At 49.3% G+C, this 51149-nt stretch overlaps 2 protein-coding genes across 4 annotated transcripts; one reads left to right on the forward strand and one right to left on the reverse strand.

The window, feature by feature from the left end:
- The first annotated feature begins 352 nt into the window (after window positions 1-352).
- Window positions 353-21294, forward strand: FITM2 (fat storage inducing transmembrane protein 2). 2 transcript variants are annotated; one of them, XM_061210158.1, is made up of 3 exons: window positions 353-581; window positions 2593-2944; window positions 20426-21294. In XM_061210158.1, the coding sequence occupies exons 1-3, from the start codon at window positions 409-411 to the stop codon at window positions 20567-20569; spliced, it is 669 nt and encodes a 222-aa protein (XP_061066141.1). In that variant the 5' UTR covers window positions 353-408; the 3' UTR covers window positions 20570-21294. The 2 variants fall into 2 exon arrangements, with proteins under 2 accessions (XP_061066141.1, XP_061066140.1); XM_061210157.1 differs by lacking the exon at window positions 20426-21294 and having other exon boundaries at window positions 2593-5908.
- GDAP1L1 (ganglioside induced differentiation associated protein 1 like 1) lies at window positions 12769-35359 on the reverse strand. 2 transcript variants are annotated; one of them, XM_061210155.1, is made up of 6 exons: window positions 35112-35359; window positions 29489-29681; window positions 28284-28457; window positions 23520-23617; window positions 22622-22736; window positions 12769-13112 (listed from the first exon to the last, which is right to left on the reverse strand). In XM_061210155.1, the coding sequence occupies exons 1-6, from the start codon at window positions 35289-35291 to the stop codon at window positions 12769-12771; spliced, it is 1104 nt and encodes a 367-aa protein (XP_061066138.1). In that variant the 5' UTR covers window positions 35292-35359. The 2 variants fall into 2 exon arrangements, with proteins under 2 accessions (XP_061066138.1, XP_061066139.1); XM_061210156.1 differs by lacking the exon at window positions 35112-35359 and adding an exon at window positions 29946-29956.
- Between the last annotated feature and the right edge of the window lie 15790 nt (window positions 35360-51149).

Below are 51149 nucleotides of genomic sequence, written 5' to 3' on the forward strand. Positions count from 1 at the left end.
ATCTGCAAGAGAGACTAAATGATGCTGGGACCACTGCTCCAATTCCTACAGCGCTACGTTTATTCTTCCCCACCTCCAGCAAATATTTCCACAAGCGCTTTTTCCTCCGACCAGAGCAAGGCACAGAGGATGAGATTCGAGCCCGCCTTACCCTGAGCATGTTACCCTGGCGGCGGGATTTCGAGAAGGCAGGGAGGCAAGCGAGGATTTTGGAAACAGGAGCGCTGCAGAGGCCGCCGGTGGCCAGGAGGGGGAGCGCGCGGGCTCCAGAGCGCTCACGCTCCTCGGGGGCGGGGCCTGCGAGCGGCGCGCGTGCGCTCAAAGGGAGGCGGTGGCGCCGGCCAAGACGAAGGGCAGGACGGTGGCCGAGAGGGCACGGGGAGGCTGACTGTGGCCGACAGGTCGGGCATGGAGCATGTGGAGCGCTGCGCGTGGGTCCTCAGGGGGACGCTGGTGCGGGCGGCCGTACGGCGGTACCTGCCCTGGGCCCTGGTGGCCTCCATGCTGGTGGGTTCCCTCCTCAAGGAGCTTTCCCCGCTGCCCGAGAGCTATCTCAGCAACAAGCGCAACGTCCTCAACGTGTGAGTGCGCCCCGGGTCCTCTCCTGTCCCCGCCGTAGCTGTCGCCTTGCCCAGAGAGCCGGGGGTTAGCTGCCCTAATGGACGAGTCATTGGAAGGGGAGATCCTTCTCTCCTTCGTGACAGCAGCGTCTGCACTCGTGTCGCGATGGAGGGACCCCGGAATAGCTAGTGTCACTAGCAAGTCGCGTTTGCACACCCAAACCAGACAGTCTGAGCTTGACTGGGCAGGGGTGACGGGCAGGGTGGTGTGTGTGTCTGTGTGTGTGTAAGGGTGGGGGGTGGGAAGGGGGGATGAACCGGCCTGTGTCTCTGCTCCCTCTGCCTCCCTTTGGGGTTAGGAGTTGGCCCCTGCCCTGGGGGAGATGCCACCTCCCTCCTGCCTGCCAGTGTCAGACCCTGCGCCTCCGCCCTAAATCTGATACCCCCCAGCTGGTGACAGAATCCCATTACACCTGGGTGGGGCAAGCAGACCTGCCTTCTTTCGCCAACACCCCACCTTTGAGAGCCTGTCCTAGCCCATGCCAACGCCCGTTCCAAGACAGTCGCCCCGGAGTGGAACCCTCCAGTCCGTGACTTTTCCCCTAGATCTGCTTGGATTTTCTCAGCCACTCAAAGTTCATGGCAGTGGCCTAGGAACGCCATCCCAGCCGGGCTCTTTGAGACTTCTCCTTAAGTCCACCCACCCCCTCTTTTTTTTTTTTTTTAAACCTCTTGGATTTTAAGTTTATCGACACAAACACCGTTGCAATAGTAAAGGGAAACTCTGAAAGATAAAACTCCTCCCCTGACGTGAGCTTCGATTCTCCTTGGGAGGTACAGTGTCTGCAGCATCTCCCAAAAGTCAGTCCAACTTTGGTTATCTACTTAAAACCCTGGTTTCTCTCTCCAGCAGTTTCATCAAATACCTGAGAGGTCTTGGCTGTGGCCAGATCCTTGCATATCAGTCCCAGGGAAGATTTTAGCGACAGGCCCTTGGGTAGTGTCTGAAGAACCTTTGGAACCCAGGAAGAGTCCTTCTGTCCTTTGCGCACCTTCCTTCCTTACCCGCCCATGGAGGTTGGGCTGAGAATAGATTATGAGAGTGGTCATGGCCCCAAGTCTCTTGCATATGTGTTTACCGCACCTGGTCCCCAGGTCAGCCACCTTTGATGAGGGCAGGGGAGGCAGACAAGACAGCTGCTGCTTGATCTGGCCTGGGTGAGCTGGGAGCCGAAGAGCCTGGCAGACAAGTCCCTGTCTTTTGCGAGTTGCCGTGGATTCTGGTGTTTTGATCCACACCTCTATGCTAGTTAATTATTGAAAGGGAACTAGTGAATCATTGGCTCTGGATTTAAAAATCGTTGGGTCCCCTCAGTTCTATTTAACAGTTGAGGAAACGGAGGCCTGGAGGTGTGGTAATAAGTCGGAGTCAGGATTTGAACCTGGGTCTTCTAGCGTGAAGTCAAGTTCTGTCTGATCATTTCTACCACGTAGGAAAAAGTCTTGGTGTAGAAAAAGCATGGGCTTTGGGGCTGGCCAAACCTTGGTTTAACCTGGGCTTGCTGGGCATGTGAGTGTGATCCTGGCAAGTTACTGAACTATTCTTTATCTATAATATGGGGCTAATGACATCTTCCCCCCAAGGTAACTGTGAGTATTCTATGGGAAAGTGGATGTATGTGAAAGCTCTGTAATTACTTTCCCCAGCAAATAACATAGTGCTTAAGATCACAGAACCTGGGTTTAAATCCTGGCTCCACCACTGATGACCTCTGCTTTGGGCATGATGCTTCTCTGTGCCTCTGTTTTCTTCTCTGTAAAATAGGGATGATAGCAGTACCTACCTCATAGAGTTGTGTAAGGATTCAATAGTTAATACACTTAAAGTACTTAGTGAGTGAAGTTGTTGTCTGTAGCTTTTATCACCTATTTCTCCTTTTTCCCTCCCTCGAGAGTCCAGAGTCCTGAGTCATGACATTGTTCCCTCTCCGCCATGTCCCCGCTCTTCACTTCCACTTTCTTCCTCTGCCAGGTATTTTGTCAAAGTGGCCTGGGCCTGGACCTTCTGTCTCCTCCTGCCTTTCATCACCCTCACCAACTACCACCTGACGGGCAAGGCCGGCCTGGTCCTGCGGCGGCTGAGCACACTGCTTGTGGGCACGACCATCTGGTACGTGGGCACAGCCGTCTTCGCCAACATCGAGCACTACACAGGCAGCTGCTACCAGTCGCCAGCCCTGGAGGGGGTGAGAAAGGAGCACCAGAGTAAGCGGCAGTGCCACGGGGAAGGAGGCTTCTGGCATGGCTTTGACATCTCAGGCCACTCCTTCCTGCTGACCTTCTGTGCCCTCATGATTGTGGAGGAGATGGCTGTGCTGCACGAGGTGAGGACGGACCGAAGCCACTGGCTTCACGCGGCCATCACCACCCTGGGGGTCGCCCTGGGCTTCCTGACCTTCATCTGGGTGTGGATGTTTCTGTGCACGGCCGTTTACTTTCACAACTTGTCCCAGAAAGTGTTTGGCACCCTGTTCGGTCTGCTGGGCTGGTACGGGACGTACGGGTGTTGGTACCTGAAATCCTTCTCTCCAGGACTTCCTCCCCAGAGCTCTAGTTTGAATCTGAAGCAAGACAGTTACAAGAAATAAAAGAGAAGCAAAAGGGATGGCAGCAGGACAGTGGCTAATAGATTTTCCACTTATTGTTCTTAGTTATCGACCAAATTATTGATCCCGCTTCCGGGAGGAAGCTTACCGGGCAGTGTGTGGGGTGGGGGTGGGGTGGAGTCTGGGGGCGAGCGAGGTCAGGCCCCAGACTGTCCCTGGTGGCATCGCCCTGTGTCACAAGCACCGCCACTCCCAGTCAGGCACTTTGCGTTCCTGGCAAGACCTTAATCTGGAACATCCCTTTTGGCCCTAGAGGGCCAAGCTCAGGCTCAGCGAGAGGGCGGGATCGGGAAAGCCTCTGTTGTGTGGCTGAAGCGGGGCTGGGGCCTCAGGACTCTCCTCTGCTGCCCTCAGATGCTCCCTGATTCTTCCTTGTCTTCTGTGTTAATGGCTGTTAATGCTGTTATTTAACAGTAATTCCCTCTGGTCAGTTTTGCAGAAGCATTTATTTCCAGCAGGGTTCTTTATAAAACAACCAACTGCCTGAAGGACAGATTCTGGTTGTAGTATTTATTTCGTCCGCGGAACGTCAAATATTGCAAGTGGCTTATGATTAACTACCAAAACAGTTAAACTGGAGTGCCTCTGCGACAGAGTATTGGATGATTTTTAGGTAACGAACACTGATAATTTTCTGTCCATGTAGTCTATTATATATCGGTTTTTGGAGCAGTAAGTTTACTTCCCCCCTCCCCCTTCTATTGTGAGTGAATGCTTTATAGTTTTTGATAACAATCATGGCATTTGTTCTTTGTTGACAGAACTCCCAAAAATAACTCACGACTCTGCACTTTGGCACATGTGTAGATTGCTTTGAGGGCTTTTTAGAACACTCTTGGCTTACGGTATTAAATTCGAGCTCACGGGACTCTTTTCTCTGTTAAGAATAAAACCGGAAAGCAGACGTTTTAATAACCTGTTGAATTTTAAGCTGAGTCAGGGTAATTTTGCAAAATGCATATTTGCACTGAACCTCCCCTGACCACACGTCAGTGGTGTAGACTGAATGGTGCTTCAGAGTTGTGTGATAATAAGCCTTGGCTCGGTGCTGTGGCCCAAGGCACTTTTACCCTTTTGGACAAGGTTATGTTAAGTCAGAAGTGGACGAAAATATCTTCCCTTGCTTCTGATGGCAAGAAGCCAACCTGTTTGCAAAAATGTCCCTGGTAAATGGTGGCTTGACTTTGGCCCGCCTCCTCTTAACTTGGACCACCACCAAAACCAGACCAAACGGGCCTGTTCATCTGCCCTTGAACTCAACCTTTTATTTCCCCTTGGCAGCACTTCTCAATTTCCAGCCTTGTCCTTGTGTGGCCCTCACCTTGGGAGTGCTGGGAATGGTGAGATGCCCTGTCCCCTCTGCCCCACAATGGCACAGTTACCGCTCTGTGATAAGATACCCCTTCCCTCTCTCAGGGTGTCTCCTTAAGCCTTTCAAACCAAGCCCCTTGCATTTTGGATAATCATCCGGAAGCTTCTTTGACGCCCCTCCCCCCCCCCAAGTCAAGCCTGGTAATAGCATTAACTGATAAGCACTGCACTTGCCTGGCTTAACGCAAGCTTAGGTTGGTAGGAGTTTGAGGTCTGGAAAATCTTCAGTGTAAAATGTATTGCGTATAAATATGTACTTAAAATATGTAGTTCGTATCTCATCTGGCCACAGGTTAACCTATATCGATCAAAATGTGGGGTGTGATATGTTGTACCCAAAGGTGGCAGAAACACCTGACAGTGAGATTTCGAAGGTGTCACCATGGTGCTTTGGGAGCATTGGCAAGCTATGATGGGCCCCGGGAGAATTGTTTTGCCCTCTGGAGCTTACATCTGAAAACGGGGGTGGTGGAAGTGGGGCTGGGGTAGGTGGCAGGGGCTTGCCGAAGGGATTGACATCTCTCCTACGTTTCATGTTCAGCACCAAAAGGCAACAGGCACAAGGTGACACCAGAAGTTCACTTGTCCCACTTAAATGTCCAGACATTTCTCTCCTGCAGGTCTGATTCAGGCTCAGCCTTACATTGACTCCGTGGAAAGCGTCCATTACCGAATCTTGTATATTGATGAGTCTTCTGCCACTTCCTGTTCAGTCTTAGCACCTTTGCCTGTCTCTAGGGAACATGCTGTCAATCCCTGTGTGAGACAGCGTGGCAAGGCTGAAAGTTTAGGCAAACGTGCGATTTGGGTCCAAATCGTGTCTGACCCTGGTCAAGCCTCAATTTCCCCATCTGTAAAGTGGAGGTGATACTGTCAGGATGAAGGGAATATGTATGTAAAATGCCCAGCACATGTGCATAGCAGGTGATAATCCTCCTGCCTCCTTTTTCTTGATTAAGCCTTTAGAACTTTATGGCTCCTCTGGAGAAGGCAGGGAAACTAATGTGTTCTTTGGAGTGCCATCTGGGGTCTGGGTGTCCTGTTGAAGTAGCCTTGTATTGTCTTTTGAAAAGTGTCTATTCCCCAGGTGCTGAACAAGAGGCTTTTGAGGGCATCTGTGATCACAGAATACCACCGTGCTTGGTTTGTCTCTCCGTGTTGAGGTTCATTCACTGGCGCCTCATTTTCCACATGCATCTGTCATAGTCTGAGTACCAGATTGTATTTAGAGAATGGCTCTTACCACTGTTATGTACACACACAGATCGTGTGTGTAAACAGGCAAATTAAACTAGAGATAATGAAATCCCACTTTCCTGCGTTTCGTGTGTTCTTTTCCAAAACCCTCAATTCCAGAACCAGGAGAGCTCAGCCCATTTTATGAAAGGAGGGTAATTCTTACTGGAGCTACTCGTTGTGTATAGGGGAATTTCAAGGCTGTAGTCACTCTTATTTTTTTTCTCCTCAATCCTGTAACCTAAGGATATGTTGTCATGTATTTCTCAGCTTGATTTACTCCTTCCCTCTGTGCCACATCTGTGTCTCAGAGTCCTGAGGTCTGGATCATCCAGATTTGGGAGCAGTTTTCTTGGCAGTAGGAGGAAGAGTTCTTGGCAGTGTTGCTTTGTAACACAAGAGCAGTTACAAAGTTCACTCAAATGAGGTCATCTGTGAAAATGCCCTGGAGGCCTATACGCGTGTGAGGACTTTTTGTACCTTTTAGCGCCCGCTCCTTCGTCAGCCTGACCTGCTTGGCCCCTCCAGGTAGAATCTGTCAAAAGCCCAATGGCTCCAGGATTTGAAGCTCCTCGTTTGGCAGAACTTCCCTGTTCACATTCCGTCGGCAGCACCAAACCCTTCTTGAGTTTATCGTGTGAACCAGGAGCTGGGACAGGATGATGAACTCCCTCCCTCCTGGAGCTTGTGGTCCAAAATCCATCCCTTCAGAGCTTAAGGTGTGCGTGGGGTTGCAAAGTTTGATTTTGCTACCTCTGTGCGTTTGAGGAATTTTCACTCCTGGAGAAGATGCATAAGGAGTCAACAACCACCCTAGAGTGTTCCGAGTGCTGGCCAAGGTCAGGGCCTGGGAACACAGAGCAGGGGACAACCAGGTGCCCTGGGGAATCACGGGATATTTTCACAGAACATAGTTCTCTTGGGTCTTGAAGGATGAAGAGGAGTTCAAGCAGTTAGGCAGAGAAGAGACTCCAAGGACGTGAGAACAGCACGCACGAAGGCACGGAGATGAGCTGCCATGATTTTCATCCAGAGATCCCTTCTCAGGAAACCTAACTTTCCCCTCATGTTCAAGAGCAACAGAGACTGAAGAAAGGCAGACTGAAAGGACTGTCAGAGGAGGTCCTGGAGGCGCCCTGCTATATTATAAAGAGCACTCAGCTAGAAGTGCGAATGCCCGGCTTTGAGCTGGCTTCCACCACTGCTTTTTCTGCTCTTCTGTGTGACCCTGACCGAGTCACTCAACATCTCTGGGTCGCAACTTCCTTATCTGATAAATGATGGGCACAGACTGGTTAACCTCAGCTCTTCTGCTCTATTCTATTTCTTTGCTCCGCTTGATGAAAAGTTCTTCCCAAGCTGGTTATGACTTTTATTTAAGGAAACAACGTGAAAAGAAACTCCCACTCAGCTGAGGTGGCAGCTGGCTTCCCGGTGAGTGATCGGGGAGCTGATCTCTGGGTGCACTTTATCATACCCCTGCTTTTCTCTGCATCAACAGCCTAATGCAGTTTAGACCTGATTGCTTGGCTTCATAGGGACTTCCTGGACATGGGGAGCTGGACCTAGCTCCCAGAGGGATGAACTGCAGAAGGCTTTTTAAAAAGGTCTCCAAAATCAAACCAATTTCGATATCAAGGAGAAGGTAGATTCTGTTAAGGGAAACTCCGTGCAGTATAGTCACCTTCAGAAATTGTCCCAGAAACCCCTAATACAGTCTCTGGGGAGTTTTAAAATTGAACGCACACAGTGTAGAAAACGGGTCCTCCCATACCTTAGGGAGAGGGGAGATGGTAAATTGGGCCCACATGATTAGATGGTAACCTTGTCGAAACCAAACTTAAAATGTGCAGACCCGGGAGTTCCCTGGTGGCCTGTGGTTAGGATTACAGGCTTTCACTGCCGTGGCCCGGGTTCAATCCCTGGTCAGGGAACTGAGATCCCACAAGCCGTGTGGCACAGCCAAAAACAAAAACAAACCAAAAAAATGTGCAGACCTAACAATCTCAGTCTAGGGACTTAGGCTATGGGAATGCTCATAGAGGTGAGCAAAGATAAACACAAAGATTTTATTGCAGCTATTTGTGATAGTGCAAAGTTGTCAAGATTTAACTAACTGTTGCCAATTGGTTAAATATCAGGAATATAATGCAGTCACTACAAAGAATAAATAGTGTTATATTTAGCACGGAATCTGGTGGCAGAAAGACTCTGCGTTCGTGCTGACTAGAACTTACAGCTGTGTACCCTCGGTCAGGTCAGAATCTCTGAGCCTCTTTGTGAAGGGTAAGGTGGGGATAATGCCTCACCTCATTCAACATCCATTGCCCCGCTAGGTGAGGGGCACTAAGCTGGACACGGTGTTAATTCAGAGGCACGGTTCTGCCCTTAGTCTGGCCAGGCACAAGCAATGAAATGAGCACATCCAAACAGGGTGCTAAGCGTCAAAAGCAGAGTGTTCCCCTACCCTACCCCAACATTGTCCCAGCTCAGGCAGAGATGATTTACATAACACACTCAGAAAAGCAAAGGATGGAGGAGATTATTCTGCCTCTGCCATACACACTGGCTGTGTGACTGTGAACAAGTTCCTCAGTTTCCTCATCTGTAAAATGGGGATAATAGAAGTACCTACCTTGTAGAGTTGTTGTGAGGATTAAATGAATTGATACTTGTAAAGGGCTTACTTAGGACAGGACCTAGTCTACGGGAGGCACTATATAAAAGTCTTTCAAGTGCACAGTAAGTCCCTAATGTGCCATCAATACTATAACTACTTTAAAATCAGGAAAAAGAGGGACTTCCCTGGCAGTCCAGTGGTTAAGACTCCGCGCTTCCACTGCAGGGGGCACGGGTTCAATCCCTGGTTGGGGAACTAAGATCCCGCATGCCTCATGGTGCGGCCAAAAAAAAAAAAAAGAAATCAGGAAAAAGAAACCCCATACCTGTCAGTGTTTTAATTTTGATTGACTCAGAGATAGTTAAAACATACAGTCGAATGTGGAAGGCCGTGTCCCAGGACCTCTAGAATGAATGGAGTCTCTGAGACTATAGTCTGGTTTCAGGGCTAACTAAGAGGTGGGGGAGAGTGAGAGAAGCGTCTTCCAGGAGAGCTGAGGGGAAAGGACATCCATGTACCTGTGGGGTTCTTTGGGCCAAGATAAAGTAGGTGTTTGAGGTGCTGTCCACTTACAGGTAAGCTAAGGGCTGCCTGACCCTGGTTTCCAGGCTGCGTATTTGAGGGACTGGGTTGGGAGACTTATCACTTCTCCTGTCTTCTCTGCCAGGGCATGGCTCCCCGAAGTGTGTGTGAGTGCCTAGGAGGTGAGTAGGTGGGGGAGCCTGGGAGCCACCCCTGATTGACATCTTAATTTCTGGAGCAAAGGTATTCAGGCCCTGCCTGAGCAAGCTGCTGTCACCCTTTCCCAGCTCCACTCCTTTCATGCCTTCTTGCCTTCCATTTGCATTTCCTGAGCATGTTTCATCTGCCATGGGCCCCCATGCTGCTGGGGAGTGATGCAGGGCTGAACAGGTGGGGGCGGACGCTGACTTATCTGGAGTTATTAGAAGCCTCGGACTGGAGCAAGCAGACTGTATTCAAATCCTGCCTATCATTCCCTCAGCTGTGTGATCTTAGGCAAGTCACTTAACCTCTCTGGGCTTGTTACTCATCTGTGAAATGGGGATGATTCTTTCTACGTCATTGGTCTTTGACTGGTTTAATGAAATGATGGGTAGGAAAATATGTTCTAAGCTTTAAAATGTTGGGTGCCTATGAGGGCTGCTTTTTACTGAAGAGATTTACTTTGCCTGGTGAATGTCTCTCTCAGAAGCCTGGGCACTGTAACTTCTACATGTCCCCAATAACCCAAAATGGCTTGGTGTCTTTAATATAATTTTTTAAATGCAGCATTGACTAAAATCAATAACAACTAGCAGCATTTGTTCTGAATTTCTAAATCTGCTGCCTGACATTTTGACTGAATTATCTTAGCTGTAGTTCCCAACAGCCTAGGCCATAGAGAAAACAGGAAGGGCTTTGGCTTCATCCCAGCTCTGCTACTGTATTAGTCAGCTATTGCAGTAATAACCCCCAAACCTGATGGTTTATGACAGCAAATGCTCACAGGTAGCTGCAGCTCTGCAGATATGGGCTGGCCTCAGCTGGTGAGCTCTGCTTCAGGCAGTGGGCCAGCTGTCCTTGGTTCGAGGCCACAAGCTGGGCTCAAGTCTGTCCAGCTTTCATTCTAAGGTCCAGATGAAAACGGCAGCAACTACCTGGGGCCTGCTCTTCTCGTGATGAACACTGAGGCACCCACGTGGCACGTTTAAAGCCTCTACTCCCATCACATCCTTCCACTTAACAGTCCACTGGCCCAAGCTGGTCACATGGACAGTACCCTGATGGAGCAGGGAATAAACTCCACCCACAGTGGGAGGTGCTGCAAGGTCACATGGCAAGTGTTGTGGATGTATAACCCTATTAGGGAATCCAAAAATCCGATCTACCACTTGTACCTTGGGTGCTAACTCTCTGAGCCTCTGTTTCCTCATCAGTGAGACATAAAAAGCTATGCTTTGCAGACTTAGAAATAATTTATGTGAATTTCCTAGTACCTGGTTAGTACTCAAAGGATGGCAGCTATGATTACTATCAGCTCCATTTAGAGATGAGAAAACTAAGGGTTTTAGGCAATGTGGGCCCAGGTTGCTAGGGAAGGACCAAACAGGTCTTTGGAGATAACGTTGGAATGGCCCGGGCAGATGATTCTGTGACTTTGGCAGTGAGCAGCCAATGAGCTGAAGGAGATATGACCTTCAGCAGCCCTTACCGTCCTCCCCAACAGGCATCCTTCTGTGAATGTTGGAGAGACCTTCTTAGCAGTGTAAACATTGGGGGCGCCCATTACCGCAGTCCTGGCGGTGGTGGTGTCCATCTTCCCAATTAGACTGAACTCAGCCCCACACCCTGTCCATCTCTGCAACCCTCCACGGCACCTGGTAGAAGCCTCAGCAGCTGATGGATTCTGAGTAAACGTACGCATGTTGACTCTTTTCCACACCCGAGCTGCTCTCCGTGACATTCCGAGACAGAAAGGGACCAGGGAAAGGACACTTAGCTCTAGCTCACTTGTTGTGGGATCCTGACCAAACCAGACACATGCCCATCCCAGGCCTCAGTTTCTGCACATGTGGAACGGGCAGGTGGGGCCTGTGGAGTCTTTGAGTCTATGGTTCTCTCCAGCAGTCGGCCTGGGCCTCTTCCCATTCAGTGCTTCCTTATGTCAGAGGCTGCTGGCTGTCCACCAGGATCTGTTCTCTCCTTCCTTAGCAATAGGCTGCCCAATCACAGACTACATTTCCCAGCCTCCTTTGCAGCTGGGTGAAGCCTGGTAATTAAATTCTCACCCATGGACTGTGCGTGGAAGTCACATGACCCTCTTCAACAGCTGGGCCTTAAAGTACTGGACATGTGCTCTAACATCCTGTCTATCCTTTCCTATCAGATGAAACCTGGCCATGGGAATTCCCTGGCAGTCCAGTGGTTAGGACTCGGAGCTTCACTGCCCCGGGCCCGGGTTTGATCCCTGGTTGGGGAACTAAGATTCCTCAAGCCATGCGGTGCAGCCAAAAAACAAACAAAAGACCTGGCCTCCCCAGATCCAGCCTTGGGCCCCCGAAGCAGCCATCAGTCATCTCTTCCTTCTCACCAGAAGTGAAATGGTCAAAACATTGGTGCGAGTCAGGAGAGTCAGACTCACTGAGTCTCAATGTCGTACCTCCACCCCTCTGGCCCCAAACTCTGGAAACGAGAACTAGACGGACAACACAGGTTTAGAAATGAAAAGCAGCTGCTCCTCCTCGATGCTTTTTATTGGGGGCTTTCAGTGGTTTCTAAGCATGAGCGGCAGTGACACCCAGACCCTCTCCCAACATGCAAAAGGCACAGGGAAGTGAGACGCCACAAGGACCGGCAGCGTGGATGCAGAAACCCCCCTGCATGGCATGGTAGGGCGTGGGGGGAGCCCCGAGAGTGAAGGGGAAGGCAGACGTTAACAGAGATGGCTTTGGCAGAGGCTGGAGGAGGGACCTGAAGGCCATCCACCTCCAGACCCACCCCTGCACTCCGGCCAGGGCTGAACTTCCGAGAGAAGATCAATGTGGCTTTTACTGAAAGTCCACCTCACATGGTGGGAAAACTCAACTCCTGGTGGGAAGAGGAGGATGGACACTGCCTTCAGGGACTTCCGGTAAAGTGCCAGACCAAGCACACTGGCCAAATCAAGAGGGGAATGGGAGGGTGTGCTCATGGCGTCGGCCCCAGACATGGCCTGTGGCTGGAAGTCACTGCCTTGGCTCGGCCAGTGCTGTCTCAATTCACTTCCAGGAGAAGAATGAAGCCCCTTCCAGTCTTCAGGGGCCTCCCGTGGGGTCTCCAGGTCTCCAGCCCCACCCGGAGGTAGCGCTTAGAAGAGTCAAGTCTTGATGTTGGCTTTGTCCTGTGGAAGAGTTCCCTGGGCAAGAGGGAAGGGGAGGCGAGGGGTCAGGCCCTCCGAGCCCCCAGCACCTCCCAGGATCTGGGCCCTGGTGAGTGAAATGGCCTGGGACTCACCTCAGATCCTAACCAGTCCCAACAGTTCCATCTTGGGACCTTGAATCGAAAAAAAAAAAGCATTTGTGTTTTTGTCTCTCTCTCTCTCTCTCTCTCCCACTCACTCTTTCTCTCCTTTAGTAGAACCGTGGCCTCAACTCATGGCATTGGCAACATCTACTCCTAAACTATGGAATGTTTTCACACTGATGATAGAATTACTCCGAACAAGGGGTGGGAGGGGCTGTCCAAGTGTTCATGAGACGGTGCGTTACTGAGAGCTCATTGGGAATCACACAGGACAGAGACACCAACAGTCAGACACCAAGCCCGGAGCCTGGCTTTAGATGTATTTTTTCTTGAGGTACCAGTAGGCAAAGTAGCCCATCCCACCCAGGGAGCCCATGAGGAAGGATGCCCCAAAGAAAGATGGGGGTTTCCGCTTGACCAGCCGGAACGCATTGGGGATGACTGCTGACAGCAGAGTGGTGTGGATGTCGCCCAGAACTTTCCTGAAGGCAAAGCGTTTCTGGACCCTCTCAAAGAAGGACTGCAGGTTGGGCCGGCTGCCATCTTCCCAGTATTTCTTGGACAGTCCCAGGAATTTGAGGCGGTGCAGGGTGGCTCCCAGGAGGACATCAGCAAGGGTGAAGGCACAGCCACAGAGCCACAGCTCACATTTCTGCCCTAGAATGGAAGTGACAGGAGATGGGGGAGGGGAGGGGTCAGCTCTTCTTCCCCCATACACTCCCTCCTCTCTCGTTGACGCCTCTGGCTTGTCTGCCTGCCATAGTGTTTCCCCAAGATCACCCACTCCTGTACTTCTTTCATGATTTTTGCCAGATGCATATACTACCTCTATTATTTGTTTTCTTTAAATCAACTGACTTATTAAATGCAAATATATGTATTTAAACTCTGGATTCATATATCCCACTGCCCATTTTCCAGCTCTACTTGCGTGTCCACTGTGCATTTTAAACGTGACATGTCCAAAACTGAATTCCTGATTGTCACCCCCAAACCCACCACATTGATCCCCATGTCAGTAACAGCACCTCCATCCTTCCAGCCACTCAGGCCAAAAGCCTCAGGCCATTTTGAATTCTTCTCTTTCTTTCACACCCCACATACACTTTGTCAGCAGTTCCCATCAACTTTATTTTCAAAATACATCCAAAGTTTGATGTTACCTCCCATGTTACCATCCTGGTCCTAACGACCATTATCGTTTGCCTTTGACTCCCTAGAATCTATTCTCAGCACAGCAGAGAGAGGAATCCTGTTAAATCTTAAGTCAGATCATGTCCTTCTCTCTGATCAAAGCCCTCTAATAACCCCCTGTCATAGTCAGAGTAAAAGCTGAAGCCCTTCTAATGGTCTAAAGGTCCTATGTGATCTGGCCCCCAGGTACCTTTCAGACCTAGGAGTCTACTTTTTCCCCCTTGACTCACTCTTTTTTTTTTTTGGCTGTGCTTCATGTCTTGCGGGATCTTAGTTCCCCAACCAGGGATTGAACCCAAGGCCACAGCAGTGAAAGCGCCGAGTCCTAACCACTGGACCGCCAGGGAAGTCCCCTCCCTTGACTCACCCTTCTTCAACCACACTGGCCTCCTTGCAGTTCCTCATTCCAGGCACGTTCCCACCCCAGGGCCTTTGCACTTGCTCTTGCCTCTGTCTGGAACACTCTTCCCCCACAGAGCTACAGGGCTTACTCCTCCACCTCTTTCAGGTCTTGGCTCAGTGCCGTCTTCTCAGGGGGCTTCACTGACCACCCAGTTAAAATTGAAACCCCAATCCCAGCAGTCAGTGTCCTCCTCCCCTGCTCTGTTTTCTTCCATAAAACTCTTCCCCAGTGTTCCACCGTATACTGTACGTGCTCATTTTGTTTATTGCCTGTCACCCTCTACCAGAATGGAAGCTCCATGAGGGCAGGAATTTGGGTCTGTCTTGTTCACAGCTGTATCCCCTGCACCTAGAACAGTGCCTGGCTCACTAAATCTTTACTTAATGAGTGATGAATGAGAAAAGAAACTGTATCACTAAGAGTATCATTTGCCATAACCTATGTGCAACGATAAAAGTACATTTAACAAAAAACAAAACAAACGCTATTAAATTCCAGCTGGATACTACTGCCCGCCCAAAATCCCTGAGCCCAAGACTTGTGTTTGTTTGAAGAAAAGGGCAGGTATTAATACATAACCCCTTTATAGGAATTAAATACTAGCATCATACTAACACTCTTTCTTTAATACAATCAAAAGAATTAAACAGAGAATAATTCTCATTATGTGGTTTTATATTATTTATCGCCATGGTCACGTGACATCTAAAATTAGCCTGTGTACTTAGGAAACACTAGACTTGAAATTCTGGAGCCCCTTTGGTCTCCCTCATCACTGCTTTGCTCAAACACCTGAAATTCTCCCCACTGACTACACTTTAATGTCCAGATTCCTCTGCGTGGCTTTTAAGCCCTTTCAGTAGTTGGATGAGCTCCAATGTGTTGGGTTGGCCAAAAAGTTCGTTTGCTTTTTTCTAGAACATCTTACAAAAAACCCAAACGAACTTTTTGGCCAACTCAATACTTCTCTGATCTTCACTTCTCACAAATTGCCCACTTGCCCTCTGTTCCCCTCAAGCAAGCCATGCCCATTTCAGCCTCTGGGCCATTGCCCCTGCTGCACCCCATGCCTGGAATGCTCTCCCCTTCCTCTCCACTTCCGGTGAGGTCTGCTTTCTTGGGAAGCTTGCTTCTGCCCTTTTGTAGAGGTGTTCCTTTCAGCTCAGAAATTCCATGAATCTAATACCCTTCACCCTCACAGCCTGAGCCTCCCCCTTCCACTCTGTGTCCTCATGTTCATTCATTCATCCAACAAGTGTTTATCTGGTAGTATGTGCTGGGCATGAAGACATGACAAGACACAAATGTCTTCCCTCCAGAGGCTCACGGTCTCACGGGAGGAGGAGCTAAAGTGTAATGAAGGCTCTGATCAGAAGTTTGTTCTTGAATATGGAATCTTCCAGATGCCTGTTAGACTTCTGAGGGGAGATGATGTGTCTGCAGTTAGAGGTACAGGTGCACAGCATCATCAAGGGCGTGAGTGGAGACAGAGCTGAGAACAGAACCAAGGACTGAGCTTCGGGGCCTCAAGATTTAGATATTGGGCAACAAGAAGCAACCAGCGAAGGAGCGTGAGAAGGAGTAGCCGATGAGGTGGGAGACGACCCAGGAGAGTGTGGTGTCCCAGAAGCCAAGATAAGAAGGTGTTCCAAGGACAGAGTGCTCAGCTGGCTTCAGGTGCTGCCGGGAAGTCACAGAAAAGGAGGCTGAGAATTGGCGATTGCATTTGGCGACTGGTGACCTTGACAAGAACAGTGGGAGTAGATGCTGACGATGAAAGCCTGGTTGGGAGGGAGTCCAAGAAAGAAAGGGAGGAGAGGAATCAGAGACGGTGAGCAAAGGTCACCCTTTCAAGGAGTTTTGCTGTCGTGGGAAGGATATGCCGATAATGTGAGATGGGTCAAGAGTGTTTTGGGGGACTTCCCTGGTGGTGCAGTGGTTAAGAATACACCTGCCAATGCAGGGGACGCGCATTCGAGCCCTGGTCCGGGGAGATCCCACATGCTGCGCAGCAGCTAAGCCCGTGCGCCACAACTACTGAGCCTGCACTCTAGAGCCCAGGAGCCACAACTACTGAAGCCTGCACTCTAGAGCCCAGGAGCCACAACTACTGAAGCCCACGCGCCTAGAGCCCGTGCTCCGCAACAAGAGAAGCCACTGCAATGAGAAGCCCGCGCACCGCAACGAAGAGTAGCCCCCACTTGCCGCAACTAGAGAAAGCCTGCGTGCAGCAACAAAGACACAATGGAGCCAAAAATTAAAAGATAAATAAATAAATTAATTTTTTTAAAAAAAGAGTGTCTTTGTAAGTTGGGAAGAAAAAAACAGCACGTTGATGGGAATGATCGAGCCGAGAGGAGGTGATGCTACAGGAGAGAGTGGAGAGAATTACTGATGTGGTGTCCTTGAAGGGATGAGCGTGGGTGGCATCAAGTACACAAGGGAAGGGACTAGGCTTAGCTAGTTCAAGAACGGTTCATCCTTGGTAACAAGAGGGAGTACAGGGCACCGTCTTTCAACAAATCTAAGTTGCTGTCAAATGTAAGACATCTACCTGAGAGAGTACTTCATCATACATATGTATGTATCTCCACTGACACGTAGGTCCCTTTCAATGGGTACATTTTTATTTGGGTCTGTGTGTGGACCTATGTGTCTGCATCCTGCATGGTGTGTATGTTTACCCATGTGAATGCCTGCTCAAATCCATGAAGCTGGTTGTGTGTTAGCATGTAGACAGCTTCATACATGGGCATCTGTGTCCATGCAGTGGGGGGATTACCACATGCATAAGTGAAGTGTATGCCCACGTGCACTTGGTGTTTGCCTGCAGACAGATGTTCATGAGTGTGTAAGCGTGCATCACTATTTAAGTATGTCCATTCCTGTGTTTCTGTTTGTAGGCAAATACTGCTAGCCATGACTACATAATGTCCATGGGCACGGGTAGCTAGCTATCTGGCATGTCACCAGAAGGTCTTCGGTTTCCCCCGCGCCTGCAGCTGTGGGTTCCCTTTGCCAAGTTGCAGCCCTGGATGAACACTGTCTTGTGCCTTCTCCAAGTCTGCCAGCTGAGTGTGCTGGAGACAGTTACCCTTACCAGTTACACTTTAAATCCTGACCACAAAGCCCGGGAGGGCCGGCAGCCCTGCCCGGGTCCTGTAGCAGTCCTGTAGCAGCTCTGGGGGATGCTCGCTTCACTGCCCCCTGCAGAGACGACACATATCTTTCATCTTCTCTCCTCACACCCGGTGGTTTTCTCCGCTGATGACGTCACCTCATGCTTCATTCAGAAAACAGGAACCTTCAGACATGAAAGCCCTTACCCCCCACCATGAAACCCACAACGCCAGGCCCCTGCATTTACCACCTGCTGACACAAGGGAGGGTGTGAGCCACCTACGCTCAAGGTCAGGCCCTCCGTGGTCCTCTGCACCCACCCAACGCTGCATATCCTCCCTTTCCCTTTCTAGAGCCACTCTCCTCCCCTCCCCACGCTGCTCTGCGCCCCACAGGAGGCCAACTTGACGGATACACTGATGGGACTCCATGCCCTCTGGCTCCAGGGGTGTTTGGCCAATGGGGAGCAGAGGTGGGAGATAGGATGGTGGGCGAGGGTGAGGTCAGAGTCTTACTTCCCTCAGTTTTTTCTCTGCAGGTTGCCACGGGCTGGCTGTGTTGGTTTGTTTATTTGTTTGTTTTTGGCCACACCAGGCGGCAGGTGGGATCTTAGTTCCCCGACCAGGGATCGAACCCAGAAAGTCACAGCTCCTGTCAGGTGGCCCTCTTTGTCCTGGTTCCTGAAACTGCTCCCATCGCTCACAACCCCAGGTCCAGGTACTGCAATTTTCCTTGTGGTTTCCCTGTGTCCCGCCCACACATTTGTAAACAGTCCCTTTACGAAGGCCTCTTTGATTTATCCAATTTGAGGGTGCCCTGTGTGTCCCCTGGGGACCCTGCCTGAAGCACACCCTCTCCATCCTCATTGGTCCTGCATCACTGATTTCTCCTTTCCACTGAGGCATTTCTACCAGCCTGAAAACACACTCTCGTATCTCCTATCTTGAAAACATTCCTCCCTTCGCCCCACAGGCTTCTTCAGGCACCACCCCATTTCTCTATTCCCTCTACAGCTAAACTTCTCAAAAGGGTTGTCTGCACTAGCCATCTTCACGCCTCACCTCCCATTCACTCTTCAGCCATTGCCGTCACATTCCAGTGAAACAGCTCTTGGCAAGGTCACCACCAACAGCCATGGGACAAAACCCAAGGGACGCTTTCCTATCCTTGGTTTATTCAGCCTCTCAGCTGCATTTGACACTGTTCTCCCTCCTTAAAACACAATCCTTTCTGGGTTCTATGACACAAGAGTCCTCACACCTCACTGGCCACTGTGTCTCATCAGCTTTGCCAGCTCCTCTGCCTTTACCCTTCTCTCAATGAGGGGGACCCTCAGGGCAGATGTGGTAGTTTTAAAATATGAAACAGTGCTTGTCTTTCTCTGTGGAATCTAAAAAATAATATAAACACATGTATATGCAAAACAGAAACAGAGTCACAGATATAGAAAATAAACTAGTGAATATTACTCAGCCACTAAAAAGAATGAAATAATGCTATTTGCAGCAACATGGATGGACCTGGAGATTATCATACTAAGTGAAGTAAGTCAGAGAGAGAAAGACAAATATCATATGATATCGCTTATATGCGGAATGTAAAAAAAAAAATGATACAAATGAACTTATTTACAAAACAGAAACAGACTCACAGACTTAGAGACAGGGGAAGGGTTGGGGGGAGGGATAGATTGGGTGTTTGGGATTGACACGTATACACTGCTATATTTAAAATAAAATGCCTTTCTATAAAAAAAAAAAAGAGAGAGAGAGAGAGAGAGGGAGAGAAAATAAACTAGTGGTTACCAAAGGGGAGAAGGAAGAGGGAGAGGCAAATTAGGGGTATGGGATTAAGAGATACAAACTACTATGTGTAACATAGATAAGCAACAATGATATACTGTATAGCACAGGGAATTATGGCCATTATCTTGTAATGACTTTTGATGGAGTACAATCTGTAAAAATACTGAATTACTATGCTGTACACTTGAAACTAATATAACGTTGTAGGGAATTCCCTGGCAGTCCAGTGGTTAGGACTCCACACTTTCACTGCCCAGGGCCCGGTTCAACCTCTGGTCGGGGAAATAAGATCCCGCATGCTGTGCAGCACAGCCATAAATAAATAAATAAATAAATAAATAAATAAATAAATAAAATAATATAAAGTTGTAAATCGGCTATACTTCAATTTAAAAAAAAGGAAAAAATACGCTCACAGATTACTTGATACTTATCTCTTTGGTGGAGCCCAATTTTTCTCCCCTTGAATATGGGCTGTATTTAATGCCTTGCTTCAAATGAATAGAATGTGGCAGAAGTGACAGAATGACTTCCAAGGGTAGGTCATAAAAGATAATGTGGCTTCCGCTGTTTCTGTCTCTCTGGGATCACTTGCTCAGGGGAAAGCCGGCTGTCGGGTTGTGAAGAAACTCAAGCAGCCCTAATAAGATGGCCATGTAGTGAGAAGCCGAGGTCTCCGGCCAACAGCAGTGGGGAACTGAGACCTCTAGTGAAGACCCACGTGAATGAGCCATCGTGGACCCTTCAGCTCAGAGTGTTGCAGCCCCAGCCAACGGCTTGACTCAGAGATGGGGGAAGGGTTGGGGGGAGGGATAGATGCATCATGCATCTATCCCTACATCATGCAACCCTGAATTAGAAACACTCAGCCAAGCTGCTCCGGAATTTCTGATTCACAGAAAATGCGTGATATGAAAAATGCTCTTTTTTTTCTTTTTTTTTAAACTATGGCCCTCAGCTCAAATCTAGCCTGCTGCCTGTTTTTATTTATTTATTATTTATTTATTTTTGGTTGCGTTGGGTCTTCGTTGCTGCACGTGGGCTTTCTCTAGTTGCGGCGAGCTGGGGCTACTCTTCGTTGCGGTGCACGGGCTTCTCATTGGGGTGGCTTCTCTTGTGTGGAGCACGGGCTCTAGCCGCGCGGGCTTCAGTAGTTGTGGCACGTCGGCTCAGTAGTTGTGGCTCGCGGGCTCTAGAGTGCAGGCTCAGTAGTCGTGGCGCACGGGCTTAGTTGCTCCGCGGCATGTGGGATCTTCCTGGAGCAGGACTCGAACCCATGTCCCCTGCATTGGCAGGCGGATTCTTAACCACTGCGCCACCAGGGAAGCCTGACAAATGCTTTTTTTTTTGTTTAAGCCACTGAGTTTGGGAGCAGTTTGTTATAAGCAATAAATAACTAATAAGCAGGTCTTGATTCCTCTTTTCTGTCTCTCTCCACTGCCCTCTAGGTGACATCATCCAATTCTACGGCTTTAATCACCGTGTATATGCTGAAGACTTGCAAATCTCCGTCTCCAAATTCTGACCTCTCCTTTGAAAGTCAGACTAAAATACCTAATGGCTTCTGTGACATCCCCTCTTGGGTCTTGTGAAAGCATCTCAAACTCACTGTGTCCCAAACTGAACTCTTGGGTCCCCCTTGCCCATATCAGGAAATGGTACCACTCAGTAGCTCAGACCAAAACCTCATGAGTCATCTTTGATTCCTTTATCCCCTCTTACTCCACTCCCTCCAATACCCTCAACCTTTCAGCAAGTTCCTGCCCATTTTATCTCCAAAATATCTCTCAAGCCTTTCATGCCTCCCCATCTCTACTGCCACCACCTCAGTCCAAGCCACCACCATCTCATCTGGGCTTCTGTCTCCCTTGAAATCCATTTTCACAGCAACCAGAGTACTTTTAAAAGTAAAATCAGAATACCTCACCCCTGAGTAGATTGTAAAAATGGCCACAAATTCCTCCCATTCCTGCATGCTTGCCCCTTTGCAAAGGCTTTACTGCTTCTGCCATCAAGAGGCAGAGTCCAACCCTCTACCCTTTTAATCCTGGCTCTGCCATGTCACTTGCTTCAGCCAATGGGGCTTTCGTAAATGTGACTCAAGTAGAGGCTTAAAACATATTTGCACCTTGGGGCTTTGCTCTCTTGCTGCTCTCAGTATCCCTGTGACCACCATCATATGAAGAGCCTGGCTTAGCCTGCTGGATGATGGGCAACATGTGGTCCAGCTACTTCCATTGGCCCCTGAACACTCTTCTGTAATGGCCCCTCTCCAGCACCCTCTCTGATAGAAACGAGAAAGTTCCTTCTTGAGGTATGTATTGTTTTTACTCATTTAGCCATACTCTGCTTTTTTCTAGAAAGGATTTATGGCAGCTGGCTTCAGCGTGCATGACAGTGTTCCTGTTTAGGACCTTAGGTATCTGTGTGTGCCATTTGCCTGAGGCCTCAGCTGTGAAATGCTGGAAGAACATTGGACGCGTTGAGAGGGAACCTGTTTTTCTTACCCTAGCTATGCCATTTAAGAGCTGTGTGACCTTGAGCGAGTCACTTTATCTCTCTGAGCCTTAGTTTTCTCACCTGGAGAATGCACATGCCTTTAGCTGTCATATGTAATTAACTAGTATGTTCCAGGCACTGTGCTGAGTGCTTTTCGTTTTTTAAAGAGTTCAACAAGATGGAGTTTAGGTTTTAAATTCTACTATTACCATCCTGTTTCACAGATGTTGAAACTGAGGCTCCAATAAGGAAAGGAACTTGCCCGAGTCACACAGTATAGGCAGCAAAGCTAGGCCCCTAACTCATATCTGTCTCGCTCTAAACCCATCTTTTAGAACACTGTGCTCCACAACCTTCCCACATACACAGACATCTCTGTGCGTGTGTGAAGCTATGAGTGTAGCAGTGCATGTTGAATGGGTTCCACAGATTTGCATTGTTGAGGAGACCAGACTAACAGGTCACCTAAAATAGAGCAAAATGGGAAGGTCCAGAATGAAATTTGAAGAAGGGTGGTGGCAAGGATGGTGTATAGATGAAAAAAAGAGCAGAGTGGTAAGGAGAGGGTACTCCAGGCTGGAAGAGGTGCAGGAGCTAAGGTGTGGAGGTGGAAATAGCTGGCATGCTCAGGGTCCAGAGAAGAGAGGCACTTGAGAACAGAAAGAGTCAAGGTCAGAGAGTCTGGGTGAGCCTAGATGTCTGGCTCCTACAGCATGAAGGAGCCATAATACATCCTTCAGTCGGGGAAAGGGGAGGTGGTGTAGTGGAGAGTGATCACCACCACCACTACCATCATCATCTTCAATAACCTTTATTAAATACCGTGTGCTAAGCGCTGATCTAAGCATTCTGCATGTATTATTTCATGCAGTGTCTCAACATCTCTCTGAGGTCGGTCTTATTATTATCCCCATTTTATGGATGGGGAACTGAGGTCTAGGGAGGTGAAGCACCTGGCCCAGGGTCATTCAACTAGCAAGTGGCCAAGCTAGGACTTAAACCTAGGTCTTTCTGACTCCATGGCCCATGATCCTAACCACCTGGATGGTCCTCTAAGATCTTTGGGGGCAAAGATGCTGGGACTGTCATGGACAGGGTGTGCTGGATGGGCTCCAGCACTCACCTACCCCAGGACTGGCACCCACCCTCGTTCTCAAGCTTCCTCTTCTCCAGCTCAGCCTCGATCTGGTCCAGCACCATGGCCAGCTCCCCCAGGATCTTCTTCAGGTAGCTCACATCATCGTGCTCCAGGATCTTGGCCTGGGGGCAGGACAGGCAGGAGCTAGAGGAGCTGAGTTGGCCTCAATAGAGCAAGGATGACCAGGGATGGAAGACTCTTGGCCCAAATCCCCTTCTGCAAACCCAGTCTCCTTATATCCCCTTAAGTGTATAGGATACCCCCACTGTTACAAAGCATCCTCATCTGGTGTTCACAATAGTCCTGTGAGCTTGACTGTCCTGGCCAGATCCCTTTCATGGGGCTGGTACTCTCATACACCAGCTGCTATGAGAGTTGGTTGACAGTGGCTCACAGCTGCCCCTTCTTCAGAGAATTGTTCTCAGCCAATGAGGAGTTTCCTGGAAATACTTGGGAAATAATTGGGTCAATGATTGGCTGATATAAGGGTATAAAAGTCTGTCCCTTTGTCTCAAGGTGGATCGACTTTGTGGCACCATTTATCCTCCAGAGCTCCCTGTGGGATCAGGTGAACTTAGCCCCTTCTTCATTCCTATCTCATCCTTACTGGGTTCTCCTTAGAGCGCTCCCTCAATACCTCGCTTACCCTAGAACCTCTGTCCAATGCTCTGCTCTTAGGGACACAACCTAAGACATTAGGAAAGTGAGGCTCCAGGGCGACAGTGACTTGCTCAAGGTCAAAGAGCCAGTAAATGACAGAGGAGACAGGATTGGGAAAGCAAGCCAGTGGTTTTCCCATTTCATGTCATCAGCTGATTCTCTACTTAGAACCAGCTTCTCCCAGTTCTTCTTTTCCATGGAAAAGATGGTGGGAAAGGGGAATGAGCAGGCCTGGGGTCACTCACCATGAGCTTCTTCTGTTTAGAAAGGTAGGGCTCAGAGAGCTGGGGCTCCTCTTCATGGTCCAATTTCATGAAGTCCATGGTGGCGTTGGCTAAATGTCCTGGGGAGAGAATAGGAAAGGTCCCGTTCTTCTGATACCTGGTGCTCTTCCTTTCCCTTCCCCCCAACAACTTGGAATAGGTCCCATTCAAACACTAGTCCAGGAAGTAACAACATCAACAGGCATAACTAGGAGACACTATGTCATTACAGGCTGGGACATAGGGATGGATGAGATGCCATCCTGCCCTAGACCATAAAAGAGATACCTATGACATAGCATGATCAATCTCTAACGAAGAGTGAACAGAATGCTGTGGGACCCAGAGGGCCACCTGCCGGGGGCACAAGGTGTCAAGAAACCTTATTGAGGAGGAGACTCTAGGGGATGAGTAGGAGTTTGCCGGAAATGAATATCACCCTAAATGTGGACAAGCTCATGCTTCAGTGAACGTCTCCCTCACCACTTTCTGTAGTGAAGAAACGGATTCAGAGAGGCTAGTAAATTCCACACTAGTAAACGACAAGCAGATTTTGAATCCGGATCTGTCCGATTCTCAGTCTAGTGCTCACTCACTGTAATCCACAGGGAAAAACTTGTTTTAAAAAAACTATAAGAGAGCTTGGTGTCTTGAAACTTCCACTTCTGGTGAGGCAACTTCCCTGAAGATTCAGGGACATATTGACCGCCTTTCCTGGGAAATTGGCCTTTTAAAGATGCTGAAAAGGCCTGGGTGATGGAATGTGGGTCAATGATGGAACTCAAGGCAGCACCCTGAGAATTATACTTAATGGGAGAGACATTATAATGTCCTATAACCTGACATTAAAAGTCTAGCTGTAAGCTGTGGGTTTTACAAGAGGAGGTGGAAGTATTAAGTGGGATAAGATCCTGAGGTCTGTTCCATGTTTGGGGCAGGATTTCTCTGGAACTCTTAGCCAGTAAGTCTGGGACATGGTGGGCCAGGTGTGTGGTGGTGCCCAAACCTGGCCTGCCCTCTCCCCTGGGTCCCAGCTCCACTTGGACATCTCTTGGGCTCCTCAAACTCATCCTGGACCAACCAACCTCATCATCTTCTCTGTTCCACCTACTCCCCGTCTGCATTCTCCCCAAACTGCAGCACCCTTGCCCCACACTAAGCTAAGCCGGATGCCTGGGGGTTGTCCTCAACTCTGCCTTCTCCCTCCTCCCCAAACCAAATCTGTCCCAGGTCCTGTTGATTTTCCTATTTAATCTTTCTCATGTTTAACTTCTCCCTTTCATTCTTCTGACTCTCCTTTAGTTCAGACCCCCCGGTGATCTCTTGCCTGGATGATGTGACCCACCCCCTGTCACCTGCACTCTCTCTCCTCCAAGCCCTTCTCCCAACTTCTGCCAGAAAGATCTTCCTCAAATACACACTTGACCATGCCACTCCCAGCTGAAAACCCACCTCTTGCTCCTCGCTGCCCTCAGATAATGTTCAAGCTCTTCAACTTGCCTTAAAAGACCCAGCAGGATCACCTCCTCTCCCCTTACCAACTCCATCTTCCATTAAGTTTCCCCACTGTCCCTGTCCCCAGATGGTAACATTTCAGCCACTCACTCCAGATGCTTAACACTCCCTGAATGTGCCAGATCATTCCAAACTCCTAGGCTGTTGCTCACACTGCTTCTTCCTGGAATAGCCTTCTCCAATATTCCTGAAAATCCCCTTCCAGGTCCAGCTTAAGATGACCTCTTCTATGAAGCCCTTCCTGATCCTCTAGGATGTCTGACCACTCAATGCCTTTGTCCTCCAGAGTATGCTGTACAGATTTCCACCAGAGAATGCACATACACACACACTAATCAGAGCTGCCATTGCACGAATCCATTCACATTGTAGTCTATATGAAAAGTACCCCCTGGACTTGTGCAGTGCACAACCTGTGTTACTGTACATGGAGATTTTGATGCTAATTTACTTATCTCTGGATGTATATGTCTCCCACTAGAACCTGAGTTTCTGGAGAGCAGTGGCTGTATCAGATTCATCTCTGTTCCCTTAAAATCCAATACAAGCCTGGCACAGAAGAGGAGCTTAGTGAGTGTTGAATGAATGAATGAATGGAATGAGTGAATAAATGAGTGACTGCAATTGTTCAGCTTCTGCCCTCTGAGGTTTCACTATCCACCACCCCATCTCCTGGCCTGATACCAGTAAGCATATTCCCAGATCTTTCAGCTTTGGGGCTATATTAAGTCTCATTGATATTTTATGAGTTTGAAGGTCAAGTACAGCATCTTCTCTCTTGCCAGTCACCCAGGGCTGCCCATGTGGCTCTCTTTAGACCCCAGGAGGGCAGACTAGGCCAAGGAAAGACCTTGGACTAATTGGGTTGGGGGGGTCACTGCAAGATGACTTCTGCATCCTGTGAGGTCCGCCCCCCCACCAGCTGGGCTGGAGCCTTGAGATCCTCTCTGCCCCCCAACTGCCTTCTAGGCACCTTCAAATGGCTCAGGACAGGATGGGGGAGCACCTCCAGCTTCCGAAGCACTTAGGGACTCCCTCCACTTAATCCAGGCCACCATCATTGCTCACCTAGATGACAGCCAGGACCCCCTAATAGCTCCACCCAGTCTTCTCTCGGTTGAACAATCTTTGTAAAATGCAGATCTGATCATGCCACTTTCCATCACTGTTTCTCCACTGCCCTTCGGATAAAATTCCAATTCTGCCAGCCCTACTCCCCAGACTTGTACCACGACTACACATACCCACATTGGGCTACACTTCAACCACATTAAAGTCCTTCAGTTCCTGAAACACACCACGCCCTCCCCTCCCCCCAAACCCGAAAGGATTCTCCCTCTCCTTCCCTTTCCAACTCCTGGTCATCCTTGGATGTTGCTGCATTCCAGAAGCCTTTCACGCCCCCGGAGGCTGGGATGGGCATCTTCTCTGGCCCCACTGCCTCTATGTTCCCCTTATCATAACACTGATTGGTACTAGGTTAGAAAAATTTTAATCAATGTGGCCTTTTTTTTTTTTTTGCTACACTGCGTGGCACGCGGAATCTAAGTTCTCTGACCAGGGATCAAACACATGCCCCCTGCAGTGGAAGCACGGTGTCTTAACCACTGGACCGCCAGGGAAGTCCCAAAATCAGTTAATTTTGAATAGATTATACATGCATGCTTGTTTAAAAATTCAAACAATATTAAGGAAGGTACAGGGAAAAGTAAATCTCTCTCCTCTCAATCTGCAGTCCCTTAGTTCTGCTCTCCCAATCTTCTCATGCGTCCTTCCAGAAATACTCCTTGTGTTTGCAAGCACTTGTGTATCCATTTGACCCCCTTTTATATATATTAATGATAGCACACTAGATGCATTTTTTTGCCCTTCACTTTCTCCCTACTTACTAATATATCTTAGAGAGCATTCCACATGCCTGTTATTTTTTTTAACAGCTGCACAGTATTTCATTGTTTGTATGTACTAGAATTTATGTACCCAGTCCCCAAATCATGGTCAACTGGGTTATTTCCAGCCTCTTGCTATTACCCCTTATGCCGCAATGCATATCCTTGTACATACTTCTTTGGCGCACACATCCAAGTGTCATTGCAGGACAGTCTCCAAAGTGTGGGCCTTTTAATATTCGATATAGAGGGCCAGACTGCCCTCCTGAGAGGTTGTTCAAATTTACTTAGTCCTGCATTGTAATTATCTGGTCATTTGTCTTTCTGCTTCTATGAAACTGTGACCCTGGGAGGGTAGAAGCTGTGACAGTCCCCTTCTGTCCCCAGCCCCCTGCCCAGGGCCTGGGTCATAGGAGACTTCATAAATGTTGTTAAATGTTGTTGACTCAATGGGGACAAGACAATATAAATATGTCCTGAATCTTGTTCAAGGGCACTCTAAAGAGACAAAATCGAGTGCCACAACTTGCCCCACCTTTGGACATGAGCCTCATTCCTTTGAGAGAGACGAAGTGACCATTTACCGAGCACCTATTATCTACTTGGAATCATCATGCTTCATCTGTGTACTGGACCCCATGGTGTCCGCATAGAGCCTGGACCAAAGTCTGTAAACAGTTGTTGATGGATGATCTGATTTAATCCAACACTTATTTACTGAGTACTGAAAAAATGAAAGGATAAAGTAGGCTGTGGGCACAATCAGGCTGGCAGTTAGGACAGTATATGGGGATGCTTGAATCAGAAATCAGAGACCCGGGGCCTTGCAATATCTGGGCAGTCTTCCTTGGTGATGCCAGCCCTGATGTCACTCAGTGCCCTGGGCTGCCAACCCCAGGTGTCTGGGGCTGAGATGCCTGTGGGGAGGTGTCCCAGCTCCCATGGACAGGCAAGTCTCTAGGGGGACAGATAGCCCTATGGCCTCTGTATGGGATGGCAGGACAAGAGGAGGGGGCAGGAGAAGGGAATGAGAGAGAGAGACTGCCAGAGAGGGAGAGAGACGTATTCAGCTCGAAACAGGGTGAGTGAGATGGAGAGCCAGAAAGACAGAGAGCGAGCCAGAGTGAGGGACAGAGAGCTGAACAGAGACAGACAGACAGAGGGATGGAGAGAGAGGCAGAGGCAGAGGGATATCCATGGGGAAGAGGAGAGAAGGAGGAAGAGGAGAGATAAAGGGAAGAACGTGAGTAAGAGACACAGGAATGGGAAGAAGAGGGAGGAGGTGGGCGAAGACCGGGTTACCCTGAGGGTTCTGCGCCCCAACCCCGACCGCGTGACTCACTGCGGATCTCGGCCGTGGCGTACTTGGGGATCATGGAGTCGGTGGTGAGTTCGGGGTGCAGGATGCAGCCGTGTGTGTAGGCGTCCATGGGCAGCGCGTCCAGCAGCTCGCGGTACTGCAGCACCCGCGCGTGCTGGGGGCTGCCCGCCTCGGGCATCAGCGCCACCACGTGCTCTGCGGGGCACGGCCGGGGGCTGGGCGGCGGCACGCAGGGCCCTGTGTCGGGCCTCCCGCCCCCCTGATTCAGAGAGGCCAGCTTCTGACACCCCATTCCCCAACCTCAGCATCCCGGAACCGCAACATGTCCAGAAGTTTGGGGCCCATCCCCTTTCCTTGACTCTTGAGAGAAAGTCCCCACCAGGCTGACAGGGGACCCTAGTGATCCTGCTCGCCTACCTCTCCTCACTGGAGCCCTGCCGAGCTGTCCCCTGAGGGGCAACTCCTCACCTGCCCGGGCTTGTTGCCAGGTGGGTCTCTAGGCCTAGTGTTGCCAGACTTGGAGAGAAGCTGGAAACCGGGATGTTTGAAATTGAATTCTCCTTGGTTTTTAAATGTTGGCAACTAATTCATATTCTTTTAAAACAGTGCATGTCCGGGCCCTGATCTCTCAACTGCATTTGCAGCCTCTGCCATGGGCACTGAGCTTCTGGACTTGAGCGAGGCCAGAGGGAGGGAAGTAGGGACGGAGGACATAGGGTTCTGTGGGGTTCTGGGGTGCCGGGCCCTGCTCATGTCTGCAAAGTTCTCGGGTATCCGGGCCCATGTCTGTGGGGTTCCGGAAGAGCCTCTGGCCCTGACTATGCTTACAGGGTTTCAGGGGGCTGGGTCCTGGCCGAGCCCTGGCATCCCTGGGAGATCTGGATCCTGTCTGTGGGGACTTAGAAGGGGGTCTGGGTCCCGTTCATGCCTGATGGGCTCCGGAGTGTCTGTGGCCGAGCCTGTGACTCCAGAGTTCCCGGGCAAGGAGGCTATAGCCCTAGCCGCTCCAAGGCCGGTGTCCGGGCCATGCCCTTTCCCTCAGTACTGGGGAGGGGGGTCAGATCTGTGGGGTCCCCGGGGATCTGTGGCCATGCTCTGCGGTTCCTGGGGGGCATCTGAGCCCTGCCTGTAGCCCGTGGCTCCTTGTTGGGGAGACCGGGCCCGAGGGCGTTCCCCAGGCTTCCCAGGGTTCTGGGGCGCGGTCTGGGCCCGCGCGGCCGCCGTACCTCCCGTGAACGTGCGCTCCACGTAGTCGATGATCTGGTCGTAGTCGCTGATGATGTTCTCGCGATGGATGATGACGGGCACCTCCTCGCCCAGGTTGAGCCGCATGAACCAGGGCGCCTTGTGCTCGCTCTGCGGCAGGCTCACGTCCCGCTCCTCACATGCCAGGCCCTTCTCGGCGATCACCAGCCGCACCTGCAGGCGCCAGGGTCAGAGCGGGGAAGGCGGGCGGACACACGGGGACACTCTGCCCAGGTGGGGCGGGGCGTGCGGGGAGGGAGGTCAGCGGTCACACACTGGAGGGGACAGTGTTGCTTCCAGCCCACTCCTGGGCCCCTGGGGTACGGGATGGGGGATACATCCCCGGGGCCTGGTGGTGGGAGGAACACAGCTCTGCCCTGGGGACAAGGGGCAGAGCTGCCTGGTGGTTACCGGGCTGGGTGTCACTGCTAGACGTACCTGGGATAGGATATCTGGTTCTTCTGTGTGCGTTTGGGCGGATTCGTTACACTTTCTGGGCTTCATGGTTTTTTTATTTGCAGAATTGAAGTATTAATAGTAGTACCAACACAGTGTCTGGTATATAGATGGTGCTTAATTCATAATTCTCATTATCAGGATTGGACTCTCAGCCTGGCCTCCAAACGTGAATCTGGCCAGGAAATTTGCAGAAATTCTTATCATCACCATGATCAGTAGCAAAATTTCTCAAATTATTTGAGAAACAAAGTGAAGTGAAAAATAATTTGCCAACATCAGCCTAGCCCTTTATTGTCCCCAGACACTTTCCCATCTGGCTGTTGGATGCTCACAATAGCCTTCCAGAGGAGGGCAGAGCAGAGACTATCTCCTGTTTTTGCTGATGAGAAAACGAAAGTCCAGAGAGGGCAACTAACTGACCCAAAGCCACACAGCCAATTTAGCAGTAGATCTAAAACTAGAAGCAATGGTTCCTGACTCTCAGACCAGTGTTCTCTGCCCTGGGGGCTCCTTCCAGGGAGTCCTGGGCCTGGCCCCTCCTGAGTCTTTCCCTAATCTCCAGGGGGTCCCAGACAAACATATGACCTGGTAGATGCTAACGGAGAGCCTCCTGACCCAGCCCAACAGTTCTGAGCTGGCAGATGGTTAATGATCACCTAGCCCAACTATCCCCTGCCTGTGGACTGAGACTCAGAAGGTAGGCTAGACTTGTCTAAGGTCCCCCAGCAAAAGGATGGCAAGCTCCACTCTTACATGCTCCTCCCTACTTCTAGCTCCAGCCCAGGAGAAAGAGAGGGCACCCCTGAGAGAGGCAAAGGTCTATTCCTGTTAAGCATCGATGACCCCTATACATACCTAGGTGGTAGTTCCCATTCCCTTCCTGCCTGCCCTGGCATCCTCCTGGCAGGTTCCGCCCAGCCACCCAGCGTCTGGGTCAAGCTGGGATCTCTGAACGGATGGAAACAGAAACTAAATCAGGCCGTTGCCCTTGGCGGGTCCAGACGTTTGGCTTTCCATCCTGGCAGGGTATCTGCTCCCAGGGACCACTCCCTGGGCACTGCCCTTGAACTCCAGTGAGGGTGCCTGGTGGGGCTCCTGCCTGGGGAGGGGACTGTCTTTAGAGGAACAACAGTCCTGCTTGGAGCTGCCTCAGGGTCACACCAGCAAGCAGCCAAGGAGACTTTCTCCTTTAGCTGAGCTGCAGGCCAGAGCCATGTGCCATCCTGCAGGGGACGGTGACGGGGTGGGGGTGCGGGGGAGGAAGCCAGGCCCAGGGGGAGGGCATGCAGCCACCAAGGCCATCTGCCTTCTTTGCCTCCTGGAACTGCGCCAGACTTAGGTGGTCACCACTCAGTGTGACCAGACATCGGCCAACTCTGGGCAAACTATCCCCCCTGTGGGTGCCTGAAAGTCACCCACTGGTGCTTCATTGTCATGGCTAGGTACTGTCCCCCCTCACCCGGGCCCTTGTTTATGAGAAAACTGTGATGGGCTGGGTTGGCGTCTCTGTCCAGCCACTTAGTTGCGGTGTGACTTTGTAAAAGACACTTAGAGTCTCTGAGTCTTTGTTTATCTCAAATACTTTAAAAAAATTAATAAGCTTTATTTCTTACACCAGTTTTAAGCCTACAGAATCAAATGCCTTTTTTATGTAACATCTTATGGCTTACAAATGCGCCACTTTTCAACACTTATTTATTGAGTGCCTACTCTGTGCCAGGTCTTGTTCTAAGTGCTCAAGACTCAGCAGTGAACAAAATAAAGATCCCTGCCCTCAGGGAGCTGACATTCTGGTGGAGGCAGACAGATGAGAAGCAGTTAAAATGAGATGGTGTGTCAAAAGATAGTGAGTTCATCGGAAAAAAGAAAAAATAGAGCAAGGTAAGGGAAATTGGGAGTGCCAGGGCATCAGGGAGGCAAGTGGCAATTTTAAATAGGGTGACCCATCAGGGCAGGCCTCTCTGAGAAGGTGACATTTGAGCAAAGAACAATAAGAGAGTAGTCCACACAGGGATCCAGGCAGAGGGACAGCCAGTGCAAAGGCCCTGAGGTGGGAGCATGTCTGACATGTTTGAAAAATGGTGAGGTGGCCATCCTGCTGGAGCAGGATGGATGGAGGTGACAAAAGGGGAGGAGGTCAGAAAGGGTCATGCACAGGGACATTTAATTGAGACTCCTAGACCCAGGGGTCTATGAATACATTCAGGGAGTCCTCAAACTAGGATGGGAAAATTACAGGTTTATTTTCAGTCATGTCAAGCTGACACTTAGCATTCTCTTCAATTATGAGTGTAGGCAACAAAGCATGGTGGTATTAGCAGTGCCTGTAATATTGTCACCACTAGGAATCAGATATTTTCATCACCTCACAGTTGCTGCAATTACATCCGTCACGACTTCAACATTACAGTAGTTATTAGTCCTGCCACTAGATCATGTGATACTATGGGTTAATACAGAAACACATATTATTATGTAACAAATTTGTTTTGAAAATATGTCAATAGCTTTACTTCAGTATGATTGGTTTTCCTTCTAATCTAATACTCCTATGTATTTGATGTTATTCAATTAAAAGTACTATTCTGAGAAAAGTCAATAGGCTTCCCCCGATTGATGAGTGGGTCCATGACCCAGGCAAGGTTAGATCCTGCAGTAGGGCCTGAGGCCATTATGAGGACTCCGGCTTTTTCCTGGAAGGACTTGTGAGCCACTGTAGGCTTCTGAGCAGAGGGGTAGTGAGATGTGCAGTTCTCGCCTGTGGACCTCCTGGGAGTGGGAGAGGGGGTGGTAAATGGTCAAGGGCAGATGGACAGGGCTGGGGCGCCAGTGCCCAAGAGCTTGAAAAGTAAGGCCAGGGTGGCAGGTAGAGGTCATTTACTTCCCTTCTGCCATGTCTGGGAGGGCCCTCTGCATGCAGGCAAGGCCCTTTAGGACTGATGCGAAAGAAGGAAACGCACCTGCTAAGCCCATACTGTGTGCCAGACACTTAACACATGTCCCTGTCCTTTCAGTCCCCCAGGAACCGTACAGGGTCGGATGTAAATATCCCCTTTTCCAGATGAGGATGTTGAGGCACAGAGGAGGTGAAGTGACTTGTCCAAGGTCACACAGCCAGTAAGCACTCAAGATGAGACTGGAACCAGGACCATCTGACTGCAGAGCCCATGTGTTTTCCATCAGGCTACACTGCCTCTAGAACCCACCACAGGCCCCTGGGCAAGGGGAAGGCTCTGGCAGGAGAGGCAGGAGAATGCTAGGCTGCCTTGGTCAGAGGCTTGGTCGCAAATGGGATTGCAGTGGGTGGTCCCATCCCTGACTAAGGGGCCACCTTAGCCCTGAGCTCATGCTGAATAAGGAATATTCAGGAGGCTCCCTCAGGAAATGGTGATGGGAGGGGCCACCCTCCTACCTCCTGGTCACTGGGGCCTGGCTCCTGAGGTTCTGGGTAGGAGGAGATCTTGGCATCTAGAGGTCAGTCTGATTCATTCCCAAACCCCCCAGCAACTTGTATAGAGCCTGGCATGCAGTAGGTGTTCAGCATGCATGTACAGAAGAGTCCCAGCATGACCTTGGTTCACTCCAACCCCTCCTTTACCTAGCACTTTAGTGATACCATAACACCCATTATTAACAGAGCCTTGACACCATGCCAGGCACTGCTATCAGCACTTTTTGTGCATCATCTCATTTCACAATCACAATAGCCTTCTGAAGAAGGTACTGCCATTAGCTCCATTTTACAGATTATAAAACTGAGACTTTAGGGAAGCAAAGTGACCGGCCAAAAACTCCATGGTGAATTATTGGAGAAGATGGCTCTCCTGCTGGGGGCTTTCTGGCCTCATAGTCTGTACTTTCAACTAGGAACTACTCAGAGGGGGATCAGTGGACCAGCTTCATCAGCATCACCTGGTAGCCTGTTAGAATGCAGCATCTTTGGCCCTACTCCAGATCTGCTGAATCAGAATCTCTGGGGTGGGACCCAGCATTCTGTGCTTGAACCAGTAATGTATGCTCAAGTTTGACTAGTGCCAGTGTAGAACACTAAGCTATACCGCCTGTTCAGCAACCCTCAGCAATCCTGAGAGGGGGTTGCAATTAGAAGAAGTAGCTATTATTGTTATTATTATCCCATTTTCCAGATGATGGAACTGAGCCTAGACCAAGAATCAAACCAAAGAGCCTGGTTCCAAGGCCATTTCTCTTTAAGGAATCTGTTTCTCCATCTGGAAAATGAGTGAATGGAACAAAAGGATCTTCCAGGGAGAAGAGAAGTCAAAGGGTCAGGCAATGGGTGACCCTTAGGCTCCAGCAGGACCGGCTGCTGGGACCTGGCCATGGTGCTGAATCCGTACCCCGCGCTCCTAGAGGCCCCTGGTCTTACAGGCTCAGTGCTCGGACCTTACCCCCAGGAAGCGGGAACCCCGATAACTCAACACCAGGCTGCATACCCAACCGCCTTCTAGCTCCCCTGAGTCTGAGATGGGACCGTGTGGCCGTCTGTGCCTTTAAGAGCAAAAAGCACAGACCTTATGGGCCAGCTGAGCTGGTTTGAGGAGATGGGTTAATTCCTTCCTTCTCAGCTCAAGATTGGGGGTGGGGGTGGGGGGAGGGCTAGGGTCAGACCCTTCAAGCCCCAATCAGAAGGCCCCCAGCTGGGCAGAAGGGCAGAGGAGCTTTGACCCGCAGGCCTGTGGCATGGGGACAGCAGTGCGGGGGGTGGGGGGGAGGGGGGGAGGGCCTGCGATGGGACTACAGGGGCCGGAGGCTGGGCCCCAGGAAGCGCCCCTCCCGCCTCCCCGCAGCAGCAGCCCCCTCCAACAGGCCGCCTTCCCAGCAGTGCGCATTCCCTTCCCCTTGCCTTTGTCTCTCTTCTCAGCTCTTCAACAGACCGGGTCTTTCTGGGAGGGAAAGAGGCAGAATGGATGTTCCTAGAATTAGGGACGGTGCTCCTGGGGCCCAAGACAGGGCCAGTCACCTCCCGGGAGGGCAGCCCAGCTTCCCCCGTCCTCCGGGCCCCGAAGCCCCCGATTCTACCCTCCAGTCTCTCACCAGGTCTTCAGACCCCTTAAGCCCTCCCGGATCCCCTCCCCCAAGCCTCCTGGTGCATCGGTCGGGTTCCCCTGCTCCCTCGGGCTCTACCTTCTGCGAGCTGAACGACTGGGTCCAGTGGTACAGAACCAGGCTCTCCTTGGGCCAATGGGCGTGGCTGGCCGCTTCGGGTGCTTCGGGGGCCTCCACCGGCTTGGCCGCATCGCTCTCCAGCGCCGAGATGGGCCACCAGCTGCAGTTGGTAGGGGTCAGGTTATTGGGGGTCGCCATGACAGCCCGAAATCAGAGGGAAGAAAGAAGGAGGCTCCGGCGGTGGCGGCTCTCTCTCGCCCAGCATCACATGGCCTCGCCAAGCCTGCCCCTCTCCTTCGCTCCCTCCCTCCCTTCCCCGTGAATGTCATTACTCACTGGGCGAGTGGGGGAGGGGCGAGGGGGATCCCGGGAGCTCCTTTCCTCCCCCTCCCCTTGGCCCACCCCTGGCCCGTGCCAGAAAAGCCACCAGTCCAAGGTCAGGCTCGGTGGAAGGGCACCAGGAGCCATAGGGAAGTCGGCCATGTCCCCAGATAGCTCAAATCTGGCCAGCCACCTGCCGAAGATTCCACCATTATAAACGCATTCTGCCTCTCAAATCTTCTAAAAGACAAATAGGACAACTGGTGTTATAGAAATACATTCGTTTTATAAATCAGTGTCTGGAAATAGCTCGTCTCTCTTTGAAGCTGTTATTTTCTAACTTTTCTCCAGAAGGACCTCTAAGGGCAGAAGGGAACACATTATGATTTATTGAACAAACACTTACATAGCACTCCTGTGTGTCCAGGCACCATCAATTCATTTAACCCTCACAATAATCCTGTTAGCCTCACTTTACAGAGGAGGAAATTGAGGCGCGGAGAGGCTAAGTGACCTTGCCCAAGGTCATCTAGCTAGTAAGTGGTGGAGCTGAGATTTGAACCCAGGCTGACCAGCTCCAGAGTCTCTGTTTTTAGCCATAAGGTCATAACATGACATTAATGTAAACGACAGCACAGCAAGCATTTATCAACCCAAGCACTCTACATGCATCACCTCATTTCATCTGCACACTAATCATTTTTTCCAGATGAGGGAGGTGAGGCTCAGCGATGTCAAGTCATTCATTGGTCCAAGGTCACATTTTCACCCCAGGAGACTGAGGCATGACTAGAGGAGCCCTGTAATGCCTTTGCTCTCACATAGTTTATCCTAAACATTCATGGGAACTTTACATAAAATTCCTTAATATATCCTTGCTTACCTTGCTATAATGTTTTATTTATCATTGAGCAACTAGATGCACCAGGAAAATAAGCTTCTCAGTTTGCCCTCCCTTGGCAACTTTGATCTTGGGCTTTCAGCTTCCAGAACTGTGAGAAAATACATTTCTGTTGCTTAAGCCACCCAATTTGCGGTATTTTGTTATGGCAGCCAGAGCAGATTAATATACCTACAATAGAAGCACATTATTTGTTATCTTTTCAAAAGAATTCAAGTTGGGGCTTCCCTAGTGGCGCAGTGGTTAAGAATCCGCCTGCCAATGCAGGGGACACGGGTTCGAGCCCTGGTCCGGGAAGATCCCACATGCCGCGGAGCAACTAAGCCCGTGCACCACGACTACTGAGCCTGCACTCTAGAGCCCGCGAGCCACAACTACTACGCCCGCGTGCCACAACTACTGAAGACCGCGTGCTACAACTACTGAAGCCCGCGGGCCTAGAGCCCGTGCTCCGCGACAAGAGAAGCCACTGCAATGAGAAGCCCACACACTGCAACAGAGCAGCCCCCCGCTCGCCGCAACTAGAGAAAGCCCGCGTGCAGCAACAAAGACCCAACGCAGCCAAAAATAAATTTAAAAAAAAACAAAAAAAGAATTCAAAGTTGATAAAAAAAAAAGATACTACTGGATTTCCCCTTACTACTGGGGGCAAAGCCGGTCTTGGTCCCACCACTACAGGAAAAGAGGGAGCAATTAACATGGTCATCTCAGTGTCCTTTAGCCAGGTCCTTTACAGAAATCCCACAAGAAGAGTATTAATGTCCACACTTGACAGATGGGAAAACAGGCTCGGCAAACAGAAAATGTCTCACCTCATATCACCACCTAGGAACCAGCAGAGCTGGAGCTGGGATCCGTGTCTACCTGATCCCCAGATACACCTGAGGTTTTGTTGCTGTTTTTTTTTAAAGATTTTTTTTTTTTTTTTTTTGATTTGGACCACTTTTAAAGTCTTTATTGAATTTGTGACCATATTGCTTCTGTTTTATGTTTTGGTTTTTTGGCCACGAGGCATGTGGGATCCTACCTCCCCGACCAGGGATCGAACCCGCACCCCCTGCATTGGAAGGTGAAGTCCTAACCGCTGGACAGCCAGGGAAGTCCCGACACCTGACTTCTTTTCTCCTCCTCCTCCTACCTACATAGAACAGATGCTGAAATGGTCACAGGGTGGGGTGGGGCTGGATGACATCCTTCAGCCAGTAAGGATCACTCAGGAGATTTTGCTTCCAAGTTCTGGGCAGGATGAATGGTTCTCCTGGGAATTAAAAGTCACCTGAAGGAATTCACTGTGAAAAATCCTAACAGTGAATGTATCTAACTTCTACATCTATTACATCAGGGCCCGCTGACTCAGGAAGCCACAGAGATCAGAGAAATGCCGCAAATGCCGTAAATGCCGTAAATATGAGGCCGGCCAGGTATGATCCCACAGGGTGTGGTGGGGATTGTGGCGACTCATAGACCCCAAGTTGGTCTTGTAACAAACATACTTGTGAGCCAGAGCGAAGCCCTCGTGTAGTTTGTTTGCAGCCTCTGCTTTTGATAACTTAATTTTTGCCACAATCCTGGAGGCAGTGTGTTAGTTAATATAGCACTAGCTACTGTAACAGCTAAACTGCCAAATCCCAGTGACTTTCTTTACCCAGTTGAAGTTTAGTTTTTCACTCACATAAAGTCCAATTAGCAGCCGGCGGGGGGAGGGGCAGGGGGTTCTGTCGACCTGCCTCTGTGGCTCCCGAGATCACCCAGGCATTGATATCCAGTGGGCAGTGATCGTTATGGGCAGATAGTAAAGAGAGAGCAGAACACCAGGTGAGCACGCCTCACTCTGCTCACATCCCATTGGACAGAGCCCTGTGGCCGCCCCACTTAAACACAAAGCAGAGCTGGGTATGTGAGTCCCGGGCCTGTAGCAGCCACTTTCCAACAACTATCCTCTGGACCAGTAAACAGATCTTATCCATCCCTGCCTCAGGCAGTTATTATCATCTCTGGTTTATCAATGGAGATACAAATCTCAGAGAGGCTAAGTGACCTGTGAGAAGTCACACAGCCAGGAGCACTGTCTTTCTGACGCCAACCCAAGGATCTTTTTTCTACCTTAACGTTTCCCAAACTTGCCATCTCATGAGCATCTCTTGTTAAACATACAGGTTCCTGGCCCTCACCCCAGACCTTGAACTGAATGTTCGGGAGAGAGCGTGGTAACTTGTACTTCCACTGAGACTCCCAAGATGATTTTTTTTTTAAATTTATTTTTATTTATTTATTTATGGCTGTGTTGGGTCTTCGTTTCTGTGCGAGGGCTTTCTCTAGTTGCGGCAAGCGGGGGCCACTCTTCATCGCGGTGCGCGGGCCTCTCATTATCGCGGCCTCTTGTTGTGGAGCACAGGCTTCAGACGCGCAGGCTCAGTAATTGTGGCTCACGGGCCCAGTTGCTCCGCGGCATGTGGGATCTTCCCAGACCAGGGCTCGAACCCGTGTCCCCTGCATTGGCAGGCAGATTCTCAACCACTGCGCCACCAGGGAAGCCCCCAAGATGATTTTTATATCAGTCTCTACACTAGGGGCTGCACCCTGGGGAACTTTGTGAAACGCTAATCACTTGGCTTCAGCCCCTAGAAATTCTCAATCAATTGGTCTGCGGGGAGGGGCCCTGATATCGACATGTTGTAAAGCTCTTGGGTGACTCTGATGTGCAGCCAGGACTCAGAAACACTGCCTCTGGTCCCAAGCAAACTGGGCTGGTCATCAGAGTCACCTGCGGGAGACTTTCAAACTAAAGCAGCAATAGAGAGAGGGAGGGAGGGAGGGAGGGAAGGAGGAAGGGAGGCTATCACGTGATTCTTGACCCTGGGAATCGGCTTTTTAAAAAACCGTTCAAATGATTCTAACATGCAGTCCAGGTTGAGACCTACTGAATAAATGGACCAGAAGATTCTGAATCAGTAGGTTTGGGGGAAGCCAAACTTTCCATATTTTTAAAGTTCTTCCAGGAGACTGTGATTCCACTGCCCTAGGGCTTTGCTACTCAAAGTCTGGTCTGAAGTATCAGCACATCACTGGGAACTTGTAAGACATGCAGAATCTCAGGCCCAACCCTAGAGCTGCTAAATCAAACCCCACAATTAACAAGACCCCCAGGAGATCAACACACACGAGTGGGAAAGGCACTGCTCTCAGGCACACGGGCTTTTTGCAGGGAGGACAGCAGTTTATATCCTCCAGTCAGGGCTGACTCAGCTTCTCTCCATCCCCACTCACCCCCTCTTGAGGCTGCAGAACCTTTTCTAGTGTCACCAGCATAGTCTGTCCTCAAAGTTCTGGGCCTTGCTGCCCCCATGCCATGGCCATCTGTTCACGGATACTTTGTTGGAAGGTCTGGGCATGCTCACAGGTCAATGACTCAACAGGGAGCCGGCAGGCCCTTCCTGCCAGGGCAGGACATCACAGATGCTGGGCATTGACTTGAGGACCAGACCGTGGGATTGGTTGCTTCACCTGAAGATCTCTTGTTCAGGTGGGAAGCACCTGGCACAGGGTCTGGCATGTAACAGCATCTGCCCAGTAAATATTTGTTGACCTAAATGTAGATGGCTGAAAATAAGCACTAATCCTTTGTCTATGAATGGTAATTTTTGTGCACTCCTTTTGTGCCCTTTAAAGCATTTTTGTCAGGTGTTCAGATTGTGTTTTTCTTCTTGTTTTCTCATGAAGTTCTAATTCTTTTTCATCTAGCTTCTCTCTGCATGGCATTCTTTGTAATGGTAAAATAACGGAAATATCCTAAATGGCTCATGAGAGGGGGTTTGTTAAATCATTCAGGGGCTCTCTTCCCCCAAAGCCCATCCACCAATACACGTTAAGAACCTCTTTTCTGGAAGGATCCCAACAAGACACCAACAAGCATGGTCTCTGGATCGGTGGAATTCTGGGTGTTCTCTATGAATTCTCTATGAACTACTTTTCACTTGGCTGTATCTTCTATTTTTTTTTTTTTCCTGTTTTGAGCACCTATTACTTTTTTTTTTAATATTTATTTATTTATTTATGGCTGTGTTGGATCTTCGTTTCTGTGCGAGGGCTTTCTCTAGTTGTGGCAAGCGGGGACCACTCTTCATCACGGTGCGCGGGCCTCTCACTATCGCGGCCTCTCTTGTTGCGGAGCACAGGCTCCAGACGCGCAGGCTCAGTAATTGTGGCTCACGGGCCCAGCTGCTCCGTGGCATGTGGGATCCTCCCAGACCAGGGCTCGAACCCGTGTCCCCTGCATTGGCAGGCAGATTCTCAACCACTGCACCACCAGGGAAGCCCTGAGCACCTATTACTTTTGAATAAGAAAAACTAACCAACAGGAACTGGACTGGTTCTAAACTTCATTTAAAATCTCTCATTTATTTTAGCCAGCTTTATCTAATTGACAATGTTTTTATTTAAGAAAATTGCAAATTGGAAAAGAGTTAGTGCTATCAATAACCAATTAGCCAGAAAGCTGAGGCCCAGAGAAGTAAAGTGGTTTATGTGTCCCAGAAAAACAGCCAGGAGCAGAACTCAGGCCCTGACTTGCAGATGGGTGTTCTTTCCCTCACATCACTCCATTCCCTTCCCTCTGGAAGCCTCTTACAGCACTCTCTCTCTCTCTAAGTCAATGATGCAGGGGCGTCTCAGGCATCCATGGCCTCACAGGCTGGACATTCCATCCCACTGTGTGAATGGATCTGTGTGGACTCCAGAGAGTGGACAGAGCCATTAGACCAGGCAGCCTCACATCTGCCCTTACTTCCTGTAAAACCACAGTGAGCTGCACATCAAATGCACAGAACCACTGGCAGAAGTCCTGCCTGCCTGGCCCTGGGCCAGGAGGAGCTGCCTGCCCACTTTGAAAGTCTGCTACTGGGCCATCTGCAAAGGCTGCAGGCAAGCCTACGCCATTTCTGCACATGGGACATTTTCTTAGGAGGATCCAGGTAATACCAACAAGTCCTCCATGGACACTTCCTTCAGGCTGGCTATGGCTTGCTCTGGGCCAAGTAAAAGGAGTGGGACCCTTCTCTAGGGGTCCTTGCCATGCTGGGCTGGGCTTGGGGCAGGGCTCTAGCCCTTTTCCATTTGGACAGGACCCAGGGGAGGGAAATGTGAGCACGTCCTTGACGCACCAGAGCTGATACCAGCAGCCCCAGGCTCTGCAGAAGCCCCATGGCCCTGGCTGGCTGTAATGCCTGGGAGATGCACAGGGTGAATGGATCTCAGGTTTCACAGCTAAGAAAGGAGCCTGAGGATTTTTTTTTTTCCTGGCGTCTGGGCAGCTGAGTCCATGGCAGGTGTTCGGGTGCCCTAAGGTCAGCCTGGGATACCTTTTGTCTTGGGGCCCTGGTCTGTGGTGAGGAGTGTCTCTGGGCTAAAATGATTCTCTGCTGGGTGTCTCCCAGCAGACACCACCCAGGAGGTGGCCCACCTGGGCCTGGGTGTCTGCTGGGAGAAGGTACTTTGGAAGAGAAATGGAGACATTCTGAAGCCAGAGGATGGGGGACTTGAACCTGAAATACTGACAGCTTCTCAAGGCCCACATTGAGGATTTCTTGCTACATCTTATCAGGGAAAAATAAGCAGGCACTTACACGATCAAATCTTAAGAACAGACTGCATACAAACCATCAAAGAGGTATAGATTTTAAAAAAACCTTTAATGGCTTTTCAAAAAAATACAAAAATATTACATGTTCATTATAACAAATTCAAGGGAATTCCCTGGAGGTCCAGTGGTTAGGACTCGGTGCTTTCACTTCTGGGGCCTGGGTTCAATCCCTGGTTGGGAACTAAAATCCTGAAAGCCGTGCGCCTCAGCCAAAAAACAAACAAACAAAATAATGTATTAAGGAAGAAGTAAAAATAACTCCATTCTCCTGAAGAGGTACAAAGTAAAATAAGGTATCATTTTTAGAACTACCAGATTGGCAAGATTAAAAAGAATGGCAATATCCAGCACTGGCAAAGGTGTAGGTCAGGGTTTTTCAACCTCAGCACAATTGACACGGCTTAAGGGATTCCTTGTGCCCCACACTTTAAAATTCCCAAGGCAGCGGGACTTCCCTGGTGGCGCAGTGGTTAAGAATCTGCCTACCAATGCAGGGGACATGGGCTTGAGCCCTGGTCTGGGAAGATCCCACACGCCACGGAGCAACTAAGCCCGTGCGCCACAACTACTGAACCTGAGCTCTAGAGCCCGCAAGCCACAACTACTGAGCCCGCAAGCCACAACTACTGAAGCCCGCACGCCTAGAGCCCGTGCTCCGCAACAAGAGAAGCCACCACAATGAGAAGCCCGCGCACCACAATGAAGAGTAGCCCCTGCTCGCCACAACTAGAGAAAGCCCACGTGCAGCAACAAATATCCAACACAGCCAAAAACAAACAAACAAACAAATAAATAAATTTAAAGGAAAAAAAAAGACTCCGCACTTCCACTACAGGGGGCACGGGTTTGATCCCTAGTTGGGGAACTAAGATCCCGCATGGCGCACAGCATGGCCAAAAAAAAAAAAAAAAAATGTTTTTGAGGAATATTTTGTGCCATTGAAGATGCTTACAATAGTTAATGAAAAAAAAGCAGAATATAAAACTGTATATGTAGTTTATCAGCAATAAAAATACATACATTTAGGGAATTCCCTGGCAGTCCAGTGGTTAAGACTTCACACTTCCACTGCAGGGGGTACGGGTTCGATCCCTGGTCGGGGAACTAAGATCCCACATGCTGCGCGATGCAGCCAAAAAAAATAAAATTTAATTTAAAAAGTAGATACATTTAAAATAATAATAATAATAGCAGCTAACATTTGTTGGACACTCACCAGGAACCTGGTAGCATCCTATCAAATCACTCACTCGATCCTCTCCAAGCCCTTTGAGGTGGGTCCTATCATTAGCCCCATTTTTCAGAGCAGTAAATGGAGGCACAGGGACTTCGGCAGCATGTCCAAGGCCACACAGAGGGGTGGGTGTGGTGAAGCCGGACTTCTAACAGAGCCAGCCTGGCTCCTAGGCACATCACAGCACTACGACAAAATGCTGACACTGGTCATCCCCGGGTACCGGTAGTGGGGGAGGAAGGCTGACGGCTGCTGCAGGGTCACCCAGGGCTTCTCCCCGCAGAACCTGAATCCTGTGCAGAGGGGCATGGAGGGATCACAAACGCGCGGCATCTGATGGCGGCGCCCCAGAGAGGCTGCCTGCGAACTCCTGGCACCTGGGAAAGGCTCTGTCCGCCGTCTGATGAGACCTGGCTGTTCAGCATTCCCTTTTGCTGAGTGAGCTTTCTGATATCCTTCCAGTAAATTCCTTTTCCACGCAAGCAAGTCAGAGTGGATTTCTCTATTCTCTGACACAGGCTCATCCAGGGAGTGAATGAGGTGAGAAGCGTGGTGCGGCGAGGCCTGAGGACCGCAGACGAGCAGAAGAGGAGCCTGGGGAGGAGACGGAGCAGGACAGGCGGCGAGGACGGCCCTGGGCGCAGGGACCACAGAAGCTGGAAGGGGAGTGAGTTAAGGAGGAGGCTACGACCAGCGTCAGACAGTGCTCAGAACTGGAGCAACGTAAGGGCTGAGAAAGGGGCCGCTGGATTCAGCAACAAGGAAGTCACTCCTGCCCTTGGCCAGAAGCGTTTGAGTGAGGATGGAAGTCTGGTTGCAGCAGATTGAACAATGAGAATCAAAGGAGAGACACTGCCTATGGTCTAATGGGGAGAAAAAGGACGGGAACTCAGGGGGAATCCAGGTGAAAGGGGCTTTGTGGGTTTGGGTTTTGTGGGGTTTTTTGGTTTGTTTTGTTTTTGTTTTTTTAAATACAGGAGAAGACATGATGTATGTGCTCATGTACAGAAAAAATGGTGTGAGTTTCCAGAGAAGGTGCAAGAGACAGGAACCAAAGTGACGTTACAGTGGGGGCTGGTCTTGGAGGGAAGACACTTTAAGGAGGTGGGAAGGGAAAAGAATGGCGGTAGAGACAGGCAAAGGCGAGAGGACGAAGACCAAGATCTCAGATGGCATCTGAGGGCACAGGAGCACTCTTTTGGTGAAAGCTTTTCCTTTTCCCTCAGGCAGAATAAGATGCTCACGAATTATAGGTAGAGGTCAACCCTTGAGCGGGCGGCAGACTGGCTTGGAGCACAGGCAGGGCAAGGAAAGAATTCCTGGGAGTTGAGGCTGAGCCAGGAAACCGTGACACAGCAGCTCAAATGGAGAATAAGCTGAAGACTCTCATCAAGACACAGCTTCATTCAAATTTAAAAAACCAAACCCAGCCATTGTGCCGTAGGCAGATATAATAAGTATGAGAGCCTAGAAGCTTAGCTCAACAGCTTCAGAACAGGGCTCTTTAAATCTGCTGCGGCTGTTGTTTGGCGTAGGTAAGATACTTCAGGATTCAAAAATCAGAACCCAAGGTCCACGGTACAAAGTCTGGCTCCCCCACCCCCCCATTCTCTGACCGGCTTCTCTTGCTGTCCTGTATACCTTTTCAGTGTTTCTTTTCAGACACAAGTAATACAAATATATATTCTTAGCTCACATCTTGGTTTTTTGTTTGTTTGTTTGTTGTTTACTTACCGTATCTTGGAGAGCTTTCCTCAGTCCACAAAGAGCTTCCTCTGTTTCCAGCTACCTAGTACTTCTGCATGGGGCCGCACCACGGTTTCTGTGCCTGGTCCTGTACAGATGGACACCTGGGTTGTTTCCAATCTTTTTGCTCTTACAACCAATGCTGCAATGGCTAACCTTTTACATAAGTCATTGCATAGATGTACAAATGTCATCTACAGGGTGGATTCCTAGACTTGTCATTTCACAATCCCTCCAGTAATATCTGAGAGAGCCTGTTGCCTACTGCCCACCCCCTACTTCCAACCCCACCGAATGTGCTGTCAAACTTTGGAATTGTCGCCAACCAGATAGGTTACAATTGGTATCTCTGTGCACTTTTAACAAGCATTCATTTTTTGAAGACTGAAAGTAAGCATCTTTTCATATGTTTGAGAGTCAGTTGTATTTCTTTTTTCGGTGAACTATCTGTTCATGTGCTTAGCTCCTTTTCTCTATTTTGCTGCTGCAAAAGTTCTTAACCTTGGGTCTTTTTCAGAGGGTCTTGTGACTCCGATAAGGTTAAGATTTATGGGGTAAAAAGAACAGTCACCCTAATCCAATACATATCTTGTGTTATACATAGAGGTGGTTTTTTTCGTTTTTAAAACATTTTATTGAAATTTAATACATATACAGAAAAATGTACCTATACTATGTGTTATAGCTTGATGAATTTTCACAAACTGAACACATTCCTATAACAAACATCAGATCAAGAAACAGTATTACCAGCAGCCCAGTAGCTCTTCTCAATAATCCCTTCCTGTCCTCACCATTTACAGATTCTTTTCTTCTGTAGCTTTACTGGTTGATTCTATTTCTTGGCCTTAATACCTTCCTGATGTCATCATACAGTTTAAATTGCAAAGTTGAATGAAAATTTGAGCTAGAAGGCAAGTGATTCATAACTCTCAGTCTTCAACAGCTTTGAAAACCCACTCTACTCTGTAAAGGGTTTTATCACACTTAAGGGAGAGAATCTTCAATCCTAGCACCCCCCCTGCTGGTGATCAATAGTTACCAGGAAAAGCCTCCCATCCCCTCTCCAGGCCCTGAGGATTGAGTCCTGGGACTCAAGCTGCTGCAGATTTAACCAGAACCAGTGCCTAAAGGGATAGAGTGAGGTCACTTATCAAGGCATCCCGAAGTTCCCATTCCCTCCCCTTTCTGTGAGCCAATATTTGAGGAAGGCAACTATCAACTATCAGCATTCCCTTTTGTTAAGTGAGCTTTGGGGGCTATCATAATAGCTTCGGGGGCTATGAATAGAATGACAGGAAAACACAGTTAATCTCCACTTCTCCACCTCTCGCTTATTCCTCCCCAAACAAGAGACTGTTGTGAAGGGTGCTGCTAAAATCAACTGTCAAAGGAGCCAACAGCCCCCAGTTACAGGTCTCAAAAGCCAGTGGGCAACTCTATTTACTGAGCAAGATGATTGATTGATTGATTGACTGACGGACTCTCTCGCTCATTCAGTAGATTCTGTGGCAGACCCTGTGCCGGGTACCAGGGACACAAGATGCAGCCCTGCCTATGATGGAGGAAGTGTGAGGTGCTATGGGAGCACACAGCGTAGGGACATTTAACCTACATACCCAGGGTGAACGGGGCTCAGGGGGAGAATAGGGGAAAGTTGGGGGGAAATGTGTTCTTGCCCTCTAGAAGCTTAGAATCAAGCTGGAGACACAAGAAATGTATGGGTAAAAGGCTAAAAATAACTTGAGGAGGTACCTGGAGTCCCAAATGACATTATTTCTGGAGTCCTGGAGATGGGGAGGGGCCCTGGGCTGACAACGCTGACAGGTGGTAGACGGAGGAGCTAGAGGCCCTTCAGTTGTGGTGAAGGGCGAAAAAAGATGTCCAGGAAGCCAACAGGCCACCGAGTGGGATCTCGTGGTAGGAGAGGGTGGGGAGGATCACCACCACCCAGGGTAGGTTCTTAGGGTTGCAGGTCCAAGAACTCTGCTGTGCCAGGGTACCCAAAGCTGAACGAACTCAATAAGTTTTGGCTGGTGACCTGTAAACCTGATGCCAACTTATTCATGAGCAGAAGGGAAGATACCTTCCCCACAACTGGAACGCTTACTGCTCGCTTCCCAGGGTTCCCCTTGTTTCTTTCCTCGTGGTACTTCTCACCTCTCTGTGGCGGCCCGTGCCCTCCCCTGTGGCTTCATCGGCCACTTGTGTGCTGACTCCACAATCTCTTTCCAGTCCGAATCTCTCACTTGAACTTCGGACCCATATCTCTTCCTGTTCCTTGGATACCTCCTTGTGGCTGCCCTGCAGATCTCTCAAGGTCAAAGTGTCTAAACTGAGCTCATCATTTAGAGGTACTACGTCACAGGAAGGCACAGCCCGTGTGAGAGCAGACTCCAGACTGAGTGCCTCGGTTCAAATTCCAGATCCATCGCTAACCAGCTGAGTGACCTCACGCAAGTTAACTTAACTTCTCTTGGCTTCAGTCTCCTCATCTGGAAACCGAAGATGATAAGGAAAATCTTATAGGACCGTTGTGAGAATTAGAATGAGTTTTCTGACACAGAGGAAAAGCTATAAAGTATTAGCTTTTATTATGATCTTCCATTTAAATGTGGTTCTTCATCTCTTCCCTGTCAACTGGATTCAATGTTACATTAGAAAGAGGCAACAATACCCATTCGGTTGCTAAACTAGAAAGAGAATTGTCGTCATCGACTTTCTCTCCCTGCCCCTTCTGTTCACATCCAGTCTCTCACCAAAGCCTATCTAAACAACTTTCAATCTGTTAACTTGCTTTCCATTCCTATGGCCACGTGCTTTCAGACCACTGTGCCATCCATGCTGAAACCAGAGTTATCCTTCTAGAATAAATTCAGTCATTTCTCTTCTCTTCCATAGCTCCGATTCTTAAGATAAATCCTGTGACGTGATTCCCACCTTCATCTGCATTTCAAACTCCTTATGTCTAAACCTAAACTCTCTACCCAGTGCCCAAATCTGTACTCTCCTGGATTTCCCTCCTCAGTAAATGGTGCCACCTATTGGCCACTCATTCACTCAGGCTGGACAGCTCTCGGACCAGCAGGCCCTGGCAAGTCCCGCTAATCTCTTTAGACTCTGTGGCCTCCTATTGCCCTCCAGCCATTGTTTCAGTTCTGGTCTTCACTCAGATCATTTCGAGTGTCTTCTAGCTGGCCTCCCTCCCCATCTACTTTCTAAGAGGCTTCCAGCGTGAAATAAACTGCCCACGGGCACATCACCATTTTGCTTAAGGACACAATCCCAGCTCCTTAACACGATTCTCTCCTTGAGTGGGCTTGGACTCTCTCTCCGGTCTCATCCCATCCCTTCCCACTTCCCGGGTCAATACCTGACATTCCAAACCCAGTTACAGCACCTCCTCCAGGAAGCCTTCTCGGAGACACCCGCTGCACCCCCAGGCCAGCTACGCAACCCTTCCGGGTGCCCACATTGGCATCTGTTTCCGCTGGGGTTCCCAACTAGCCCGTGAGCTTCTCAAGGACTTCTGCGCAGCACTGGGTAAGCTGCAGGTACTCGGCAAGGTTGTGCAAAGAACAAGAGGGAACTGAGGACACGAAAGGCACCGTGGTCCCACAGCAGAGCAGAGCCGACTAGGACACAGCTCTCTTTACTTGCCATCTTCCAAAATGATCAACACACATGGAATTCCCACTACCACACTGCTTTGGCAGCAGAAAGTGTTTTGTAACAGGATAATTGTGGGGATCAAAAATATTTAAATAGTTTCTCACACATAGTGAATACTCAATGCCTTCATTCAACAAGTAATTACCAACTGCCAGCTTGGTGCCAGACTTCCGGCCCTGGGGATAGACTGTATTGCCAACCACTCTAAGACATTATCATTTTAAAGGCTCACCATTTACTATAGGTATAATAAATGCTACCAATTAAATTAGGACAGTCGATCAGAAGATGCATCCAGATTTTCGGAGTACTGAATTGTGGGAAAATGTGCACCTTAGATTCAATGAAAAAAGTAGTGATAAACAAAAGAGACGAGGTCTCTGTTCTCAGGTAGCTTCTATTCTAGTGAGGGAAATGATAATAAATATACATTGTCAAATAGTGATAAGTGCTATAATGAAAAATAAAGCCAAGTAAAGGGATGCAGTGTGAAGGGGGCTACTAGGGTGGCCCGGGAAGGCCCCTCTGGGGAATTGAAACGAGCAGGCAGGGCACATCTAGCTGGATCACAGTCCCAAACCCTGGGCAGCCAATTTCCTCAAGCCCAACAGTATATCCCAGGTAGAAGCGGGCATCCCTGATCTAGTCAGGGTGTGAAAGCGGTAGCAGGGTTGAGGATAAGAAAGGTGGTGTAACTCAGTGATCAGGAAGGTGGGTGTAGAGTCAAGATGTCTAGATTTGAATCCCAGTTCTGCCATTTACAAGCTGTGTAACCTTGGGCAAGTTACCTAACTGTTCTGAGCTTAGTTTCCTCAGTTGTAAAATGGACATAATAAAAGCACCTGTTTTACGAGTTGGTTCTGAAAATTAAACGAGACAAACCTTCTAAATCGACACAAAGGATCATCATCACCATCTTCCACTCCAAAGTCATTTTAAAAATATCAAGGTAAGCAATAAATTAATTTATTTGAGCCTTAAAACATAAGAAAAGACTATCTTCCAGATTACCAACTTGTAGGATGGCAGCCATATCATTGGGGGAAAAAATCTTTTTTAAGGCTTTGAACTTACCTTCCCCAAAGTTATTTTTTAAAATCAAAAGTTACCTTCCTCTATAAATTGATTGCTTTTGCAGTATAATTTGATGGAACTAGGTTTCCTCTGTTCAATCACTTATAAGGTTCATGTAACAAGAAGGAAGTATACTGTTAAAGGAATTTTACAGCTACCATAGCTTTCTGGTTAGATGGCATTACTATGTGCATTAAGTTAATACCAAGACAGTTTCCTGAATATAGTCTCCACATAAGTTCAGGGCTTTTTCTTTGGCTGGAAAGATCCTGTGTCGCTGATTTAGGAGCGCAGATCGGGCTTTTTGTTCCCTCAGGTCACATTTTGTGGCTTCTCTCTCTCATTGTCAAGAGGTACCACACAGTGATCAGGCCTATATCTAATGACTTGAAATTTCCAGCCACATCAGGTAGTGTGAGTTAACAGACTTTATTCCCAAGAGGTTCTCGCCTTCCAAATACTCCCAGATCAATGAGCCACATCCTCAGAAAGCACCCAACTTTATGATGGAGACATGCTTACCTAAAACAAAGCATTTTAAGACGTTTTAGTTTTCAGGATTTTAACGCCGTATGGGTGGAAATAAGGTAAAATGAAGAATTCACCAAAACTGTACGTAGCTAGGAACTAACCAACCAGGAACTGTGTTAGGCTTTGGGAATTCAACTGATCTAGATACAGTCCTTGCCCTCAAGGATGTGTGGTTTTACCCGAAGGAATATTTTCAAATGACAGCTTAAAAACATGTATTTGGTCTTGATGAAATTCCCTTCGCATCTTCTGATGGAAAAAATGCACCATATTTTCCCTTTTTTTTTGGCACACCACACAGCTTGTGGGATCTCAGTTCCCTGACCTAGGATTGAACCCCAGCCACGGCACTGAAGGTACCAAATCCTAACCACTAGACCACCAGGGAAATCCCAATACTTTCCTGTTGCTTACTCTTTTATAAGAGATGTTGAGAGATGGGCAGCAGTGGGTGACCAGGCTTTTGAGACTGTTTAAATCCTGACTCAGTCACTTCGTAGCGCTGTGTGACATAGAACGGGAACTAGAACAAGATATCTGAGTCTCAGTCATCCTCATCTGTAAAATGTGTAAAATCACAGGAATATTAAATGTGCGAACATGTGCGTGGCTGCTGCATAGTACAGGGTAGTCATTATTAGCATCATTAGGTTTGATGTTGGAACTTCACAATTAACAAGACGTTTTCTTTTTTTTTTTTTTAATAAATTTATTTATTTTATTTACTTTTGGCTGTGTTGAGTCTTCATTGCTGCACGCAGGCTTTCTCTGTCAGCAAGCAGGGGCTACTCTACGTTGCAGTGGCTCCTCTTGCTGCAGAGCACAGGCTCTAGGTACCGCGGGCTTCAGTGGTTGTGGCTCGCGGGCTCTAGAGCGCAGGCTCAGTAGTTGTGGCGCATGGGCTTAGCTGCTCCGCGGCATGTGGGATCTTCCCGGACC

Source organism: Eubalaena glacialis, chromosome 13 (assembly GCF_028564815.1).
Source record: "Eubalaena glacialis isolate mEubGla1 chromosome 13, mEubGla1.1.hap2.+ XY, whole genome shotgun sequence".
Taxonomy (NCBI): Eukaryota; Metazoa; Chordata; class Mammalia; order Artiodactyla; family Balaenidae; genus Eubalaena; species Eubalaena glacialis.

Coding starts and splice junctions, on each gene's coding strand:
- FITM2 (XM_061210157.1), top strand. CDS start 409: ATGGAGCATGTGGAGCGCTGCGCGTGGGTCCTCAGGGGGACGCTGGTG. Junction 582..2,592: donor AAGCGCAACGTCCTCAACGT/GTGAGTGCGCCC, acceptor TTCCTCTGCCAG/GTATTTTGTCAAAGTGGCCT.
- GDAP1L1 (XM_061210155.1), bottom strand. CDS start 35,291: ATGGCGACCCCCAATAACCTGACCCCTACCAACTGCAGCTGGTGGCCC. Junction 29,682..35,111: donor AGTCGTTCAGCTCGCAGAAG/GTAGAGCCCGAG, acceptor TGGCGCCTGCAG/GTGCGGCTGGTGATCGCCGA. Junction 28,458..29,488: donor GGAGCGCACGTTCACGGGAG/GTACGGCGGCCG, acceptor CGTGCCCCGCAG/AGCACGTGGTGGCGCTGATG.